Source organism: Lotus japonicus, chromosome 6, assembly GCF_012489685.1.
Source record: "Lotus japonicus ecotype B-129 chromosome 6, LjGifu_v1.2".
NCBI lineage: Eukaryota > Viridiplantae > Streptophyta > Magnoliopsida > Fabales > Fabaceae > Lotus > Lotus japonicus.
Genome location: NC_080046.1, coordinates 48,118,951 through 48,181,598, shown reverse-complemented (window position 1 = coordinate 48,181,598; position 62,648 = coordinate 48,118,951). Strand labels below are relative to the sequence as shown.

At 37.9% G+C, this 62,648-nt stretch overlaps 6 protein-coding genes across 15 annotated transcripts; 4 read left to right on the top strand and 2 right to left on the bottom strand.

Moving 5' to 3' along the window:
• The first annotated feature begins 746 nt into the window (after window positions 1-746).
• On the top strand, window positions 747-5,207 carry LOC130724471 (4-diphosphocytidyl-2-C-methyl-D-erythritol kinase, chloroplastic). The gene is made up of 11 exons (XM_057575697.1): window positions 747-1,014; window positions 1,174-1,269; window positions 1,352-1,420; window positions 1,521-1,625; window positions 1,712-1,768; window positions 1,901-2,101; window positions 2,641-2,733; window positions 2,815-2,914; window positions 3,250-3,349; window positions 4,501-4,586; window positions 4,957-5,207. The coding sequence occupies exons 1-11, from the start codon at window positions 835-837 to the stop codon at window positions 5,046-5,048; spliced, it is 1,179 nt and encodes a 392-aa protein (XP_057431680.1). The 5' UTR covers window positions 747-834; the 3' UTR covers window positions 5,049-5,207.
• A 1,054-nt stretch (window positions 5,208-6,261) lies between these two features.
• Window positions 6,262-10,395, bottom strand: LOC130723038 (uncharacterized). Its single transcript, XM_057573960.1, has 2 exons — window positions 10,174-10,395; window positions 6,262-8,333 (listed from the first exon to the last, which is right to left on the bottom strand). The coding sequence occupies exon 2, from the start codon at window positions 8,309-8,311 to the stop codon at window positions 6,365-6,367; it is 1,947 nt and encodes a 648-aa protein (XP_057429943.1). The 5' UTR covers window positions 8,312-8,333; window positions 10,174-10,395; the 3' UTR covers window positions 6,262-6,364.
• Window positions 10,396-23,333: 12,938 nt separating this feature from the next.
• Window positions 23,334-38,141, top strand: LOC130722841 (nudix hydrolase 3). The gene is made up of 21 exons (XM_057573690.1): window positions 23,334-23,485; window positions 23,570-23,749; window positions 24,198-24,275; window positions 24,720-24,816; window positions 25,803-25,936; window positions 27,522-27,603; window positions 28,413-28,499; window positions 28,856-28,962; window positions 30,691-30,862; window positions 31,026-31,258; window positions 31,350-31,431; window positions 32,650-32,715; window positions 33,818-33,895; window positions 33,971-34,066; window positions 34,384-34,490; window positions 34,609-34,777; window positions 35,507-35,590; window positions 36,180-36,274; window positions 36,356-36,446; window positions 36,533-36,679; window positions 37,783-38,141. Exons 1-21 carry the CDS (start codon window positions 23,391-23,393, stop codon window positions 37,834-37,836), a joined length of 2,334 nt encoding a protein of 777 aa, XP_057429673.1. The 5' UTR covers window positions 23,334-23,390; the 3' UTR covers window positions 37,837-38,141.
• A 5,719-nt stretch (window positions 38,142-43,860) lies between these two features.
• On the top strand, window positions 43,861-45,150 carry LOC130725453 (F-box/kelch-repeat protein At3g06240-like). The gene has a single exon (XM_057576679.1). The coding sequence runs from the start codon at window positions 43,896-43,898 to the stop codon at window positions 45,036-45,038; it is 1,143 nt and encodes a 380-aa protein (XP_057432662.1). The 5' UTR covers window positions 43,861-43,895; the 3' UTR covers window positions 45,039-45,150.
• Window positions 45,151-48,004: 2,854 nt separating this feature from the next.
• LOC130726420 (uncharacterized) lies at window positions 48,005-52,227 on the top strand. Of its 10 annotated transcripts, none has more exons than XR_009014834.1 (4): window positions 48,005-48,160; window positions 51,517-51,555; window positions 51,696-51,786; window positions 51,871-52,227. XR_009014834.1 is itself a non-coding variant. In XM_057577675.1 (4 exons), the coding sequence occupies exons 1-4, from the start codon at window positions 48,137-48,139 to the stop codon at window positions 52,044-52,046; spliced, it is 336 nt and encodes a 111-aa protein (XP_057433658.1). In that variant the 5' UTR covers window positions 48,013-48,136; the 3' UTR covers window positions 52,047-52,227. The 10 variants fall into 10 exon arrangements, 2 of the variants coding, with proteins under 2 accessions (XP_057433658.1, XP_057433659.1); XR_009014830.1 differs by having other exon boundaries at window positions 48,011-48,160; window positions 51,517-51,617; XM_057577675.1 differs by having other exon boundaries at window positions 48,013-48,160; window positions 51,517-51,589; window positions 51,899-52,227.
• An 820-nt stretch (window positions 52,228-53,047) lies between these two features.
• LOC130725922 (flavonoid 3',5'-hydroxylase 2-like) lies at window positions 53,048-56,815 on the bottom strand. The gene is made up of 3 exons (XM_057577116.1): window positions 56,432-56,815; window positions 54,971-55,548; window positions 53,048-53,882 (listed from the first exon to the last, which is right to left on the bottom strand). The coding sequence occupies exons 1-3, from the start codon at window positions 56,760-56,762 to the stop codon at window positions 53,250-53,252; spliced, it is 1,542 nt and encodes a 513-aa protein (XP_057433099.1). The 5' UTR covers window positions 56,763-56,815; the 3' UTR covers window positions 53,048-53,249.
• Between the last annotated feature and the right edge of the window lie 5,833 nt (window positions 56,816-62,648).

Sequence of the window (62,648 nt, the reverse complement as noted above, 5' to 3'; positions counted from 1 at the left end):
AGTATTATATTAATAAAAATAAGTAAAAATCAATATTATATTTTTAAGATGATAAATAACTTGAGTTAATAAAAATATTTAAAGTGATAATAATTTTAATATTAATATCATATAGGTATTAATATGAAAATAAAGTAATGTTAAATATAAAAATATTTATATAAGTATGTCCTTTTATGTCCTTTTACAATTTCAGCTTGTTTAACAGCTAGTTTTACCAAACACCTTTGTTTCAATCACGTAGCTTTTCAGCTTTCAGCTATCAGCTTTCAGCTATCAGCTAGCTTATAAGCTTTCAGCTAGCTTTTCAGCTTTCAGCTAGCTTATCAGCTAAACATGTCAAACATAGCCTAAGAATCACATTTTAAGAGCGGTTACATCCCTTTTTTATCTTAATTTAAATAAAAATATATTTTTTCACGTAGCGGAAATCAATTACATTAGATGTTTGTGTCAATAAATCAACCTTTTTCTCATTCATTTTTTAAAATATATAAATTAATCACTCTAATTTTTTTTAAAAATAAATTGATCACATTTTTATCAATAGCGGACGAAATTGAGTTCTATTTATTTTGAATCTTTTTTAAAAAAAATCAAAATTGAGTTCTTTTACAAATGTAAATAACAATCTACATAGTTTCAAAAAAAAAATCTACATAACTATTTGACCAAGTAATAGTTTTTTATTTCATTTTATTTTTTCGTGTTCAACTTGGTAATATATATGTCTGAATCTGACCAAATTTGATGCTAAGAACAAACGAACAAAAAGCACCTTGTTTCAGCTGACATTGTTTTTCCTGATTCAAAGTCACAATCTTTCACTTGTCTATGGCTTCCTCTCACTTTCTCTGCAGTAACCATGTCTTCCCCACTTCTCAAAACCCCTTCAGAAGCAGCCAGTTACCTCAATTCAGACCAAATGGCTCATCCAATTTTCATTTCAAGCTTAGACCCCATTTGGTCAAAGCCATGGTTTCTGATTCCAACACTTCCAGGAAACAACTAGAGGTTACATCTTCCCCTGAACTCTTCAGTGTGGTTGTTTTTGTTGAACAACATTTGTTTAAGGATAGAGTTTGAATAAAATAAATAAATTTGTTTGTTGTGCTTTGAATTGAGTTTTGTTGATTTTGTTAACATGTGGTGATTGTGTGTTGGTGAAATTAGGTTGTGTATGACCATGATGAAAGGATAAACAAGTTGGCTGATGAAGTGGACAAGAATGCTCCCCTTTCAAGGCTTACCCTGTTCTCTCCTTGCAAGGTACTAACCACCAACTATTGTTTTGCTTAGAGGCTATCCAAATTTTCTTGCTTGAATTGAAATTGCCAACCCCTCTCTGCAGATAAATGTTTTTTTGAGAATGACCAACAAAAGGGAAGATGGGTACCATGATTTGGCATCCCTATTTCATGTAAGTTGTTATAATCATGAATTGGTTAATGCTTGAGTGCTCTTTTTTTCATGTACTTGATATGATGAGCACATTTTACTTGTCCCTTTTGAGTCTTTAGGTGATAAGTCTAGGTGACACCATTAAGTTCTCTTTGTCGCCTTCAAAAACCACCGATCGCCTGTCAACCAATGTGTCTGGGGTGCCCCTTGATGACAGAAATTTGGTAAGGCAACACAAACTTTACTATTTTCTTTCTCCGCCTTATGCCATTTATTCAGAGAATGTTAAATGGGGATTCTCTTTCTACAGATTATTAGGGCTCTTAATCTTTACAGGAAGAAGACTGGCAGTGACAATTTCTTTTGGGTATGCAATAGCATTGTTATTTGATTCCTACTTTATTATTTTGAATAAAAAATTGGGTTATTCTTTGTATTACTTGCAATTATACTCTGCACTAGATTTAATTTATATTCTTTATATTCATGTTGTTGTCAGATTCATCTTGATAAAAAGGTCCCCACTGGGGCTGGGCTTGGTGGAGGAAGTAGCAACGCTGCAACTGCACTATGGGCAGCAAATCAATTCAGTGGTTGTCCTTCCACAGAGAAAGAGCTCCAAGAATGGTCAGGTGAAATTGGATCTGATGTTCCCTTCTTTTTCTCTCAGGGAGCAGCCTATTGCACTGGTCGAGGTGAGGTTAGTCCAAATATTAGGTACCTTCCTTTCTCGAGATCAGATTTGACAAAAAAACAGCTAAATGTTGATTTCTTATTAATTGTTATATCTTACTTTGTTGGTTCTCAATGTGTGCTGCCAATTGACAATGTCTGATAATTCTGACTAGTTGCTACAATAGATAGGGCTGTGAATAGAGTTGTGCCACCATGAACTTTAATTAATTTCTGAATAAATTTGAGCATGTGATTACTTTGTAATTTGAGCAAGTGAACCCAACCTTCACAATTGTCAGTTCACATCACCTAGATTGATCTTTCTCCCGGAAACTTTAATAATTTAGTCCTAGAAGGCATCAGACCATTTTGTCATGGATGGGAAGTGATTGTTCTGTTCCTTAAATACTGATTTGTGAAGGGTTTCAACTATTATATTTGAGAGTACTCCAAAAGCTCATACACATATGTAACCCTTTTAGCCTTTTGCAGGCAGCTAGCTTTATTAAATGTGATTTTCTAATCATTATATTTTATTCAAGTGTTTTTATTTCACTTGTACAGATTGTTGAGGATATTCCCCCACCAGTATCTTTGGACATTCCAATGGTTCTGATAAAACCTCCACAGGCATGTTCAACTGCAGAAGTTTACAAGGTATTTGATCAGAAAAGTAACGAAACTGTACTTCTCCCTCATTTTTTATAGTCGCAAACTTTACATGTTCCAATTGTACAGCGTCTGCGGTTGGACCAGACTAGTAATGTTGATCCTTCAACATTGCTGGAGAAGATCTCAAGGAATGGTATATCACAAGATGTTTGTATTAATGATTTAGGTATGTTTCTAGCTGTTAACTTTTTCATTGTAGCTTTGATTTGATTTTGAATGCGCATTATACATTATTCGATGAGATTTTCCGTGTTAAGGTAACCTAGCGGATTAACATTCTAAATATAATTGGATGCACAACATACCATGAAGTATGCCCATTATTATCTTGCAAATGAATCATTCATATAATTGATATTGTTATTTTTTTCCAAATTCACTAGTCCAAGCACCAAAGTATTAATTGAAGTTGGTATCGTTATGTGATGTGATATAATGCATGTACTTTTTCATTTGATTTTTAATTTTTGTTTCATGTCTCCCCTTCTTTTTCATCCGCAGAACCTCCGGCATTTGAAGTTCTCCCTTCTCTTAAACGACTAAAGCAGCGAATTACTGCAGCTGGCCGTGGAAAATATGATGCTGTCTTTATGTCAGGAAGGTGAAAACACTTGAAAATCTAAGGCCCAGTGTTCTGTTGTTATTTTTATTTTCATTTTTAATTACAAGAATGTCATCTTGTTTTCACTTTATTTCTTATTTTCAAAGTGGTTTCCAATACTTGACCGTGCAAACTTATTTTTACACATTACATCCTTATGCATGCAACACATTATTACAGTTAAGTAGGTCATGCAGGAAGTGTAAGCCAGTAGATTATGGATTTGATAAAACAGCTCAAGGGAACTGTCAAGTATCAAGTGATATCAGTATTTTGACATAAATTGCAATTTTCAATTTCTATCTCTAATGACAAATCACATTCCATGATTAATTCTTCTGTCTGTCTCGAATAGATCATATTAACACACCCACCTACTTGAACTTATTCATGAACAGTCATTCAAGAATCTCAGTTCAGGTTCTGGCGGGGAAGATGGGCCCAAAAAGTTCATGTGATGACTTCAAAGTGATTAATACTTGTTAGAGTTGGCCAAAAATCTGACCTAAGTTTGCAGCTTGATATTTGGATTTAGGTGTTCCGTGTTTGGCTTCTAGTTGGTTTAAAGTAAATTCTGAGGGGCTTGGGAAGCTTTGCTCCATTCATATTTTCTGTCTTCTTTGTTATTTTTGTTATCCTTTTTCATGAAGGAGGATCCTTTATCCTCCAAAATCCATGTAAATTTCTACTCTGTCATACTGAATTTCTTTCTTTTATTAAAAAAAGTTATGCATATCAGCCAAAGTTAATCAAGCACGCATGCTAGAGCCAGAAACAAATAGAAATACATGATATGATAGTCAAGGTTTTAATTTAAATCAGAACATCTAAAATTCTGTAAAGTTCAGGAGCTTTGACATCTCTCTCTGAGTTGTGGCGAAGTAGAATTGTACCCTTTTTTCCATGAAAATCTTCAGAAATGGATTTTCCAGAAAGAAACATGTGGTGGATGGAACTATTGACTTGTTTTTCCTATTATTTTCCGTTTCTAAAGGATATTAATTCTGCTGAAATTAAATGACATGCTTTTCCTGTTCGTTTCTGATAGTATTGGCAGTCCAGTTTATTTTGCTCCTGTGCTTGCTTTCATGTAGAGCCCTGATTTTAAAAGATGCAATCCCTCATATTTTGTCTTAATGCATCTCATGCAGTGGAAGCACTATTGTTGGAATTGGTTCACCTGATCCTCCACAATTTGTTTACGATGACGATGAATATCAAGATGTGTTCTTGTCAGGTAAGCGCTGCAATAAATTAGGCTCTGAAACTAGGTTAATCTCTGATATATTTAAGCCGTAATCACATAGACATACATAAATATCCACTTATCTAGCAGCTAGAATGGTACAATCGTGTTTTAAATGCTCAAGCTTGCAATTTAGTAAAAAAGTAGGTAATGAATTTAGTTTATAACATCTGCAGGTTGTACTTGTATAGCATAACATTATGCAGAGGTTCCACTTTACGGAATTAAAAATTCTGCCAAATGTAGGCTGTTGGAGAGCCAAAATCTCACTGCAAAATTTAGTGAATACTTCTTCATTATTAGGAGGATGTTTTAGGATTATATAGCAAAACTTCTGAACTTTTATTCTTCTCAATTACAGATGCCTATTTTCTCACTCGAGAGCCAAATCAGTGGTACAGAGAACCTGCTTCAAGTCCTGCCGCCTCTCCTTTTGTTTCTGAGACTGTTTAGTTTATCATCTTGTTAGATTTTTTTTTTGGGTACAATCATCTTGTTAGATAATATGATAGTCATGTAATATTGCAATATCATGTCCTTCCTGATTCATTTAATGATGTGAACATTTAAGGTTTCTTGCATTAACGGTTGGGAATAAAGTTTTTGGAAGCACATGACTTTCATTTAATAGAAGAAAAATCAAATATATGGAATTGGAAAGAGATCGACATGAGATGTATGAATTGTAGCTTGCAGGTTAAAGTTAGAGAGCATATTATTTCGCAAGCTTCACGATTTAAGTCGCGTGACTCGCATCTATCGTGTTTAAATGATTAAGTGCACCGTACTGGAACGTGAGGGTAAATGTTTTCTCTCCTGGTTACAATTTTCACAATCCAGATAAATTCTCACATGTATGATAGGAGCTACTCACTCCAGGCAATTGTAGGAGAAAATCCACAATCATTTCAATACTCAAACCAAAGCCAGATGCAATTGCATGCTGAGTTGAGAAATATGAGGAAAGATGCTAAAAGCATTTCTACATTTCTGTTTTGAATAAAAGCATCAGTAGGTTCTTGGTCAGCATTGGAGATTCAGCTTCATCTCAACAACAACTTGATGTTATGTTAGAAGGATTGCCACACGAGTATGAATCTGCTGTTAATCTTTAGGAGCAAGTCTGTATTGTTCAAAAATAGAAGTTGAAAACTTTTGCTAGCTCAGGAAGTTCGCATTGAGAAAAATTTCGAGTGCTGGTTAAATATACCAACAATTGCCCCAAGTGCCGTGTTCTTCCATCTAAAGATATCGTACCTAAGAAAAATGGAGTCCATTGCATTAAATATACTTTCTAACTAAATGAAATCTAAAACACCGCACAACTTGTTCACATCTAATTATCTTCAATAAACGGATTGAGTAATGGTAGATTTTTAAAAGTAATCACTTGCATGTTTATTCTTAATCAAATTATTAAATCAGATGTGAAATGATATCAAACATCCCACCCTGAACCATTATTTGTTGTGTCATTACATTTGAGGCAGCAGCATAACTTCAAAAATGACTAGTTTTGTTAAGTACGTGGGGAAAAGAGGGTAATGCAAAATGAGTCGGTGTGAAAGTGTAAAGGGCATGAGATTGGAAGTGAGGATTCAAGAGTGTAGTGTGTTGTGCAAGTGAAATGGTATAAAAAGTTCGATGCCTGATCTCTACTGAAAGCTTACCACCAACAAGATATCAACTTTAGCATATCATAAGAACAAACATGAAATCCACACATTTTTTAGGTCTGTCTTTTTATTCACTCAACTTCACCCCTCATTTTACAGAGAAGGAGAAGAAACAAACTGTCTAGGTAAAGTAAAAATATCTTTCCCTTCAAATGGAGAACTCCATTCTCGAGAACCAGACATTTCTGCAGAAGAAGATGCTCCACCATCTTGCAATCCATGCAACGGACCCATGCTCCCATTAGAGGGTAATGATCTAATTGACGGTTGAGCAGCCATGCCAGAAGCATTTGAGCCATTTATTTGAGCATTACTCTTTATAAAAGGTGAAAGTCCTCGCCATAATGCATTGGACCTTGGAGGAGATGAACCCCTATCTAAGGACCAGTCTATGTTTGTATAATCGAACTTGATTGACCCACCAGTGCTCCAGTCTACCGGAGAAGCCGCTCCTGATGTCGCCGCTGATCCAGGCCCTGAAAAAAGTCCTAGAGAAGAAGCAGCAGCAAGCGTTGGGGATGCACCTGTTCTATTCCACATGTTTTGGTTGGTTGCTTGAAGATCTACTGCATTACCGCTACCAGCAACAAACTGTTGTTGAGGTTGATACTGAAGTTGATGATACATTTGATTAGAGCTTCCATAGTTAGAATTGAGGCTTCTAGTGCTAGGATTATGAGGAGGCATGAAGCCATTGGGCCTCATAACTTCTCCATTGTTAGTTGGATACCAACTGCCAGCGGCATCAGAAGGAGATGAGCTCAAGCCTGCTGTAGGAACCTTCTTTGCATTTACCGTTTGAGGCCGCTGCATCACAATTACTGGCTCCCTTGTTGATACAGGTTGAATGTGATTATAATCAGCTCCACCAGCCATATAAGATGCCTCAGTCTTGGCAGGTGTGGGAGACACTTGCAAAGGTGATGCCAATGAATAAGAAACAGAAGGATTGGATCCTGCACCTGGCCACCTCCTGTCAGCTGTTACAGCAGCTTGTTGGGGTTTTGCCCATTCTGACTTAGGTTGGATTCTCTTAAGAAGAGGCTGCAAATGTCTATTGCTGGATTCTGTAGATCCTGTAATCATAACTGCTGACTTTGTATAGTTAAAATCCTTATCATCTTTTTTGGGTTGATTTGGAGAGAGAAAGGGTTTTGCCTGTACCCTCGGACTCTGACTCACAACTCCTGACAGCTTATAGGATGGAGAATCACCATTTTCCTCTGGCTTTGGTTGACCAGATAGCCTATCCATCTTCAATTCTCTCAAGGACTCCGCAGCCTTATCAAGATCACCCTCACAAGCAACAACCGCTCTTTCAACCTCCTGCTTTGAGCAACTGTACCTTGTTTCTAGATCTGCAATTCGAGCAAGTTCTTCTGATATGTCAATTCTCAAATTACCCCCACCTCTATTTCTATCCATCTGATTATCTGCTTCTTCACCACCTTCAAATAACCATGCTACTGATTCCTCAACCCTCCCTTCATTTAGCATCAATGCAACTGTTGCACGCTCATGAGAAAACCCCATTGCCACAAGCTGTTGAGCAAGTGCCTCAAGTTTCCTTGACATAAGATATCCATTGCAGCGATCATGCAACTCCTGTGCACGCCTTTCCTTCTGTCGTTGATGCTTCTTCTCATTTTTCTGGCGGATTTTCTCTCGCTTGTCATTATCAGCTCCTGGTACTGCTTCCAGTCGAACAGCAAGATTAGAAGCTTTTTCTTTATGGTCTTCCGACTCACCAGACCAACTATCATTATTAGAAACAGAATCATACTCCACACCAGCTACCGCTGAGCCAATAGGATGTTCATCTGTCTCATCTATATTCTGAAAACGGCCATTAGAATGTACTGGTGAAGTCGAAGATGTTGGTGATATTTCCAGGGTATGGAAAGTTCCCAATAACGGATTGTATGCACTAGCAGGGACACCAGCTACTGCATTAGCAGATCCTGTGGGCTTGGCTGGAGACTTCTGAGCCTCCTTGCCGACCCTTTTGTCTTTAGACTTAGATTTGGAAGCAGGAGACATCTCCTCTGAAGCAAATATGTTCCTGCAAAATAAATAAAATAATTTAGACTAATATTTTTCTAATGGATTACCAAATGCATGCATGAAATAACACAATCAAAGACCAAACAATATCCGCCAGATAACATCTGCAAAATCAACATAATCATGGCGTAGATCTGCATAAACAACCACGCGCTTAAAGATTGGAGGAAGACGGTGAAAAAGACTGTATGAGTGCACAGGTTTTGGCATATACAAATCGTTCAGAACCCCCCACCCGCCCTCTATTCCTCAATCCTCAATGTAACCTAAAAAGTGCAGAGCAACAAACTACAAAAGAAAAAGATAAGAAAAATGGAAAAGTGCCCAAACCAATATGTTAATATAATCCTACCAAAAAAAAGGATCAGATTTCTCTTAGGAAGAAGGTTTCTTATGAAGAAAATGTCAAGGAAGAAGAACACAGGACAGGTAAGTAAAAAGGCCAGGCTTCCAAAATTGAATACTAGTCAGGCTTCTTTGCCTGAACTTTGCCGGCCATCTTCCTCCACACACGGCACCACCCTTGAAATTCCCAACTCCATTTGGGTCCTAACTTCTACCACTACTCCAACTAATTAATACCAAATGTATAAAATCACTTAATAGAAATGACAAAAGACAACTAATGATCAGAACAAAATTATGGACTTCCTCACTGGCAACTGCATGATCAGCTGAAGGGACACCAACTTAACAACAAAAATCACAACTTCTAATATTTGATTATATTTCTTGCTGGCATAACCCCATGTAAATGTCCATAGACTTCGACCAAAAAAAAAAATGTCCATAGACTAAAGTTCAAAATCATTTGCACTCAGTCACCTCACTGTCCACTTAATTCTTACTTACCTTCCAATCTTATTTACTGAAGGATAGGAAGCAAGATTAGATGCAAAAATACATTACATAGCTCTACTGCAGTAGATCCAAAGGAAAGGAGGAAGAAGAAAACTAATTACAAGATGCTAGCGAATAGAAGACATGAATCAGGTGCATCATAACTAAACAACCATAACAATGACTGCACAAGCGCAACCCATTATAATCATGAGATATCTAACCAGCTCACTTTTAGATTATCAATTACAATATGTCTAACACAACTGTAACTGATTAGTTTAGTTCCATTAACAGTTCTTCAGTCTTCCACCATGCCACTTCCAAATAACCAACATACACATTTGCAGATAGAACTCAAAATACCATCATTATGGACTTCGAATATAACAGAATTATATATAGGTGCTCAAACACTAACAGTCATTCTTCATTAAATGATTGAATCTCCTAATCGCTAGAAACCACGACATCTTCAAAAACAACCCAGCATTTTCTGAAAGCTTTAAGTAACACTAAATCATCAACCACAACACAGTTTTTGAACCCCCACCCCCACATCAAACCATATAGCCCAAACAGCATATGGACTAACCAACCAGTCTTCTCAAATAAAAATCCAAACAGTGACAGAACAACAGCCCCTCCACTATTCCCTCAATACATAACAATTCCCCTAACCAATCCCATGAAAAATTTCAACTTTCTCACCAATACAAAATAAACTATAAAATCCCCATCAACCCAGAAGCCACCGCAAATCGCTCTCCAAGATCCCCAAACAAACAAGCCCAATCCAAACACGCACCCCAAATCCCAATTCCAAAACAGAAAAAATCGATTACCCAGAATGCGGAATGCGAATCTCGGAATTCCACAATTCCCAAAATCACACAAAAGCATAATTCACAGAATTTCATAGCTACGTGCTCAAATCAAAAGCTGAAAAACAGAGAGAATTGAGAAACAGAGTAACAAAGAGGACCAGAAGAACGAACCTGTGGATCGAGCTGGTGAATGGGGAACACCGATGAAAAGATAGAGAGAAAAAGACAGGGTCTTGATTGAGAGAGAGAGAGAGAGAGTTAGATTTAGGTTTTTCGAGGCTCAAAACTGGGAATTGGGGGAATTAGGGTTTTGATTTGTAGGAAACCAGAGAGAGAGATCTGAAAGTTGCCGAAAGGGAAACAAGAAGAGAAAAAACACCCAAAATCTCACAATGAAAATATAGACTTTCCATATTTTAAATAATAATATATAAAACATTTTTTTATTTAGGGCCTGTTTGATTGATAAGTGTTTTTAAAAACAGTTTTCTGTTTTATAAAATTTAAAAACAAAAAAACTTGTTTGGTTAGACTGTTTTCTCAAAATTATTTTGAAAACTGTTTTCAATTTTTCTGTTTTTAAAACAAAAAAAGCAGAACAGAAAAAAGTTGTTTTTGTTTTCTATTTTTAAATTTGTGTTCTGGAAATATGGAAAACACGGAGAATAGTTTGTTCTCTAATGTTTCATTAATGGCACTATGGTAAATATTAGTAACTAGAAAATTGGGTTTCAACATAATGTAAACCCTCATCTTCCTCTTTGCCGGGAGTTGGGTTTGGCACCCCACTTATGGGGCTTGGCACCCCACTTTATCAAATACGGAATTTAAAGTTCCGTATTCTCCATATTGAATACGGAACTTAAAATTCCGTACTGTATTTAAGTATGCGTGTTACATTTTCAACCATTCATTATATACTAAAATAGATACGGAATTTTATTTTCCGTATTGATATGAAAATTTAAATTCCGTATCTGTTTTAGTGGGGTGCAAAGTGATGCAAACCAATGTAACAGTAGATGTGCAATGAAGGATAGAAAGGGAATTGTTTGATTATATAAAAGAGAAAGGATGATTGTAGTAGCACTCTACTACTCCAGAGCTAGGCTCCTATAGAGAAAGCATAATTCTCTATTCACTCTCACAATAACAATACTCTCAGATACCCCCACATGCTAACCACAACTTTCCTTATATGCACAACCTCTCCCCTGATTCCCGTTACTAACAAACCTATGACTCACTCTAATACTGCCAGCTCACTATTCTCTCTAGATGCTTCCTTTCTTATTCTTCCTGGCATACACCTGCCACACTTTGGGCCTATGATCATTAGTATCAGCCCAATTCTGACTTGGAGGCCTATCAATCCCACCTCCTTGAAGGGCAACCTTGTCCTCAAGGTTGAAAGCGGGAAACTGGTTCAAAAGCGTTTGTTTATCCTCCCAAGTTGCTTCTTCCGCGGGCTTCCCTTGCCACTGGATAAGAAATTGCTTGACTGTTTCATCGAGTTGTAATATGGAACGGGTGGCTAACACTTTCTCAGGTTCCACTGTAGCTACGAACTCCCCATCTATTTCCTGTGGCAGCTCTTGCTCAATAGGATAATTTCCAACAGCCTTCTTCAAAAGGGAAATGTGAAAGACAGGGTGAATGCGCGAGGTAGCCGGCAAGTTAAGTCTATAAGCTACTGCTCCCACACGCTCCAGAACTTCAAAAGGACCGAAATACCGGGCAGCGAGTTTAGGATTGATCCGCTGAACTACGGATTGTTGGCGATGAGGGCGCAACTTGACAAAAACCCATTCTCCAATAGCGATTTGCTTATCTTGCCGCTTCTTGTCAGCTTGGAATTTCATCCTTCCCTGGGCACGAACCAAATGATGCTTGAGTTGGCGAAGAGCCTCATCGCGATCCAACAATTCTTGTGCAACGGCTTCCACTTTTGTTTCACCAGATGTGAATCGCAGGATAGTGGGTGGTGCGCGTCCATAAACTGTAGCAAAAGGAGTGACACCGGTGGAAGCATGGTATGTGGTATTGTACCAATATTCTGCCCAGGGCAGCCATGAGAGCCAAGAACGAGGCTGATCAGCTATGAAACATCGCAGATAGGTCTCTAGGCAGCGATTGATTACCTCCGTTTGGCCATCCGTTTCTGGATGGTAAGCCGTACTCATAGCCAAATGAGTTCCTTGGAGCTTGAAAAGTTCCTTCCAGAAGTTGCTCACGAAAATTGGATCACGATCACTGACTATGGATCGCGGGATACCATGGAGCCTAACTATTTCCTTGGCAAACACTTCTGCTACCATACGTGCTGTGTAAGGATGCTTGAGGGGAATGAAATGCGCATACTTCGAGAGCCTATCCACAACTACAAAGACAGTGTCGATACCTTTAACCTTTGGCAAGCCGTTAATGAAATCCATGGACACATCATCCCACACTCTGTCGGGGATGGGCAAAGGCTGAAGCAAACCTCCGGGAGAAGTGGCCAAGTATTTCTGACGCTGGCAGATGTCACACCCACGCACAAATTCTTGAATGGTATTTTTCATTCCTATCCAATATAAGTTGGCTGCCATTCTGCGATAGGTTCTGTAAAAACCAGAGTGACCTCCCTGAGGTGTTGCATGGAACTCCAACAGTAACTTGGGAATCAATTGCGAAGTTGAAGAAATCACCATACGATTCTGATAATAGAGCACTCCTTGCACATAGGAAAAACCAGGTCTGCTTGCCGCATCATGTTGCAAGTCAGTGATAATTTTAGCAAGCTTTGGGTCCTGGTGAGACTCTTGAACCAGAACTGTACCTTCTGTCCAATTAGGATAAGAGGTCAGAACCTGGTAATCTCCATCCTCATGGATCCTGGACAACGCATCAGCACCCTTGTTGGTGATCCCAGGCTTGTACACTATATCAAAGCGATAGCCTAAGAGTTTCGCCGCCCAATTTTGTTGGTCCACAGTTGTTATTCTTTGATGAAGTAACTGGCGAAGACTCCTTTGGTCAGTACTAACAGTGAAATGCCTCCCAAGTAAGTAGGGTCTCCAATGTTGCACAGCCAAGACGATCGCCATTAGTTCTTTCTCATAAGCTGATTTCGTCAAATTCCGCTCACTTAGAGCTTTACTGTAGTATGCTACTGGCCTGTGGTTTTGCAGAAGGATTGCTCCAATTCCCCTGCCCGAGGCGTCACACTCAATGGTGAAAGGTTGGGAGAAATCAGGCAAGATCAAAACCGGAGCTGTGGTCATGCACACTTTCAGGGTCTCAAAAGCTTCTTGGGCCTCCTTGTTCCATTTGAAGCTATCTTTCTTTGTTAACTCAGTGAGCGGGCGAGCAATTTTTCCGTAGTTTTTGACGAACTTACGGTAGTACCCAGTGATTCCCAAGAATCCCCTCACTCCCTTCACATTCTTTGGCGTTGGCCAACTCATGATACTCTGAATTTTCGCCGGATCCATGGCTACCCCATCACTTGAGACAACATGCCCCAAGTATTCTACAGATTTCTGGGCAAATGAACACTTCTTATGGTTTGCCACAAGCTGTTGCTCTCGCAATTTGATAAGTACAGTGCTTAAAAGACAAAGATGTGTAGCCCAATCTTCACTATATACCAAAATGTCATCGAAAAAGACTAACACCCCCTTGCGGAGTAAACTGCGGAATACTTCGTTCATCAATGCTTGGAAGGTGGAAGGAGCATTCATTAAGCCAAAAGGCATGACCAGGTATTCATAGTGGCCTTCATGAGTGCGGAAGGCAGTTTTATGGACATCTTCTTCTTTCACTAATACTTGGTGGTAGCCAGATTTTAGGTCCAGCTTCGAGAAATAGCACGCTCCATGCAATTCATCAAGCAGCTCTTCAATGACCGGGATTGGATACTTGTCAGGTACAGTAGCTTTGTTCAACTCGCGATAATCCACACACATTCTCCATGTCCCGTCCTTCTTTTTCACTAGGATTACTGGGCTCGAGAATGAACTTTGGCTGTGCCTGATGATCCCTGACTCCAACATTTCCCTGACTTGCTTTTCTATCTCATCCTTGTGGTGGTGAGAGTACCGATAGGGCCTGACATTCACAGGTCCCTGCCCAGCTGCCAGTGTTATCTGATGCTCTTTCTGACGCTTTGGTGGTAACCCGGTTGGTGAAGCAAACACCTCCTCAAAATCTGTCAGTAAAGAAGCTAATTGTTGTTCTTGGGTTCTGGTTAAAAGAGAACCCTTGCTCTTGACTGCTGCAGGTTCCTGGGAAAGCAGAGAAGTGGTCTGAAAACACTCCCCCAATCCACGCTTGCTATTGTCAAAAAAACTCTGTAAAGCTTCACTCTCCTGCTGAGCATAATCCTGACCTTTGAGACAAACCCATTTCCCCTCTTGCTGAAATTTCATGGTTTGTTTGCCCCAATGGACCTTCATCTCTCCCAGAGTAGCTAACCAAGCTATCCCCAACACCAAGTCGATACCATCGAGGTCGAACAACATAGCATCAACCTTAGTCTTGTAATCACCGATACCCACCTCTACCTGATCACATTTTCCTCTAGCCATGGCTTGGAAACCATCGCCCAATCGAATTCGCATCACTGGGGTTGTTTGAACAACCCACCCCATGGCTTCCACTACTCGCCGGGAGATGAAATTGTGCGTGGCACCGCTGTCGACCAAAATCAACATGGGTACCCCGTAAACTGCTCCCTGTAGCTTCATGGTTTGGGTGCGACTCGGTTCAGCCCCTAGACTCATGATGCTGCACGCTCCGTCTACTTCCGCATCCTCCGCTGCTGCCTCCTGTGCTGGTTCATCACCCCCCTCCTCTGACTCATCGATCAACATTATTCGGAGTTGCCTATCGGGACATTGATGGAGAGGGTGGTACTTGCCACCACATTTGAAGCACAGTCCCTTCTGGCGACGGTCCAGAAGCTCCTGGTAAGGGAGATGGCGTACGCCTCGATCGCGTGGCGGAGTGCGAGGTTGAGCACCGTCTTCTCGCCGATCCCCTTTTTCTTCCTTCCCCTTGACCATAACCCAGCCCTGGTTGGGCTTCTGACCCGGTGGGCCAGATCCAGGTGATGAGTGTTGGGCCGCTCGGGTAAAAGAACCCGACCCGAAACTTGAACGAGATCCTCCCCCTTTCGACCCATGATGCGAGTGTCCAGGGCCGTGGAGCTCCGTCTCCACCGCTCTCGCCAGCGGAATCAAACGAGATCGTGGAAGAGAAACCAGGGTACGCATACTCCGCACTCTTGCTCGGATGTCCTCCCGGAGGCCATGGATGAAGTACCCGAAGTATTGTTCATCGGGAAGGTTGGGTGTTTGCGATAGCAGACGTTCAAACTCCAACACGTAATCATCTATTGTCCCCTTTTGTTGGAGATCTGAGAGCTGCTCAAAGACATCACCTCTGCTTGCAGAACCATAGCGTTCCAACAACTCATTGGTGAGCTTTTCCCAGGTCAACCCAGGATCCAAATGCAGCAAAGAGTTAAAATAGTGGATCGTTGATCCCTCCATACACAAGTGGGCCAAATTCACTTTGACCTCAGGGCTTGTTCCCATGATGTGAAAATACACTTCAGCTCTTGCAATCCACCCTGCTGGGTCCTCCCCGTTGAACAAGGGAAGCTCTACCTTCTTCGCTGATTTTCGGAATTCATCCAGCAACCCACCATCAAGCTTGGTCCAACCAGAGACCCTTGAAGGCTCTCCTTCATCATGTCCAGATTTGGTTACAGAAACGTGTTGAGGTACGCTTCCAGCTTCGTCTCTCTCCGGTGATTGTTTGGAAAAGTTCGTAGCCAACATCTCAAGCAGTTGTGCTTGATGATTCTCAGCTCGCTCTTGCATTGTGACCAAGGTGGTACGCAGGTTGGCGACCTCGCTTTCGAGAGCAGCAACTTTCGCCTCCATCTTCCTAGGTGGCATGCGTCGTCGCTGAAATCGTCTTGTCTACACTGGTACCGCTTCGAAAAGATCCGGCAGGTCGGACCAATTTGATGCAAACCAATGTAACAGTAGATGTGCAATGAAGGATAGAAAGGGAATTGCTTGATTATATAAAAGAGAAAGGATGATTGCAGTAGCACTCTACTACTCCAGAGCTAGGCTCCTATAGAGAAAGCATAATTCTCTATTCACTCTCACAATAACAATACTCTCAGATACCCCCACATGCTAACCACAACTTTCCTTATATGCACAACCTCTCCCCTGATTCCCGTAACTAACAAACCTATGACTCACTCTAATACTGCCAGCTCACTATTCTCTCTAGATGCTTCCTTTCTTATTCTTCCTGGCATACACCTGCCACACTTTGGGCCTATGATCATTAGTATCAGCCCAATTCTGACTTGGAGGCCTATCACAAAGCCTAAGGGGTGGGGCTCCAAACCCAACTCCCCTCTTTGCCGCAGCTACGCTTACAATTTGGGTTTTTGAGACTTCTCAGCCTATGCACATGGACAGTAGTTTCCCCTGTCACATGTTATGGAGATTAAGGATGCCTCTCCCTTCTCTCTCTACCCACTGGATTTGTAGAGAAACAAGATCTTCATCGTCCTCATTTTTCATTCCATTTGAACACCAATTTCCTCTCACCCCTTCTTCTTTGTTCTCAGCCTTGTTTGCCCCTGCGGCCATCGCCGGCCAACCTCAAAGCTCCGCCACCGCAGTGCAAATCTCTGAGTGTCTGACTTATTTGCGGCACTCAGAGCCCCCATTCATCGTCATCTTTGTCCCAACTTCCATGCCAAGCCTTACCGTCACCTCACCATAAATCTGGGTCAAAATCAAAATACACTGAGATAAACAGAGTAACAAACCCAGGGGGACAGTGAGAAATATAACTACCTGGCATGACCTATCATTCACATTCACTCAGCTCTTCCCTCCAATTTTAAACGATTTAGCAGTCATCAAGCTAGCTCCTTCTCCAGCTTGTCCGCGGTACTCACATCAGGTTGAAGATATTCTTCATGCTGTTTGTGATTCTTTCCTTCCTAAAATTCCAGAATTCTTTTGAGTATTTTGATATCCTCTGGTGGATTTGGAGATGGAGGTGTAATATGATTTTTTATTCTAGTCCTTGGTCTCTAAATTATAACCTTAAGCAGCTAGCTACATCTGCTGAGCAATTGCTAATCACCTTTCCAAGTTTGGCCTAAGTCTTGGTGATACGTGCTCATGGTCTCCTCTTCTTGAAGGTTGTGTAAAGATTAATGCTGATGGCATTTTTAGTGCTTCTAATTCTAACTCTTTAATTAGCTGTGGAGGGGTATCAGGAATAATTTGGATTCTTGGTTTGCTGGGTTCAACAATTTTGAGAATAAGGGAGACGTGTTCTTAGCTGTGTTATTAGCTGTGAATCTAGGAAGAATGACCGGGTATTTTAAATTCACTAAATTCATATCAATGATGTTTTTCCCTGAGGATGTAACCAAACAAGTTTCCTATTCTTTTGTTTCTAAATCATGTTTTTGAAACAACTTGATCAAACACATTTTTTTGTTTTCTTATTTCTAAAACTGTTTTTAAAATCAAATTACCAAACAAGTTTTTTTGTTATATTGTTCTCAAAAATAGTTTTTAAAAATTATTTTACAAAATAGTTTTGAAAACAAAAAAATTGAAAACAGAATCAAACAGGCCCTTACTTTCCACATTTTTTATAATTTTGCCTTTTCTTATTTTATCCTCTCTTTTTTAGTTTTTCTCACTCTATGATTTTTTCTTTTTTTATTTTGTTTTCTACTATCAGGGTGTGACGCATGAATAAGACCAAAAGAAACTTTCTGGAATAAGCAATAAAAAGCTTATTTTTAGGTTCATCACAAAAATGCAAAGTGTCAAAACCAATTGTTATAGGGAAGGAAACTCCATTGATCAAGAACAATAGTCACAAATGTCGATAATCATAAGGGATTAATGAATTAAGATGCGATGGAACTTCATCAACCTAAACAATAATAAGAAAGAGACACAAATGTCAATAATTATTATAGGTTAGACCCGATGAAATTTCTTCAACCTAAACAAAGTTACGAAATTAAAACTTCTCACTATTGTCACTCGTGTGAACAAAAGACAAACAAACAAAATAAAAAACAAGAGAAAGATTCGGCTTAATACATCAGAAGGCCCCTGAAATTGTAAAGGGAATCAGTTCCAGGGTCTGTAAAATTTTCGCATCAAATTGGATCCCTAAGAATTTTTTTTTAATTCAATTAAGGCCAAATCTCAATTTTGTCCTAGTCATCAGTGACATCTGGCTTTTATAATTTTTTTTAATTAAAAAATATTAAAATAATAATTTTTAATTCCAAGTCAACAAAATAATCAGAAAAAAAAATTTAAAAACTTAATAAAAATCTAATCTAATATTCCTAAACTAAACAACCTAATAATCTAATAAACCTAATTTAAAAATCTAATCTTCAACACCATCATCTTCATCCTTCTCATCTTCAACACCCAACACCTTCATCTTCTAAACCCAGCAACATCCACCCCACCTGCAACCTCAACATCCACCTCCAACACCATTCCCAAACCTCAACCTCAACCTCCAACCCCCACCCCCAAACGGCCAAACCAAAACTCCACCCAACCCCCAACTCCACCTGCAACCGAAACCCCATCCCCACCCCAGCACCACATGACACACAACCTCTCCTGGCTACCAATCCACTCACGAGCCACCGCCGGCGCTGCCATTGTCGTCTTCTCCGGCGAGTTCCAACCCTGTGATGATGATTTGAGACCAGATTCTTTGAAAATGGGGAAGAATAAGGAGCAACAACAGTGTGTGCAAGAACAAGGGCAGAAAACACTCAGATTCATCACACCCATCTCTCTCTTTTTCTTTCTTTCTTTCTCTAGCTTCTTCTCCTTCTTCATTCCCCATCGGCGGCCACCACCCATACCCTCTCCTCCATAACTTCCCCTCCGCCGCCGTCGCCGACTCTTCTTCTTCACCATGGCTTCCTGGTCAAAACCCCTAAATCCCCCCACCACACCTTCTCCTCCATCACCTCCCACAGTCAAAACCTCTCCATCGCCCCTCCTCTTCTTCACCAAGGCCACCTTGCTTGAAATCCCTAAAACACCATCATCCACCATCATCCACCTTCGCTTCTCTCCTTCACTATCGTTGTGTTCTTTCTAATATTCAGATTTAGGACTCAATTTGGGGCTGAATAGGTTAATTAGGTTTTTAGATTAAATTAGGGATTATTAGTGATTAGTTTAGGTTTTGCATTAAGATTTTATTAAGTCTTTGTTTTTAATTTATGACTTGGAATTAAAAAAATTAAGTATTAGAATTTTTCAATTTAAAAAAAATCAAAATGCCACGTGGAATTGCTGAGTATGCTAAAATTGAAGCCACTTCAGCATCAGACACACTTTGGCCTTAATTGAATTAAAAAAAAAATTCTAGGGACCCAATTTGATGCAAAAATTTTCTAGGCCCTGGATTTGATTCCCTTTACAATTACAGGGGCCTTCTGATGTATTAAGCCGAAAGATTCTGATAATTTCTAACTATCATACAAGACAAGAGCTACCTTAGAAGCCCTTTCTTTAAAGAAAAAATCCTTAATTATGTTAAATGGTATAGCTTTTGCTATGTGGATTCCATAAATCATGATATGTATCACGTAGAGCAAGCTTACCAACAAATTATCAACGGTAGAATCATCATGAAATCAAATGTATCAGAGTTATTGAGCCACTCAATAATTAAAGAAATAGAAGATATATTACTTGGTTAGAGCAAAATCTTCTTGAAGTGCTCTATATGATCCTTTTCTCCTTCTATCTTTCTCTTTCAACATCCTCTTGTCTTTCAGCATCCTCTTGAAGTCACAGTATGCCTTATTTTCAGAATTGAGAGATCAAAGACGCAGCAACCTCAATACTAAGGAGATCACTCAATTTACTTCTCTATGATCTGAATGTGTTTTTCTCCATCAGTCTCCTCTATTTATAATCAGTATCCAAGGGTTTGGTTGCTACTTGATTTGATAAGATTTGAATTTATTTTTGGAATTTATGATAAGATTGATAATATTTTGATTTATTTTTAAATTATTTTGATGAAACGTAACTTGATAAGATTTATCTCCTCTATTTTACTGAATTCAGTTCATTTTTAAATTTCAAACTGATTTTATTTATTTTTTTAAATGGATTTTATTTCAAATCTTCAGATTATTTTTTAGAAGCATCTCTGCTTATTTTCTAAAATATCTCCCGGTTATTTTCTAATTATTTTTTATTTTTCTAATTTTGGAATTTAATAAATTAACAATAATATATTTTTTCAATAAGATAAAACAAAAGTGAAGGAAAATGTAGTGTTGACACATTCATGGGTGTGAACACAATCCCACATCTTAAGATAACTTTGTGGTAGAATTAGGCCTCCAAAGTTCTTATATGTATATCTTACGAGAAGGATAATAGATGGAACGAAAAATTATTAGATGGAACTCACTAATCAAACTCCTGGAGTATATTTCACTTGATTCTAACTAATTCTAGTTTTGTAACTACCTACTCTCTCTTTGAGTTTCATTTTCGCACCTAATAGCATTGCTCAATAACAATGGTTTTTTATAAGTCATGAACTCAATAACAATTAATGATATTTTTATACAAGAATGTAAGAACACATCATTAATTGTCAAGTTTTTTTTTTTTGTTATAAGGAGGGGCTTAGCCCCGAAAGAAAGACTACTACATCACAAACGTAGTGCCAGATGATGCAACCTCTAATAAGTCAAGAGAAACTAGTATATGACACTCTCCAAAAGGAGAATCAACCAAGTGGGTACCAAAAGAAAAAAGATGCCCAATGTGAGCCAAGTAGTTTGTGAGAGAGTTTGCCTCCCTATGGTCGTGGTTGTCTGCTAGATCACCAAAGCTCCATGTTCTTGCTTCACATGAAAAATGGAAGTGACCGATTCTCCAAACGGATGGGAAGACACTTCTAAAGATGAAAAGCATCTGAATGACCTCGAGGGCATCGCTCTCAATAACAGCTTGAGATATATCTAAACTTAACCACAATTTCCGCAGTTGTGAGGATTACATAGAGTTCAACTAAGAAGACACTACCATGAGCAAGAAAGTCCATGTTCTTGCAAAAGCCCAAATCTCAGTGACCAGAAGAGTCCCGCAACACCCCACCCTAACTCGCATGGAGATCTACCGACACTGCTCCATCCACATTGAATTTGAGTGATCCCTTGACTACTGGCTTCCAATGCACCCTCAACTGCTGACTTCCAACGTAGGTGATGAGAGCGAGTATGGCGATTGTCAAAAACACTGGGTTTTCGCCGATAGCAAAGGAAGCCTAGTTGACAACACACGAGACTTGGGATTCCATCCAAGAGACCTGATGAAACCCAAAATACATTGAACAAACAGTTGAATTCTGTTGAAAATGAATTTATTCTCGAGCCGCCAAATTTCCCATAGAGTTGTAGCAAAAAAATTGCGGCCAATCTACTCCGGCAGGAGCTGACACGATGCTATTAAGGTTGGATGAAATCCAGTGATGCCAGTCATCACTATAGAAGCCACCACTGCCTATTCCGTCTCGCACAACACGCCAGAAAGGGAGGATTGCACGACAATCGTGAAGCAGATGAAAGTTGTTTTCTTTGTGCACCTCACAGAGGGGGCAGGTTGCTGAGGTTGCCATGTGTCGGCGGAACCTTTCCCCATTTGAGAGAACACACTGGTTCAACAACTTCCGAATAAAACTGTGCACGCGTTGTGGCCCTTGCAGCTGCCACACATCCATCCAAATTATGTCTACATTCTGAAGAGGTTGTCGCGCTGAGATGCAGTCATACGCTGACTTCACAAAGAACTTGCTTGAAGCTTCATCGACCCAAATAATCTAGTATGGACCTCTTAAGCTTGCCAGGGTTGTGCTGCTACAAGAATCTCCTAGGCAAGCCTGCAAGGAAGAAGGTTAGCAAATAAAAAGGCTTTCCATCCATGACCCACTACATGAAACTACGTCGGAGAAGATCCCACAACTTCGCCGAAATCTCATGAGTCGCCACCTCTTCCTGAATATGCCTTGAGAGAAGCCACCTCGTCAAGTTTAAAAATTAAAACATCAACATTTTAAGTGATTATGTGACCATTACATATTTACATTATTTAAATCTTAAACTAGATCTAACAATCATAATTTAGAGACTATTTGGACCATCCCTCTTTACTATCCACACCATCCCTTAAGTGCAAAAATACATTTATACCCCCAACAAACGTGAGCATTAGACAGAACATAAGGGAAATCGACGTCTGTTAAATTCAAAACCTTCCGCAATCAAGATAGCGGTAACTACCGCAGTCAAGATAACTGTAACTTCCGCTATCTTGATAGCGGTAGTTACCGCTATCAAGATAGCGGACACAACAAACGTGAGCATTAGAAGGGAAATCGACGTCTGTTAAATTCAAAACCTTCCGCAATCAAGATAGCGGTAACTACCGCAGTCAAGATAGTTGTAACTTCCGCTATCAAGATAGTTGTAACTTCCGCTATCAAGATAGTTGTAACTCCCGCTATCAAGATAGTTGTAACCACGTTCATATCCCAATGTTATCAAAGGCTTCCTTTTTGCAGATCCGTAGTCAGACCTAATCACAATAACAACATAACCATTCTCTTTACCTACACCGCGAGCCCAATCAATAAGATCAGCGGGGGATGCCATAATGCTCCTAATAGACAACAAACTTCACCAAGTCAAACACTAAAACCAGAATCTGCAACAAAAATTGTAATTTAAACCAGAACCTGCTACCTTGATAGCGGACGTTACAACTATTTTAATTGCGGAAGTTACCGCTACTAAGATAGCGGAAGTTACCGCTGCTAAAATAGCGGTAGCAATTAAACGTCCGCATTTTAAGTGGCGGAACGAACCAGAACCCACATATTCAACCCAAATTTACGTGAAAAACCCGTAAAAATCCCAAAATCTCACCTATTTTGAGCTTCTAATCTTCTCTTGATCTCACCCACTTATCATCTACACTGATTTGGAGCTTCAAGGTGTGTGATATATTGATTTAGAAGATGAAATAGAGATGGGGGAAGGTGAGAGTGGAAGAGGAAGAAGGAAGAAGAAGGTGAGATTGTGAGAGTATTTTTGTTACTGCTTTGTGTGGGGGTATTTTTGGAATTATAAAAAAAAGGGATGGTGTGGATAGTAAAGAGGGATGGTCCAAATAGTCCCTTTTGATGCGCGTATATAAAGCTGGAAAAAAAATATAAAAACAAAAAGGAGGTGTGTGTCTGACTGAAAGTTGGCGTCAACTCCGCACTCGGCAATGGCGGAAGAATCTCAACCCCGTATCGAACAAGAAGAAGAGCGTTTCGACGTTCTCACCAAAGAGGGTCACAAAACTGGCATTTCCAAACCGAGGTAACCAACTCACTCACTCACTCACTCACTCGTTCCCTCAGTAACTAACTCACTCGCTCACACCGCGCGCGTGCATCGTTTCAGAGGAGAAGTTCATCGAGATGGCGATTACCATCGAGCCGTTCACGTCTGGATTTTCGCCGAGAGCACGCAGCAGTTGCTCCTCCAACGCCGCGCCACCTGCAAGGACTCCTGGCCGGACCTTTGGGATATTTCCAGCGCCGGTCACATCTCCGCCGGAGATTCCTCCCTCTTCACTGCCAGGTTGCATTCTCAAATTAACTTAACTGCTTCTTCTATTCAACTGATTTAGTGTGTCTTTTCGTGGAACTTTGCTGCAAACTTACTTGGTTTTTGATGAATTCACTTTGCAAATTAATGTTAGTTAGAACTTGGAATCGAGTTTGAAATGATTTACATTTTGAAATTGCTATTTCAGAACTATGTAATAAGAGTTTAACATGGAAACTCAACGGAAAAGCTGCATTTTTTGGTCACATTTAGTCATTGAGGGAAAATTATGTTGTTGATCAAGTGTGTATTGTTGTTGTATGATTGGTGTAATGTGTGCTGAAGAACTCGAGGGAGTTCGGCGTAATTACGCCATTTGTTTTAAGTACTGAAGTAGAATGATTCAGAGTGTTGGCGACGGCATACAGAAATTGCATTGTTGATCAAGTGTGTATTGTTGTTGTATGATTGATTTATTCAGGAGGGAGCTTGAAGAAGAGTTAGGTGTAACCCTTCCACAGGATGCATTCGAATTGATATTTATTTTCCTCCAAGAGTGGTAAGTAGTTTACAGTGTATTTCTGTATATTATCAAAATATTAGGAGGCTTTTGGTTTGGTTTTTTAGTTGATATAAATTCTTTATGATAACCAAACTTCTACATTTCTTTCTTTAATATTTTATTTTCAACTTACTACTCACAAATTTGAAACCCAGAAACAAAATGTAAAAAAGGTGGGACTTTTCTAAGTTCTAACTATGACAAAAACATATCAACTGAAAATGAAAGATGAAAGAACAAGCAACTCATTCTCTAAATTTTTCTTCAAACTAAGTCGAGGGTTTATTAGAGGGGTTTCTTTCACATATGACGGGAGACTTCTGCATTGACTTGTCTACCCTTTTCATTTTATTGCATTCTCATTGGATTTTTTATTTATCTTTTAGTAATGCAGTTCCCTTCTTATGTTATCCTTGGAGTTGACTTTAAAATTTAATGCAGTGTCATAAATGATGGGAAATTCATCAATAATGAATACAATGATGTGTATCTGGTAACAACTATTGATCCTATACCTTTGGAGGCCTTTACACTTCAGGTTAGGATGTGTAAGATGTTTTTAACAGTTTTCTGTCATTTTCTAATTTACATTTTTGTGTTGTTGTCAAAACAATGTAGACCAGGAGTTATAGTGCTACTATCACTGTATTACTTATATGCCTGTTTTAGATCTCTTTTTGAGAAACATAGTACACCATAATTTGTTCAATTTTGGAGCTTGCCTTTATGGGTTTTCATAATTTGACAAGTTTAACTTGTTTTCAGAATGCTACAATTTAGTATGAACTATGAAGGCATGGCATTTAAGATTATTATCTAACTTTTTGTTTACTATAATTTTGGGTTAATGTTTTGTAATTATGGATTTGCACATGGTTTTGAATATGAAGTTTGAGAACTTGAGTATTTTTTTGGTCATTCCCCCTGCTCCTCATTCTTGTTATACACCAATTGACATTTTCTTTTTGATAAATTATCTCTCCGTAAGCATTTTAGGTACACTGTAATTCTTTATCATAGTTCTTTTTTGTTTTGATTATTTCTTTTCAATTGATTCTTTTCTGACATGGGAGTCATTTCTGGTGGCTGGAATTCTAGGGTAAACCAAATTCCATGAAATTCTAGTCCAATAGAATTACCTATTAAAATCAATAACCTATTCCCGCTCAATTGATTTTGACACAACAAAAGAGTTTTGTAGGAAATCATTCAGAGTCACGTGATTTCGTTCAGTACGTCTACGTTTCACACTCTCACTTCTATTTATTCTCTTTTCATCAGCTATATTCATTGATTCCTATAAATGCATTGCTATCATTATATATCTGAGTGCTATTCTAGAACTCAATAATGTAATTTCCCACCCCCTCCCTCTGTCCCTCCATGAGGGATAGTAGACAAACGATTTTTCTTTGATATGCTAATCTAATTCCTTGCCTGTCCTCTATGTCTTTTCTAAGTGTGTGCATGATTTGTGTTATTAAGTTTACTGATCTTTGTGAGGGGATCTTTTTACATTGGCAGGAAACAGAAGTTTCTGAAGTTAAATATATCTCATATGAGGAATATAAAAGGTTACTTGCCAAAGAGGATTTAGACTATGTACCTTATGATGTTCATGGACAATATGGTCAACTATTTGATATAATTGAACAGAGGTATGCTATTATTTAAGATTTGCATGATGAAACTTATATGTGAACTGTGAAGCAAAATCTCTACCATTCCATAATCACCCTTATAAAAAAAATATTATTATTCTGATTTGATTCCTTGTACCGGCATAGAATTTCTCAGTTCAGATGGCTGTGCCTTTTTGTTTCCTCTCTCTTTCTTAAAATAAAAATTTTAAAAAGAAGTTATGCTATTATTTAAGATTTTCATGATAAAATATCATATCTGTGAAGCAAAACCTCTTCCATTCCAATAATCACCCTTACAAAAATATCATTATTCTAATTTGATTCCTTTTACTCTCTCAGTTCAGATGGCCATGCCTTTTCCTTTACTCTTTTTTTAAATAAAACTTTATTGGATAGAAAAGGAAAGAAATACAACTAGGGACAAGGTTCGATATCTTCCAAAATAGAAAATAAGAAAACAAGAGAAAATAAAAAATTCAGAATGTATCAAAGATGTCTAGTAAATTGATTCTCTTATTTTCTGTCATCTTTCTTAGCTAGTGGCTGCTTTTTAGGAACCGATGGAAGAGAAATGGACTATGGAGAGAAGGATTTCCATATACAACTGAGCATTGGCTCTCTTTACTAATGCTAACAAATCTGAATTTCCTTTATACTATTTTCCCCTATTTATTTACTTGAGTCACCTCAACTAACTAACTAACTGACCAACCTATCTAATCCTAGCTATTTCAGTTCTCCTTTATTATACTCTTGTATCCTAATTCCTAAACTGCTACTAGTTTGAGGTTGTTAGAATTCGTTGGATGAAGGTGGTCCACGGTGGGTGTACCGTGTACCTGCCAAAAATTCTACAGTATAGCAAAGCTTGACTTAAAGATTTGATGTTGATAGATACCTATAGGGGGTAGGCGGTTGGTCCCCTAGGCCCTCGCCCATGATTGTTACTGGACACATCAGCTTTGTCCTTATCTGCTTTGAGTCAGATTTTCCCCTGTTTGCCTGGGATTTTCCTCTTCTGGTCTGTTGTCTTTGATGGCTCAGATTTTTCTTTTCTACTTGGGGAAGATGGTAGTCAAGCCGTTTGGCTCTGTTGACCATGGCGGATGCTTCATCGAGATACCTAAGTAGGTCATTTCATGAGGCGAATTACTGGCTCAGAGGTTGGCTAGGCACGGTGTGGCACCAGCTTTTATGCTGGCTCAGCAAGATGGAGAGTGGCCTTTGCAAATATTGGCACTTTGCTCCAACCAAATATACCAAAGAACAAAAAATAAAAAAAACACACACACACATGTATGTAAAGTTCTGATATCATTTCTTCCAAACCCTTGTAATCGTACTTAACATTCATCCAACATGCATATTCCTGACAGATACTGCGGCCCGTATGTGCTAATAGCTGAATACACGTGCCACTGTTCTCAATCCAAATTATATGACCATGTCTTAAAACAATTTATTATTATTATTTTTTATTTTATTTTCATATACTTTATGACTATGTACTCTATGAACTATGAAGGACAACTGCATTATATTGGAAATGACAGACAATGATTCCATACTTATTTTTTAATTCCTTACGTATTTGCTGAAGGTACAAAGAAAACACTGTAGCACGCAGTTTGGCTCTACAAAAGCAACTTAGTCGATATGCTCCTATTTCGCTCAATGTGGAGGTTGTTGTAATTTTTTGTTGTTGTTTTATTTTATGGATCTCTATCTGCAGTTATTTAGCTTTAGCTTTTAATTTTTTTCTCCCTGCCCTTTTGTTACCTTCTAATAACTTCTTATCTACTAACAGCAGCTAGCTTTAATCAATTAACTAACAACTGAGCTAACTGACTTCCCTTTTCGTTTTCTTCATACTTGCTGACTGCCGTGTTATCAAATATCCGCCATGGTAGTTTCTCGTGGCGGTTTTTTGCCTTTCCGCAATGACCGATATCCCGCCATATGGCCGCCATTTCCGCCATATTTGGCCATATTCCGCCATTATTTGTCATGTATGGCGGGATTTTGGCTTCCCGCCATCCGCAATTAACAGCACTGTATCCTCCTCTAATATATCTTAAATATTAACAGATTACGTAGTTTCCATTGGATTCTCTATTTCCTTAGCAATATGATCTTGTTCCTAAATGATAACGAGGATTTTGCATAAGATACACATAAACCTCATATCAAAGCATCAGTAGGAAATTTGTCAATTTTTTTTATGGACAAGAGGAAGAAAAAAATGTTAATATTATACATAGTTGCAAGGAGATGTATAGTATTAACTACTAATTTTATGCAGCTGTTACATTAATGTGTATGAACTTTCATCACAAATTAAATAAAAAATTAAAACAGGTATCATTTATGAATTTTGATTTTTATACGATTACTGGTTGAGTGAAGCAATACTTGATTATTAATAACATTTTCCTAAAATTTTAGGTCCCTCTTTAACTAACTTTCTAAGTTTCACGTTTCATTCTGGCAGTTGACAGGGCTTACGGATTCAGACAAAAAGGCTCTTGTTTCTATTCTCAAGGCTGCAGCTGTTATGGATGAAATTTTTTATCTGCAGGTTGCATCTACAATACATTTATAGCTGTTTGTAAGCATTTATTTATTCTATGTTTATTGATTTTATTTTTATGATTCATGTGCATGTGCATATTTGATATATATAAAATTTAACGGAAGTTTTTGCTTCTAAAATTTTATCCATGCAAATATTTTTCATATGCATGTAATGATGTGCCATGTGACATGCTTGATACCTCGGTTCTGTTAATTGTATGACATTTGATTGGCAATTTATTTCTCGCTCAAATAAATCATTCTAAATCTTAATCTGTGGTTGGTAGAGTAGAACCCCGGAGTCAGATATGTTCTGATGACAGTGTGAATTACTAAAGTTAGTCTGTTTATTTCCCTCAGTCGTGGTACAGTAATCCAGCTCTTAGAGATTGGTTGAAGGAGCATGCTGATACATCAGAGTTGAACAAGTTGAAATGGTCCTATTATCTGATTAACAAGACCCCATGGTAAGTCATTGAGATCTTGATAAATGACAACTTACTCTACCAACTGAATGGTGTTTATTACACTCAAGATATATATGAACTAGTGTGATTTTGTATGCCAGAATATCAACCTCGACTTAAGATCAAACCCCCTGTGTTGTGCCTGACTTCTTGTGCTTGAGAACTCATTTGAGAATTCCAAATACCCAATAGTGTTGTTCATTTTTGGTGCAGTTAATATTACGATTCTCACCGGAATCTGTTTTCTTTAATCCAAGGGACACATTTTACAATCAAAACCTGCATCATGATCTTATGAATATGATAGCCAACAAGTTCGTTCCAAAAGTTTATAGCTGGACTCATTTTGTTTAGCTTTTCCTTTCTCATGACCTGATAGATGTAGAACTTGAGCCTAATCCAAGCAACTTCTTGAGCATGAATGGGATTCACAGCTTACAGGGCTGCTACCAATGTTAGATATGTTAAAATATTTTGGTGGCATTGTCTAATATAAGCACACTGTGGCCTCTGCTCAGTGAAGAGAGTACAGTATAGATGTTCCACTGAGCCAATGATGATCCTAGCAGCATCAATGCAACAGCTTCATTTGTTTACGTAGCCCATCATTAATAGTATGTGATCACGTCACCCATCTCAAGAGTTGGGGACTGGTGGAGAAATACCTTGCTCTTAGGCTTCTTTCTAAACTTGACCCTCAAAATTCTAGATCTGAACCTGACCGTAGTTGGATCTCTCTCTGACACTATAATAACTATAAACATCTATATTAAAATCTTTAGAATTTTGGTTGGGGCTGGTACAAAACGAAATAGTATTTCGTGAAAAATTAGAAGATCTGAACTAAAATGGCGATTGGCATTTGAAATTGCCAAAACTGAATGGAATTTTCAACAAATGTATGAACATCCTTTTGCCTTGAACACTGCAAACTGCCTGTTTTAATAATATACAGGGTAAGACCTATTTATTTAAAAATTTATATTCACGCATGTGTGTTGTATAATCTGTATTATTAATAAATATGTCCTCACCTGCTAGTAATTTATACTTTCTGCCTCTCTCTCCTTGCCTTGTGTGCATGTCTGGATTATAATTTTTTACTGTTACCTCACTGTAATTGTTGTTTCTGAAAGTAAGAGTCCTATTTTTTTAATCTTACCCAAGGTACAAAATGAAATGTTCACCATATTTTTTTCAATATAACCTTTTTACATTTTTTATCATTACATTGTAGTTGCATACAAATAAATATGATTTTTGTTTCTCTATTTTTTGCTATGTTTTTTATTATATAATTGTTTATCACGCATTGTTATATCCAGAATGAAATATCTTTTATACATTTATTCTTTGATTTTCTTAGTTTATTTCTACCTTGATGTAATTTTTTATTCCATAATGTTTTCATTTTCTGTTACTTTTGTACAAAATCAATAAATCATTTTAGTTCTCCTTTATATGTTTTTATTTTATTTTATGAAACAACTAATGCAACACATTTAGTTTCTCATATATTCTTTTATGTTTTTTCCCTATATTAAAATGTATTTATTCAATAGTGTCATTAATTAAGTTTTTTAATCTTTTTTCTCCAAAAAGATTTTTGCAACTTACTTATGTGTATTTCATAATTTTGTTTTTAATAATAATTTTATGATTTTTGCATCAATTGTAAACTTCTTATTTTTTTGTTTGTGCGCCATATAATGTACTCACTGTTGCCAGGTCTTCCCTTGATGAAGATGAGGCATTTTTGACAACTGCAGATTCAGCAATAAGGTTACTTGCTAAAGCAACTAAGACAGTTAGAGAGTGGAAGGGTCTTGAATACAGAGCAGCATTTCCTGTGCAGAAACCTGCTGGTGCTAATTTCTACCCCCCAGACATGGACAAAAAGGTACCATAGGAAGGATTTGATTCAAATGGTTTCTCTTTAGATATGATTTTCAATTGTTCATGTAGATAAGCCCCCAGTTGGCAGGAAAATAATTGTTGTTTTTGCTGTATGATGCTAAGCGTATTCTATGAAAATATGAGAAACAACAAAGCTTGTCTTGCAGGAGTTTGAAATATGGAAGGAAAGTCTGGGAAATGATGAACAGAAAGAGGCAACTAGCTTTTTCAGTGTTATTAAAAGGCACAGTGAATTTATTTTAGATTCTCATCCCTCCAATAGCAAAGCAGGTTCTTCTCATGACTTGTATATAGTTCCTTATTCTCAAGAGTACAAGTCTCTTCTTGCAAAAGCTGCCGATTTGTTGCATAAAGCTGGGGATATTACCGACTCACCAAGGTATATTGTTCTTCGTCCATAATACTAAGCAGCCATTGGTCAGCTTCATGCTAAATTTACAATGTTAGTAAACTCATTCTTTTGATTGTAGTTTGAAGAGTCTGCTCCATGGCAAGGCTGATGCTTTCCTTTCAAATGATTATTATTACTCAGATATAGCCTGGATGGAATTGGTTAGTCTTGTTTAATTTTGTGCTACAATCATTTTAAAGTTGTTGGCAAGCTGTTGAGATGTATTGTGTTGTTATCTGATTATTCTATTGAATCAAAAGAAATCCATTCTGTAATATTTTACATTGAACAATTAATGTAATCATGATCTTCCCTAAAGTTAATCCGAGAGTTTATTCTAAGAGTTACATCTGTTTCTTTAGCAAAAGAAAGTAGAAAAATCTTGATTGTTTGTCCTAACTTCTTCTAACTGACTGAATGCAAAGCAGTTTTTAATTTTAATTTTCAATGTGATCAAGTATTATTAATGTTATATATTCTTTTAACTTATATCTGAATTGATTTCAGTAATGTATGCACTTGTTTCTTTTAATCCCTTTATGTTTTCTTCTGTAAATCAGCTAGTAATAGAGATCAAATCCTTGGGAATCCACTGGTCCTCTTTTCCACCATATTTATTTCTTTCATCTCCTTTATTACATTTTGCAAGTTACATCTGTTTCTTGGGTAAAACAAAATATAACAAATCTTTGTTGTTTCTCCTAACTGCTGCTAGCTGACTAGACGCCGAGAAGTTTAGGTTATAATTTTCATTTTTAGTGTGATCTAAATACAAACAATGTAAATTTTTTTGAACCTATTGCGGAATTCTTTTAAATTAACTAGTTCTTTTTTTTTTTCCTTTTCTGTTTTCTTCTGTAAACCAGCAACTAACAGAGATCAAATCCTTGGGGATTTTCAGCTGCATTGAGAAAATGTGACGTCGCGATTGTGTTGAACTAAATATAACGAAGTAATTTGTTTGATCTGGAAAAAGAGAGCAATACAAAAAAAAAATCAAAGAACTTAGGCCTGTACTTATTAAAGGATCTTCGCCCGAACACAGGATGGATTTCTTTCTGTATACACATGTTTGTATTTTGTAACACCCATCCACCCAGCACCCCAAATCAAATGTTTTTACATGAAACTTTGTTGCTTGCCTTTGACACTTGATGGGACTGAGACTCTAGTCATAAAAAGCACTAAATGATCATATAGATTCAATCTAGGAAAATCCCTATCATTGAAGATTGTGCTTTCTTGGATAGGTTTTTACTACCAAAACCTATCCTTGCAAAATAGTCCTCTAAATTTAGTCACTCCTATATGTAATGTGTTCTTTTGTTGTGACAAGTTCTGGATCATAAAATTATTTTTGCCTTGTATTTTCTGTGCAGGACTCTAAGCTGGATATCACAATTGGGCCATATGAAACTTATGAGGATAAACTTTTTGGATACAAGGTAATTGCCAACAACGAAGCTTTCTGCCAGCATAAACAATTGAAGTCCCAAAGGCATATTATATTGAACTTAAATGGCCTTTTCATTTGGGAATATAATGTTCATACTTTACAAAATTATGGCTTGTTAGTTGTTACTCCCTCCGTTCCTTTTTAAGTGTCGTTTTAGCATAAATCTCTCCAACCAAGATAGTGGATTATTAGAGTTGTTTTTTCCATTCTACCCTCTCACATCTCAATCATAAAGTCATAAAGCTCTCCAACCAAGATAGTGGATTGTTAGTTTTTTTTCCACTCTCTCATATCATTAAACCACCTACCACTCTCACCCAATCATAAAGTCATAAATGTCTTCATAGTTATTAAGAAAGAAGAATTTTATGAAAAATGTGAAGTGGAGTTATTGAAAAAGTAAGGGTATAATTGACAAAATAGAACCTAAAACATCAAAACGACAGTTAAATAGGAACAAAAAAATTGTTCTAAAACGACACTTAAAAAGGAACGGAGGGAGTACTATTGATTGAAGATGTGTTGTTAGTCAGCTAACTGGTTAAAGTTTCAGAATGGAAATTAAAAATGTCAGTTTCATTAATATAATGTGATATTTAGGCCTGGAGATTGATATATGGTGTGGTTTGTTGTAAGCAAAATTCCATGCCTTGCCCAGAATATCGGTATTTGTGGCCAAATTTTTAATACGCACATACACACCCTCATCAATGATTCTTGTGCTCATATCCCTTGTATTCTAATTTCTAAGAGCTTCTTGATAGTTTCATGGTACCCTTGCATAAATTGGGGTTGACTGTATGAGTCAATAAGGGAAGACCAAAGGCCCTTGTCATTTTCGTATTTATATCCAGTATATTATAAGACAGTATCATTTGCCCGGATGTAAGCATCCAAATGGTTAGGTGTGTAAAGTTGCTTAGATGAAAGCATAGAGTTTGTCTGGCTATAAGGTTAAATTTTAATGGACCAAGTTCAGGTTCCAGTTAAGCTATTTCTATAGAGTGTAAATTCACTGGATACTAGTCAACTTCCCTCACTTGAAAAGGCTACATTGGAACTTGGTTGTAATGGCATTGCAATTGGTTTAGGCTACCTTTGAAGCTTACATTGGAATCAGGGACGATGAAGCAACAGCTCAATTGAAACTCTTTGGTGATAATCTGCAGGTATTACGCTTTTGTTTTGTTTTATTTTTCTAATTTAAAGTGTGAATGACATCTCAAATAATTCTGCTACTGAAGCTCCTGGAGCAAAACCTCCCAATGGACAGTGCATACAAATCAAAAGATGTGAATGCAGCACCTATTCGTGTTATCCAGCTTCTATATAATGCAGGGGTGAGTAACTATTTTGTTTCTGTTCACTTTTGAACTAGTCTGCATTCCTAAATATTGATATAAAACATTATTCAACTGGGTGGGACTTTTGGCTGAATTGGGGTATTTTTAATAAACAAGTAGAAACCTAATGACTGAAGAATGATGATGGTACTTGACAAAAGGAGTGGATAAACAACATAATCTGTCCCATCAGGTTTAAGCAGTTATTATGGTGGTCACAAAAATGAAATTCACAAAAGAGTTCTCACTTATAAGGCAGTACTTCATTCTTAAAATTATTATGCTGGATATTTTACATTAATAGATTGTTTCAGGATGTCGGGGGACCGCAAACTCTTGCTTTTAATCTACCAAATGATGAGCGTATTGTAAATGATCGTGGAACATCAATGGTCATGCTTAAGAATGTTTCAGAGGCTAAGTAAAATTTCTTAACCTTAAAGTTCTAGTTTGTTCAAATAATAACTTGGATCGTGAAAGGATCTCCTGTATCTTATTTTTCTAAATGTATGTTGGGGAAACCTTCCAATTCTTAACAGGTTTACTCATATTCTTCTCCCTATAGCTGCTGGCTGTATTGCATTGGAACAACAAGAACTTGTAGATTTTGAATCGTTTTTTACTCATACAATTTGCCACGAATGCTGCCATGGAATTGGACCTCACACCATAACACTTCCAAATGGTCAGAAGTCTACTGTGAGATTGGTCAGTTACAGAATATGCCTTATTTGAACAATTTCTTTGATTGAAACCTCTTCTGTTAACTTATTAACATAGTGATGCTATTAATATGGGTCACTAAATTATTGCCATATGATTATCATCATCATTTATGTAAATTGTTACACAGGCTAATAATATATTGTACATAAGTAATTAGGATATTTTAAGTTTCTTGAATTATTAAATACATTTCATGTATATAATAGAGCCTCTACTGTGTAATTCGAAGATACAAGATTTCATTGTGTCTCATGTTTCCTCTTCATCTTAACAATTATTAATTCATCAGAAAGATGGAAAGTGGAAACAGAGTCCCATTGTCATTCTCAAATAGGCTTCTAGCTAATTCTAATTCCACAAGGAATGGGAAAAACGGGCAGAGAAAGAAAAAACAATATTCTTAAGACATTCAAGAATCAAGAACAAATGTGGTGTGGTAAAAGGTGATTCAATTAACTTGTTGGAGTAACTCTGCTACTGTTTCAGTCATGTGATTCCTTATTATCTGGCTTACAGATAATTTACATCCTTAACAGGACAATCAAACTTGTTTCTTGTTTTTGTCATGTTAAATATTATTCATTCTCTAATACCTTGCATACTATCAATCAAGAAGTCAGAAGCAATCCAATGTTCAGAAAACTACGATTGTGTGTATCATTTTATAATTTGCATATAACATTAATTACAATAGCATACCTTTCAATACAGGAATTGCAAGAATTTCACTCAGCTCTAGAAGAAGCAAAAGCTGATATAGTTGGCCTCTGGGCATTGAGGTTCTTGATCTCCCAGGTACTACTATTCTTTTCTCCTTCTGTTTGGATGAAATAAGTTGTTGTTTGTTTTTGAGAGTGAAAGGAAATAAATAGCAAGAGGATTAGGAGTCATCCTAAAACCGGGAAAAGCCAGTAAATAAACATGATGATAGCTCCAGAATGCTCTCCAACCCCTTCAAATTTCTAAGAAAGAAACCTGCTGCAGAATCCTTGGGCAGACAAGAATGTCCTTAAATTTTGTATGTTATACCTGAGCCAAATGGACCATTAACCAGCTTAGAGAGCACAAATCCGTTAACACTTCATTGTTGTATGCTTCCAATTTTTGCTGAAGACCACAACCTTCATATTTACCAACCTACACAACTGTTGAACAACTTAATGACAAATGCATATATTTAGTTGACATACCATGTTATTGTTAGCTACGTTATATGTATGGCATGTTCTGGTGTATTCATTTGAAGTGTCTTCATCACTTGGTAACTATGTAGTTTCTCTATGACATTTTATGTTTTACTTCTCCACTAATATTGTTGACATTTTTTTGTTTTTTTGGCTTAGAAATTATGCTAATTTCATTGACATTCTCTTGATTTTACCAGGACTTGCTTTCTGAAAGTTTGTTGAAGTCCATGTATGTTTCTTTTCTTGCTGGATGCTTCCGCTCAGTACGTTTTGGTTTAGAAGAAGCTCACGGGTGCGCTGCTAGCTATGCATTCTTCTTTCATCTGGTGTATATTCTTGTGATTTAGAATCTAATTCAACTGCGTATTATCAGAAAAGGACAAGCATTGCAATTCAACTGGTTATATGAGAAAGGAGCCTTTGTCTTGCATTCTGAAGATACATTTTCTGTTGATTTTTCTAAGGTATCATTGCTTCAAACTCTGTCCTTTCATCTTGGGTTTATCTGACCCTAAGATTGTTGGTGTTAATTATATCTTTCCTCCTAAAGGTTGAAGGTGCAGTTGAAAGCCTGAGCACGGAGATACTTACTATACAAGCTAAAGGTGATAAAGAGGCTGCTGGTTTACTTCTTCAGAAATACGGTGTGATGACGGAAGCACTACAAGTTGCTCTGAAAAAGTTGGAGAATATTCAGGTATTAGTAGACCATAGTATTCTGTTAGCTTCTGCTGTGACAAGATGATTACATTACAGTGCCTAGGGAGGCTTTGTTCCAAAAAAACTGAGTTTCAATATTTTCAGATTACAAAATCTCAATTAGTTGTCCAAACTAGCATTTACTTGTGACACACTTTAAAAAAAAAAAGGTGACTACATTACAGCGCTTCCAAAAAAAACGAGTTTCACTGTTTTCAGATTACAATAGTCCCAATTAGTTGTCCAAACTAACATTTACTTGTGGCGCACTTTCAAAACTCTTGAAATCTATACCTTGTTTATAAATTTCCAAATGTCAAATGAGGACCATTTTGAATTATTAAAAATAGTTTAGCATCTCACTTTGCTTATGACACGTTTTCAGAACTCACGAAGCTGGTGCCTTATCTTCTTTAAACTTTGGATTATTTCACTTTGAAGACCATTTGGGATTATTAAAAATATTTTAGCATCTAACTGACGGTCTAATATCCAGCTACAGGGTACCTGAAGTTGAAGTCATGCATATATGTTTTCCTCTACCTTATGAGTGCTTGATTAGATGCTAGACATTAGATTCGGGAACAGTATAAGTTTGCCATACACCAGCTTAAATATAGTTGGTCGTCTACTAAGCATTGCTGGTCTTGCCTATCTTAACCAGAAGAAGTATGTAGGAAAAACTGTAAAAGATCTGAAAATTAAATTAGGAATACATGTAACACAGTCTTGTTCCGATCTTTATAATTTCACGATTTTATTAAAAACTGTTCTCAATTTCCTGTGCATGTTACACATGTCTCTCCAGAAACTTTAATCAATGTGAGCATTTTAGAATGCAAAAGATGTATCTTTGGTTGATGATTATTGCATATAATTACACTTATTCTTCACATGCTCTTTTGCAAGTCACTGAATGATAATATGTTCCCAATTTTTTCTATTTTGTGCGAACCTGATACACATATATATGTGCAACTCATTTTCCTAAAGATAAATTTATCGCATATCAAGTCTCCTGATACAATATTCATGCGTAAAGACAATGATTTTATAATATTTGAAAAACTAATTGTCTCCATATATTATTTTGCACCCTAGGTACCTGTTGACGTAGCACCTACCTTTGCCACTGCCAACAAAATATTGCAATGAAGGCAAGAAAAACCGAGGTGCAAAGAAGTTACATGCTTACCATCACTTTGCCTCAGCTTGGAAAAATCCATTCAATCGATGTCTATTGTTTGTGCTAGTTGTTATTACTTACTATGATAGAGTGGAACTCTTGTTTTCTCTAGTTCGTTTCCTTTCTCCTCGGACTGATTCATAAAAGGAAACAATCATTGTCTTAGAGAAGAGTTTTATACATTGTTTGGTTATCAGGTTATGCGCTAATGATGTGTATTGACTCAGCGGGTAAGATAGAATTTATCAATGCAATGGGTCTTTGATTTGAATCATTTGATACTTCTTGAGGATCCTTTTTTTTCTGTGTAGGAAACAGAAATAAATTAGTGCAATTATTTAATTTAAATAGTAAATTGATATTAAGTATACTTTTAAAAAAGTATATTTGGAAAAATCTATGGAAACTTGATGTGACACTTTATGTGGAGAGTTTTGAAGCGTGTTGTGCCTACTCGAATGAGGTTGTGGAATAAAGGTGTTAATTGCCCAATTTTCTGCCCACTCTATAACGACTTGGAGTTGGAGGGAACAGTAGACCATGCCTTTAGAGACTGTCCGTGGTCTAGAAGGGTATGGTTTGCTTCGCCTCTGGGAATTAATTGGGAGAAAGAGATAGAGATGGACTTTGTCACGTGTTGTGCTGGGGTCATAAGGGCTGCGCCTACGGAGGCGGTGGAGGTGATGGTGTGTGTGACTTTTACCAAATATGGCAAGCTAGTAATGCACTTTGTTTTGATGATAAGCTCTTGGCTGAGATGGAGGTGGTTTCTCAAGCAACTGGGATGCTGCATACGTACAAAGAGACCCAATGATAGGTTACTGTAGCTGCTGTTATGGATGGTGCAACTTCTTCCAGAAGATGGAAAGCACCACCTGTGGGTGTAGTGAAACTAAATTAGCTAGGATGCTGCTGGCTCGGATTCTTGTTGGGGAACTGCTGCTATTTTACGAAATGAGGATGGAGACATGATTGCTGGCGCTGCTGCTTCTTGGGCCTTGATTGCTGATTTGGGAGTCACATTTGCAGAAGCAATGGCTATGAAGGTGACCAAAAAAAAAAGGTTAGCCTTCAATTGGCAATGGACATAGATTTAACGAAAATTCAAGTAGAATCAGATTGTAAATTGTTGGGTTTAGTGTTCACAGGCCCAAAATGTTGATGATGATCGGGGAAGAGTGTACTAATCTACTAGAGAGGGAATGCAACATAAGCACTTATAAAGTTTTCTTTTGCTCTCTGAGCAATGTGAGGCTTCCATACTATTTCATTACTCCTCCTCATATCTTATTGTAGTAGTCGTGTTTGACTTGTTCTACATAGTAATCAAGAGGAACCTTAGAGACTGTTAACGTGGGCTTGTGTTTATTATGTGTGAACCGAGTCTTAAAGGCCCATGATTTTTTTTCTTTTTGAGCCCATTTATCTTTTTTTCGGTTGGTTTTTTTATCTAGGCAATTAGGCAAGTGGTCTCTGATACCACTTGTTGGGTTTAGTGTGCTCAAGCAGAAAGGTCGTCTTCATGGGCATGTGCTCCTTATATGTGAACTGAGTCTCTGAGGCCCATGAATTTTTTTCTAGGCCCATTTTCCATTTTTCTATTTTTTTTGGTTGTTTTTATTTTTGAGCTCATTTTTTATTTATTTTGGCTGTTAGGCAAGTAGGCTCTGATACCATTTGTTGGGTTTAATGTTCACATGTTCAGAATGTTGACCATGATCAGGAAAAAGCGGATGAGAGAGTGATGGGTGAAGCCAAGCCTAAAAACCTTATCATAAAGGAAGAGAGATCCATTAACTTTAGAAGTAAGTTTTTTAATTGACTCCAAATCTTAGCCCTTCATTTTATTAAAAAACAACGACTGCGATTAATGCCCTATAATCTCCCGCATGATACTTTCATTCCATGTTTCCCAAGTTTGCGAGAAAACACTAACACACATAGTATAGAACGACCGAGGCCAAATTGAAGTAGGTGGAAGAAACCATAAGCCAAATTGAAGATGCTGAACAGAATTGAAATGCCTGGGGACAAATGCTTTAATCAATTTGTGATTTGACATCTCCCTCATATAAAACAATCAAAGCATCCATAAATTAATACTTCCAAATCTGCGCGCTCCATTAATTAACCATTTCAAGATTTGGAGTGAATTAAAAAATTTACTCGTGAAGTTAATGGATCCATTAACTATTGAACTTCTACCGATGCACCTTCTCTTATTCCAGATTAATAAAAGTTCGTACTAACCATAAAAAGAAACTATTGTCAATTTTAAAAATATTTTGTTTATTTTGAATCGTAAGAAATATTGTTCTGTGCACTACACGTGCCTCGCACGGGTCAGTACTCTAGCTAACTTTAAAAATAAAGGATATTCAAATATTATTTTTTTTACTAAATTACCTATGTAATTTCAATCTCATATGGTGAAAGTCGAAGGTCACCCCCAAGAGCACAACTCTTAAGAATCGCACTTGATTAAATTACGTAAGGAGAAATATATTTGAATAAATTTATCTGCCGAAACTTGAATAAATTTATTTGATTTGTTGTGTATTTTTAATTTTTACTAAGAAGAAAAATCATACAAATTTAAAAATTCCACTCATTTGAGGGGTGGTGGTTGGTGGGTTGGTGTTTCTCATCGAATCCGGTTGTTTTTTCCTTTGGTGTTGGTGTGGTGGTATGGCTTTGTGCCTTCGTGATCTTCTAGTCTTTGGCTTTCTGATCTATTAGTTTTTAGGTTAGCTTACTCTGTGGTGGGTTTCTTACTTTTTAGTTGGTTGTAGGCTTTTTGTCTGATGTATAGCTTTATGGGCTTTTTCTTTGGGGACTATCTTTCACGGTGGGTGATTAGCTTTTTGATGTTACTAATCACCATTGCATGCTTTGTCTCCTTTTTAACTTTGTTTTCAAAGCTGTGATTAAAATATTATTCAGCTTTCTAAAAAAAAGTAAATTAACAACGTCCTGGTCTAGTGGTAGACAAACTAAATCTCTGTTAGGGTGATGTCACAAGATCGAAGTTGGGAAAGTCATTTATTGGAAGGGACAACCACATTTTCTCAAACATGTTTGGGCTTGACGGGTCTTTGATTCCCGCTTGTGCAAAACCTCTAGTTTGTTCTAAAAAATTTAGACAACCATTTCTATAGAGTTGCTTAAAAAAGATCAATTTATTGTTTTTAAATGGAAAAATTAACTCATTGAGATGCTTTTGTTGTTTTTGAAATGGTAGCTAATATATTTTTATATCTTTTGAGATTTTTGTTTAAAATCAATGCATATTTCTTGGAATTTTATATAAGGAAGATAAAAATTTATTCAAACAAAATTAATACTTAAATGATGTAGCAAATAAAATGTTTTATGATTTTTTGTGTGTATAAACTTATCCTATAATTTAAAATCAATCATTTAAATTAAGTTGTAGGAAAAATCTTTTTATAATCTAGTCCTTCAAATTGAATTCAAATCCAATGATCTAAGTCAAATGATAAATATTTTTTCATATATAATTAGAATTTGTTTTCTATTTTTACATCCTAATTTATAATACTAAAATAATTATTATTACTTGTGAAATAAAATTATTGTTTCTTATTCTTTTGGAGAGTTGTTGTGTAGGGTCTTGCAAGAGAGAATTCGCTTATGTCTGATCTCTCTTGTATACTAAATTACTAATTACTGAAAACATTTTTCAACAATAATTTTGAATGAAATAGGTTTAAATTTTAAAATGGTGTTATTTTATTTCTCGGGGCTTGTAAATCGTCTCATATTAGCACATTAAATAATATTTAATTACTTGAAGCTCTTGAAAGGTTTTCTTTAATTTGTCTTATAGATTTTTCTTTATATATTGAGGAGATTTTATTATTTTTTTGAAGAGATTTTATTATGAGTGGTATTAAATGGTAGAATTTCTCCTAAAAGGCCCAACAAAATTTTAATGGAATTATATGATTTCATTTAAATTGATTAATTTCTTATTTAATCCGATTGCGACATTTAACGTTGTTGAACGATCCAATTACATATATACATATTTAATTTGGAATTTACTTTAGCCATTATCACAATATTCTTATTCATTTCAGAGGAGTTTAAAGACTTGTTTGATCTTAGTCGTTGGAGAAATCGAACAACTCAAGCTTCAACTGGAGGGTTGTTGCAGAGGAGTCTCGCAGGTGAGGATTCACTTTCGTTCTCTTTCTCCTAAATGCAACTTCCAAACTTCGCTACTAATAAATGGAATCATTATCTGACAATAACATTATAGAAAAAATCACTATTCAAATGGAATATTTTTTTTGAAAAGCAAATGGAATATATTTAAAATTAGTTTATTGTGGAATAAATTTTCTTATTTTCGTTGATTAAATAATATTTAATTACTTCAAGGGATTATTTAATTTTTCAAGTTATTGATTTTTCTTTATATGTTGAACATATTTTATTACGAGTTATTAAATGGTAAAATTACTCTTAAAGGCTACAACATATTTTTAATTAAATTATATGATTTTTTAAATTAATTAATTGCTTCTTAAATCCCATTGTAGTATTTTACATTGTTTGATAATCTCAATATTGTTTTTGTAAGCCACAATAGTATAGTCAAGTTCTTACTCATAATAGTGGAAATTAAAGACTTAATTGATCTCATCCAATATTAAAAAAATCGTACGCCTCAAGCTTCTGCTAGAGAGTTGCTGCAAAGGGGCCTTGCGAGAGAGAATTTGCTTCCATCCCCTCTCTCCTATATGTAACATTATTACAAATTATAGGAAACATCATTTGAATTATATAGATAAAATCATAATTCAAATTGAATGGGTTAAAGATGTTATTGTATAGACCAGAGCTTATAAACTTTCTCATTTTATTTTCATTCATTAAATAAAAATAAATTACTTGAAATTTTTTCTTTAATTTGTCATGTTGAAATTTTTTCTTTATATATTGAAGAGATTTTATTATGATTTATTAAATAGTAAAACTAGACCTAAATGGTCAAACAAAATTTTAATTGGAATTATATACTTTTTTTTAAATTGATTAACTTTTTCTTTAATCCCATTGTGTTATTTTACGTTGTTAAATAATCCCCAATGAAAACATTCCGAAGACACCATAGCCATTAATGGAGTTTAAATAACCATTTACGGAATCGAGCAATTCAAGCTTCTGTTGAAAGGTGTTGCAATGGGGTCTTGCAAGAGAGGATTCGCTTTCGTCCCCTCTCTTGGAAACATTTTTTCACAATTATTATTATTATGATATATAAAATCTCAACTCAAATGGAAGGGTTTAAACTGATGTTATTGTAATAGAATGGACTTATAAATTTCCTCATTATCATCTATTAAATAATATTTAATTACGTTAAAGGTTTTCTTTAATTTGTCAAGTTGAAATTTTTTCTTTATATACTAAAGAGATTTTATTATTTTTCCCATTCACCCAAAAAAAAAAGAGATTTTATTAGGAGTTACTAAATTGTAAACGTACTCCTAATGGGTCAAATAAAATTTTAATTGGAACTATATGGTTTCTTTAAATTGATTAATTCCTTCCTTCGTTGTGGTATTTTACATTGTTGGATGGTTCCTTTGAAAAATTATATACATGTTTGGTAAGTCACCATAGTTATTGCCTTATCCATATTTTTGGAGTTTTAAAGACCTGATTGATCTCAACCGTTGAAAAAATGAACAACTCAAACTTCTACTTGATAATTTTTGCAAAAGGGCCTTGCGGGAGAGGTTTGCTTCCATCCTCTCTCTCTCCTATATATACATGCTTTGGAAGACAAGTAGACAACATAGCCATTAAGAGAGTCTTTTTCATATTAGTGGAGTTTTGAAATCCACTTTCATTCTATTTTCACTTCCTTTCGATTTCCATTCCTCTTTTTTTGATCAAATCGCGCGTTTACCATTTCTCTTTTTTCTTCTAAAATCTTTGTGGGTGTGAATAGATATTTATTGACATAGTTAGTGTTTTCCAAGAGATTACAAAAATGGCTTGCAAAGAGCTACCAGAAGAGTTGGTAGTAATGATCCTTGTTAGGCTCCCTGTAAAGTCTGTGGTACGATTTAGATGCATAAGCAAAGGCTATAATGCTCTCACTAGAGGAGCTAGTTTCGTCACTGAACATCTTTCTCACTCCATTGCCAAGGCAAAAAGCAAATCCAACTTCCTTGTTTTTCACCAAATAAACAAGTTTTTTATTTCACAGGTCTCTGAAGATGAACAATCATCACAACCCACCCTTGTTGATTTGAAGCCACCATTCATCTACCTTGAAAATGAAAACAACATCATAGTGCATGCTCATTCCAACGGAATCATTTACCTTGAACTGATGGGTGTTCCACGCAACCCGAATCCAAAGATTCTTTGGAATCCAGCCACCAGAGAGGTAAAGTTTCTTCCTTTGCCTCCTCCAACCAAACACGTGCACTGTAACTACTTCCATATGGCGCACGGTTTTGGTGTTGATCCCAGGACAAACGACTACAAGGTCGTGAACATTGTAGTGGGTGCAGAGTTTCTCTTGAAGGAAGATGAAAGGCTTAGTGGTCAGGTATACAACCTTCGCTCTGATTCATGGAAAGTGGTTAATGTTAGTGTCCTTGCAAGATACATAGCTAAATCCATGTTTAATTCTTATCTGAATGGAGCTTATCATTGGTTAGCCGAGTCTGGTGAAGTTGAATTTGTGCTATGTTTTGACATGAGTGATGATGTGTTTTGGAAAATGAACCTACCCCAAGTTACACCTGAGGAGAAGAAGAAATTCTACATTAGGCATTCAAATGTTGTTGTTTTGAATGAACGTGTTGGATATGTTAGGGAGTACATGCGTTCTGAAATTCGTTTTGAGATTTGGATGATGAATGAATATGACGTGGAAGAGTCTTGGGTGAGAATGTTTCACCTTTTGCGTGGACCTTGTCCTGAAAATATTGTGGAGTTTTGGAAAGATGATGGTGATGTTGAAGTACTAGGAGGGGAAGAGTATCAACCATTGGTTTTGTACAAGATTGGTGAACAACGGATAATGAAAGAGTTTTCTATTCGCTTAGGAATTGAGCATCGTGCTTTTAGATATGTGGAGAGTGTTGTTCGCTTATCTGACTTGGTTAATGAGGAAGCTTGAAGTTCTGTTTGGACCAATTCATGATGACATTAATTTGATGATTTTTTTTCATGATTTATGTTGTTAATTGCGTTTTTTTATAAGTTGTAGTTAATCATGTACCATGAAGATACATTAGCACATATGATAACTTTTTAATGAGTTTTTCATGGGCATTTCGAAAAAAAATTATGAACTTTTCTAATTGATGCTTTTTGGATTAATCTTATATTAAATGAAACAATAAACATATGTACTCTTGCAAAGTTATCAATCATCACATCACATGTAATGAATAAATTATTTATCCAGCTCATAGCGTCCCCCAAAAACTAACCTCTCTTAACCTCATTGTCATAGGGAAATCATCCAAATCCTTAGACCTTGATTAAATTAAGCTAAAAATCTAAATTTTGATACCATGTAATGATGTAAAAGTTTCTATCATCAAATATAATGGTTAATTTATCTCTTTAACACGAAATCCAAAAGGCTTTTAAATGAAGGGCCCGTCAAAAAATATAAAATTGTTAACAAATAAACAGCTTGAGTATTCAGAGTTTAATTTCAATAGCTTAGGTACAAAATTTTGTATGCAATAGTTGATATTCAATAATTTATAGTACTCGCTTAATTGTTTTTAAGTATTTTGATCAAATTATTGTCATTTTCATGAAGTCAATTTAACAAATTTTTAATCATTACCAAAATAGTTTATATTTAATTGTAAAAATATTAGTTTCAAAAAAAAAAAATGTAAAAATATTTAATAATATGGTATATTATTAAACGCATAAACTTTTCTATTTAAGCAACTAATTATGCAACTTATTGCGTTAAAAAAAATTATGCAACTTATTCTTCCTCAATTAATCTTATATTATTTTAAAATGGCAAGTGTCCTTGCCAAGTTAGCATTTTCAATTTTGTTTTGTTTTGGGTTGGACCAATTGAAGGCCCTCTTGGCCTTCAACCTATACTGATGGAGTCTATGATCCTGTTCTGATGATGAGGGTATGGGTGGGCTTATTAGAGGAGATGATGGCAATTGGGTTTTTGGCTTTTATGCTGGCTGCATTGGGGGAGATCCTCTCAGAGTTAAGATATGTGCTTTGAAGAGTGGCCTTGGGGGGTTCCAACACACAGTGCCGTTCTTCTTCTCCCCTTGGGGGCTCCTCCCCCTTGGGGAGCTTCTCCTCTACTAGAGAGGTTTTTTCTCCTGCTTGGTAGGCTTTCTCCCCACATTAGGTGGGTTTTCTTCCACATTAGGTGGATCTTCTTCCACGGTAGGTGGATCCAATACCCAAATAAGTGGGTTTTCCTTCTTTGTTTGTTCTGGGTTTTTACCCTTCCTTGGCCATCACCTTCCTCCGTCCACCGCCGCCCCTTCCTCCTTCTTGGCCGCTTCCGCCTCCTTCTTCTGACATCGGAAGCTTGCTGTAGAACCAGAGTGGAAACAACGCAGCCACTGCCCCTCCGCCACTGTTGTCGTGAGCACCACCACTACTCAGGCCACCATCGCTTCCCAGGCCCTGTCGCAACCAAATATGAGATCTCTGTCTCCCTTTCTCCTTCTGGCTTAGATCTGGACTGAAAGGTGAGAGCTTTCGCCGTCCACAGCTTCGCTTCTGTACCACTCACGACGGCTGGGTCCTTCCCCTCCTCCAGGCTCTTGCTCACGGTCACCACCTTCTCTGCCGGGCTAGTTGTTCCCGCTTGTCTCAGCAGCGTCCAACCCTCCGCTCGACCTCGTTCCTGTCGTTCCTGTGGTAACAGAAGCTTCCTTTCTCTCTGTCATTTGTTTCAGAGACACTAATTAGTTCCCATAGATGCCGCTGAAGCCTCGTCCGTGCTTCTCCAATAGCCGCACAATGCAACTCCGGCAGATTCGATGAGTTTGCAACATGGGAGCACTGTTTAAAATTGATGATAGAATCTCTGTTAATTTGATTTGAGTTTTACAGGGGCTTTTGTAATACTTTTAGGGTTTTACATCATGGTTTATGCTGGATGTTTCAGCTTTGTATGAGTGTGCATGCTAGTCTCTTGTTTGTTTATCTTCGCATTGCGTTATCGCTCGATGAGGTTTAGCCTCACATGTTGTCAGTGCCGTTAGGCAACCCTATGATATTGAATGAACTTTGAACCTTTGACAAAAAAAAAAGAGTGGCCTTATCCTTTTGTGGGATGCTAATATTTGTATGGCTATTTATGAGGTTGCTTGCCTCAATATTGTGGAAGCCTTAATAGATGATAGATATCAATTTCATGAGCTAGCTTCTGATTTTCGTGAGCCCTGGATGTAGAGTTTATGTCATGAAATTTGTAGATTGTTGGATATAAAATTAAAGGCTAAGATCTTAGATGCAAATGGATTGACAAAGATTGCAATGAAGAGGATACAAGTTTGTCTCTTTCTCTTTCTGTATTAGTTATAGTTTGTCTGTTTGTGTTGATTTTATGCTATCTCATTTTCCCTTCATCAGCATAAAGGTGCACTGACATACATCTTTTAAAGCTATCTTTCGACTGATGAAAAACACTCCATGACTTCTTCATTTTATGAAAGTTCTGCATTTCTCTCATTTCCCTTCTTATTGCAAAAGTTAAATTCTACACCTTCATATCTTTCATAGTCTTCTGTAGGTACCTTTTTTTAACTTTTTACGAACATATAATTTAATAATAAACCTGTTTGTTTTTCTCTTATTTGTTTAGGAATGACTCCTTCTGAAAGAATCTAGCGATCTAGAAGACATCAGAACTGCAATAATTGAGAGGCTTGGACCACAAGATAGAGTTTAGGACATGAACTACATAGATCGTTGGATATAAAATTAATGGCTTAAATCTTAGATGGAGATGGATTCACAAAAATTGTGATGGAGAGGATACAAATTCCCCACCCCTCTCTCTTTCACTTTCTCTCTTTGTATTAGTTATATTTTGTCTATTTGTGTTGACTTTATGTTCTTTCATCTCCCCTTCATTAGGAAAAGGTGCACCAACATACATCTCTTAAAGTCATCTTTCGCCTAATGAAAAACACTTCATGACTTCTCCATTTTCTGAGAGTTCTACTTCTCTCTCATTTACCTTCTTCTAATTGCCAATCGTATATGTTTCATAGTCTTCTAGTGCAGGTACCTTTGTTTAAACTTCTTTAATCTATTGATTTATTAACAAACTTGTTTGTTTTTCTCATATTTTCTAAAATATTGCTCCTTCTGAAACAATCTAATAATCTGCAAAACTTTAGAGCTTGAGAAATGGGTGGGCTTGGTCCATAAGGTAGATTTTAGGCCTTGAACCTTTTAGATCGTTAGATATAAATTTTGTGGCTTAGATTGCGATTGAGAAGGATACACCCCCCTTCCCCCCTCTCTTTCTCTCTTTGTATTAGTTATAGTTTGTCTGTTTGTGTTGACTTTATGCTCTCTCATCTCCCCTTCATCAGCATAAATGTGCACTGACATGCAACTTTTAAAGCTATTTTTTCTCCCTATGAAAGACACTCCATGACTTCTTCATTTTCTTCTGAGAGTTCTGCATCTCTCTCATTTCTCTTCTTCTAATTGAAAAATTAAGTCCTACACCTTCAAATCTTTCAGAGTCTTCTGGAGCAGGTACCTTTATTTAAAATTGACTTAACATATTCATTAATAATATCATTATTTATTTACATTCAGAAAATATTATTATTTATTTATGAATAATCTTTTATGGTTATAACCAAACTAACATATTTTCACCTCAAAAAATAACTAGTATATATACAATGTTAAAAAAGAAATTGACTTGACATTTTCACTAATGATAACATTAATTAGATATTAATAATATTAATAAATCTGTTTTGTTGTCACAAAAAAAAAATTATAGTTAACGCAAAACTATAACCATAAAACTTTATGTTGGAGTTCAAGAAGATGAAATGGGAGAAAAAATATCCAAGTTGAAGCTGCAGTTGGGACTTGAAGCACAAAAGCCTTTGAAAGTAAGCAATTTTTGGTATATTGGAAAGATAAATTGCATTCTCCAGGGTTCGATTCCTGGACCTCCCCACCTGAACCACCCTTATGTCCCCGAATGATTGCTGCAAAATCTTGTATTTATATATGTTATGTTTAAGTTAATTAGTTGTTATAAACTTAAATGCTTTATCATGTTGTTTCTATGACCGAGTTATGCTCCCTTCATTCTAAAACCATTGTAGTTTTAGATTTTTTGTTTTATTCCAAAAGCATTGTTGTTTTACATACAACATAATATAATCAACAAAAGATCAAAGACATACAACATTCAACAACTTTTTTTCTAGATAATTAGATCTTGAAATCCACCGTTTGATTGAAAGAATTTTGTGTCAATTTTTGTCAACATTTAGCTTCTTAGTTTTCATTAACATTTTTGTAACTGACCTACCTGATCTAAATTATTTCACATTTCTCTCTCCATATGATTGGTTGATATAACCTGTCGTGCGGTCTTGTGCCAGAAAGTGTCGAGCCAAATAACTTTACTGTTATTAAAAAAGATTTACATAAACATCCAATCATAATATGCCATGCAAGAGAAACAAACATATTCATTTTTAATTTTAATCAAAATAAAACTACAATTTTCTAATTTTTCAGAATTCAATAGGATATCCCGTTCTTATACTCCAAAAGAACAATCTAGAGCCTGCCTAATTAGGAATCATGTTACAAGCCCAGAAGCCCAAAGAGTGAACCAACAAAACGACAACACATGCAGTAGATCATATAAGATTCACAACATTCAAAGTTCAAACCATCTCCTTCTTCACGAACTGAAAAAGGATCAAGCAAGAACCCTAAACCCCAAACCCAATCAACCAGAACCTTCTAGCGGCGAGAAATGTCCTCCTCGCCTCAACTCCTTCTCTTCTCTTCTGTTCGGAAACCACTGGAATTCGTGAATGTTCGATCCTGAGAAGAACATCGTGATTCGACACTCATGGTAAGATCTTCTAAATTGATCTTGTTTCACTGCAACAAACAATGAAACAACCAGCAAAAAGTGTTCCATCACTTTAATACCCCCGCTTGGGTTACAGGCAAGCGCAACCTTGCTCGGTGATCTTTCAGTGCTGCTATCTGCCCTTATAAATGTTGACTAACCCTTGAATGTAGTCAATGTGGGACCTGTTCAGCTAGAGTCTAAGACAATGTTCATGAGATGCAAGTTACTACATCTGTTTCTTGAGTCTTAGACAGAGTTCATGAGATGCAAGTTTTAACATGTGTTTCTTTAGTGTAACAACATAGAACTAAATGCAGAGAACCTTAGGTTATAGTAATTTTCATTCCTACTAGGATCAAATATTATCAATGTTACATAACTTTAACCTATTGCAGAATTGTTTTCAATTAATGTAGGTTCTGCAGCATAAACAATTGAATTCCCCAAGGCATAATTATGACTTTGTTACTATTTACTGAAGCTGTGGAATTAGTCAGTTCACTGGTTAAAATATTGGATGAATGAAGCAAAATTAGTCACCTAACTGGTAGAAAAAAAGTCACGTTCATTTATACAGGTTTGGAGATAGATGTAATGGCGTGGTTTGTTGTGAAGAAGACTCCATGCCTTGCCCAAAATATCAGTATTTGTGGCCAAATTTTGAATAAACACGCGCCCTTGTTGATGATTCTTGTTGTCGTATCCTTAGTATTCTCAGAGCTTGTTGATAGTTCATGGTACCTTTGCATAGTTAATTTTGGGGTTTACTGTATGAGTCAATAAGGGAAGATCGAAGGCCCTTGTCATTTTCATATTTATTTTTCAGTTGTCCAGTGTTTTATGGGACAATTGTATCATTTTCCTGGATCATGTGAGCATCCAAAAGACTAGGTGTGTAAAGTTGCTTACATGACAGCATAAAGTTTGTCTGGCCGTAGAAAAGTATAATGGACCAAGTTCAGCTGCAAGTTGAGCTATATTTGAGCTTGGTTGTAATTGCGTTGGAATTGTTTCAGGGTACCTTTGAAGCTTACATTAGAATATGGGACAAGAATGCTCTCCAAGACTTCAACCCCTTTGAATTTCAATGAAAGAAACTTGCTGGGAAAATCCTTGAGCAGACAATTATTTCCTTAAATTTTTTATGTTGCACTTGAGCCTAATGGTCTATAAAGTATAAACCAGCTTAGAGACCATAAGTCCGTTTGCACTTCATTGTAGTAAGCTTCCAATTTTGGCTTACGACTAGGAGCTCAAACCTCATATTTTCTAAAAGTCCTACCAACTGACACTTAATGACAAATGCGTATATTAAGTCTTCATTCAGTGTAAGCTATGTTTTATTTATGACATCTTCTGGTGTATGCATTTGAAGTGTCTTCATCCCTTGGTAACTATGCAATTGCCATATGACATTATATGTTTTACTTCTACGTAAATTTCGTAGACAATTTTTTATTTTTTGGCATAGATCTGATGCTAATGTTATTGATTGCCTTTATGATTTTACCAGGACTTGCTTTCTGAAAGTTTGCTGAAGTACATGTATGATGTATGTTTCTTTTCTTGCTGGATGCTTCCGCTCAGTACGTTTTGGTTTAGAAGAAACTCATGGTGTGCTAGCTATACATTCTTCTTTAGTCTGGTGTTTATTATTGTGATTTAACATCTAATTTAACTGCATGTTATCAGAAAAGGACAAGCATTGCAGTTCAACTGGTTTTGTGAGAAAAAAGCCCTTGTCTTGCTTCATGAAGATACATATTCTGTTGATTTTTCCAAGGTATTATTGCTTTAAACGTTGTCCTTCATCTTGAGTTTATTTGACCCTAGGTTGTTGGTGTTTATTATATCTTTCTTCCTAAAGGTTGAAGTGCAACTGAATGCCTGAGCAGGGAGATACTCACTATACAAGCAAAAGCTGATAAAGAGGCGGCTGGTTTACTTCTTCAGAAATACAGTGTGATGACTGATGACAGAACCACTACAAGTTGCTCTGGAAAATTTGGAGAATATTTAGTTATTAGTAGACCATCACCATAGTATTCTGTTAGCTTCTCTGCTGTATCAAGCTAAAGATGATTAAATTATAGTGCCTTGAGAGGCTTTGTACCAACATAAAAAACGAGTTTCACTGTTTTCAGATTACAAAATCTCAATTAGTTGTCCCAAACTCCAGAAAGCGGGTCACAAGTATACCTTGTTTATAAATTTTCATGTCAAATGAGGACCATTTTGAATATTAAAAACATTTTAGCATCTCACTTTGCACATGACAGTTTTCATAACTCATGAAGCTGATACCTTGTCTTGTTTACACTTATTTCAAATTTCAATTTGAATATCATTTTGGATTATTAAAAACATTGTTATCTAACTTGGTCTAGTATCTGGCTACTTGGTACCTTAAGTTGAAGTCATCCAAATATGTTTTCTTCTACATTATGATCACTTGATTAACTTACACCTGTGTAAGTTGTGTTATGCTTAGGTTGTAAAGAGCCTTGTAAAGAGATTTTGGAATCATGGTGCTTGGTAGAGTTGGAAGATGAGGCAACAGTGCTTGATGTAGAGTTCTATGGGTTGATTGATTGAAGAGTCATATGACTTTCTCATAAAAGGGTTTCATATCCATGATAAAGGTCATCTTCTCTCTAACTTTCGACCAATCTGTATCTGGGTCTCTTAGGAATTTTTGGATGCATATATTCGCTGCCAAACATGGATAGACTGTCAATGATAATAGTCACTATATACAGTCAGACTAGTGGATGCAATATTTGGTGGAGCTCAATCAAACACTAGGCATCCATTAGTCACTATCATATTTCTCAAACACCGGATATGGTGTGGTATAATAACAAAGACTTCTAAGAAAACACCATTATGAGAACTTTTTCGGGACGGAAAATCCCTTGCTATTGACATATTATCAATAGTATAGGATGAAATTATCAATTCATAAATTAATGACAATTTTTTTATGAACCAAATTTTACACTAGGCATCCAAATCCATTAGTAGGATCCAATTGGAAAAAAATGGGCATCCAAACTTTGATATTATTGGGATTTGACGAAGAGCTAGCAATGCTAGTAATTAAGAAACAAACTTGTCAAGAAACACAAGAATTTTAACCAACAGAAAATGATCCAACATAACATGTAATATGTTTGTGCAACACACAACCACTTATTCAAAAATATACATTAACATAAAGCATGTAGCTTAGAAATTAAAAGACCTTCAAGGAATGTAAGCACTTGGTGGCAACCTTGGAGTAACCATAACAGAGAGAGGCACCTTCTTCTGCAAGGCAAGTCCAAATGCCTCTTCCATGTCCAACTCCTTAACACCAGGCGGCAACTTCCAATCATAAGAATGCACCAAAGTCCCCAAAATGTACTGAACAAGCACAATCCCCATCCTCGTCCCAGCACAAATCCTCCTCCCAGCACCGAACGGAATCAGCTCGAAATCATTCCCACGCGGATCAATCTTCGCGTTCCTCCCGCTCAGAAACCTCTCAGGATTATACTCCAGAGGATTCTCCCACACGTCAGGGTCCCTTCCTATGGCCCATATGTTCACATTCAGCCTTGTGTTCTTGGGGATGTAGTAGCCGTTCACCTCGCACGGTTCCGTGGAGATTCGAGGCAGGTTCAGTGGGGTTGAGGGGTGCTTTCTGTATGTCTCTTTGCAGATGGCTTGGAAGTAGGGGAGATTTGGAAGGTCCGATTCTCGGAGGCGGCGGTCCTTGCCGATGACTCTGTCCATTTCCTCGTGAGCTTTCCTCATGATTTTTGGGTTATTCAACATCTCTGCTAGTGACCACTCTATGATGCTTGAAGAAGTGTCGGTGCCTGCTGTGAATAGATTCTGCAACACAAGAAGAGCACATGCACATGGTATGAACTTAAAATTCTTGAATTTTTTTGTTATGAACTGTTCTCAAAGGATATTGGAATTAGTCATTGTTGTCGGTGCAATGCTGAATACTCAGCTGGTGTCAGCAACAAAATATAATGATGAAGGTAATTATTCTACTTCAAACAAATTAAATTTTAGGTGATCACATGTCTGCAATAAATTTTTGTTAATGAAATGTACTCCAGCCTTGAGACATCACTTTCCTTCCCAGGTATGCAAGTGATTTTGTCCCATGTTTGATCCAGGCCTGCAGGGTACAACCTCAAGTGACTGCCATCATTTGTATGCGAAAATGAGCTCTTGAGTTTATGTTCTACCGTTTTTGTAGCTATGACTAATTTTTCTTGTAATGAAAAAAAAACATAAATATAAAATATAAAATTCATTGTTATTTGTCACCACGAGGTTACATTTATTATACTAATCAATTACTCCCTCCGTTCCTATATATCTGTCCACTTAGAGTTTCAAGAGAACATTAATTAATGTGTTTTTAAGAAATGCCCTTACAGAAACAATAAATGAAGAAAAATAAAATACATTCTAAAGGGTTATATAGGAAAACAAATAATACTTTTATGAAAATCAACACAATTAATTGCTTTCCTTAATTTGTGTGAACCTTCTCTTCCTGGACAGATAAATAGGAACGGAAGGAGTACTATTTCTATCTATCAATAATGAAAACACGCTTAGAAATATAATTATTCAAGTGTCTTTACCCAAACAATTTAAACTTTAGATATAATTAATTCTTAACATGGAGACATGGTATTAATTTTTTTATGAGCAAATGGTTTATAGTTTGATTTTTGTAATCCCAAGAATTTCAAGTCTAAATGAGCTCTTATGTGAGGGGTGTGTTAGAAACTATAACTCTTCTATGGATAATTACGTACCTAACATCTTAAGCTTGTGAGTTGTGAGCTAATTAATTTTGAGACAATTAGTTCATCACTATGCATCAAAATTGGGGGAACAATTGATCAATGACAACTAAAATCATTGAGAAGTGATATAATTAGAGGGTTATATACCAGAAGTAGAGCCTTGATGTTGGTGAGTGATAGTTTCTCCCCACCAGAGTTTTCACTCTGATAAGCCATGACAACATCCAAGAAATCAGGCTTAAGCTTCCTCTTATGACTAGAAGCCAAGTGCTCCTCAATCATCCTCGTCAACAAAGAGTCAAACTTCTTATGCAAGGCCTTCATCCCTCCCTCTATCCCTTGAAGATCAAACCACCCAAGCGCAGGAATAAAATCACCAATGTTGAAGTACCCAGCAACAGTCATGAGCTCCACAACCATGTCCTTGAACTCATTGGACTCAGAACCTTTGGTCTCAAACACGCGGCGGCTCAGGATCACTTGACCTATCATGTTAGCCATAGCATATGTCAGCATCTCCGGCACCACCACTGCCTCCCCCTTCTTGCTGCAATCATACATGGCGCGAAGCATGTACCCCATTTCTTGGTCGCGAAACTGTGCCCAGTCGTCAAGAGCCTTTCCTCCCAGCATGTGCAGGTTGCTGAGCTTCCTTAGGAGCTTCCACCTTGACCCGTACTCAGCAAACACCATGTCTTGTGAGTCATAAGCTAAGTGAGTTGCACCTGAGAGAGGAGAATTTGTGTATAAGAGAAACTACATCTCTAATGAGACTATGAAATAACTCTGATTAATTAAGAAGGTTTTCTACAAATTAACTTTAGCAATATAAGCAACATATTGTACATATTATAACACGTAATAAAAGTTAGTAGAAAAAACATGGTTTACGGCTAGATCCAAAGTTTTGACATGATCTACCATACCATAATGTAAATATTATCAAATTATAAATGTACGATTCTCATGTTACTTTCAAGGTGATAGTTACATGGGTAGTTTTGTCCATTTGAGAAGGACTTTTCTCAAATATTCGTTTCCCTCTTATTTATTTATTTTTAAAAAAATGATATATATATATAAGAGAAACAACACTCAAATCCAGGCCAACCCAGTAAAAACCCATTGAGGAACAAAAGAAAAATCCTTCAAAATCAAATTAAATTAATTAGTCCCTCTTATTAAATAAACTATTTTACTTTCAAAAAATAATAATACGATAAGCTTGATTAGTTTGTATTATATATACATATATATATATATATATATCTATATATATATATATGATATGTTTTCTTAATTAATTAAGCAGAGATAGAAAATAATCCTTGATAAATAAGAATTATAACTAACCATAAATTGTTAATATAATTCTACAGTTTTATCTATCGTGAATAAAGAAAACTGAATCACAAGTTAAAATAAATCATGTTCCAGTTATATAAGTTTAGCGCAAAAAAAAAGCATACTATAAAAAATATATCAAGTATTAGTTTTAAAAACATATTTTATGGGCGGACCAATTTTTAACATGATCAACGGTATAAATGAATTGCCTATTATTTTTAGTCAATGCCTTAGCAAGTGAACCTTATAATTTCAACGCACCTGCATTTGGGGGCCTGTTGGAGAAGTTCAGGTCAAGGGTTTTGAGAAATGCACGCGCCGCAGCAGGGGTAGAAGCCACCACCAAGCTGTTGGTGCCCATTTTGAGGTACATGACAGGTCCATATTTTTTAGCCATGTTTGAGAGTGTGACATGAGGCATGCTTCCCATGAGAGGAAGTGCACCCAGAACTGGCCAGCCTCTCGGCCCCGGTGGAAGTTTCTGGTGGTGGCTTTTGAAGAGTGAACGGAAGGAGAAACGGGTCACTAAGAAGATAAAAAAGGAAACAAAAATTTCCCTGAGAAGAAACATTAGATCGAGTGTACTAGCCATGGTGAAATTAAGCTTTTGCTATTGATGAAGTTGTTTGTGTGTGTGAATGAATTGTTATTCAAGGGATATTTAACTTGCACAGGGTCAGGGTGATGTACAACTAATGTTTGGTACGGCACGTGTTTACCAAAGTCTCCATAGTGCAGTTGCTAAATGCTAGTTGAGTTATATTTTCATGCTAAGCAATTATAGTACGTAGAACCATAGCTATAAGTAGATGGAGATGTTACCAATCATAGACATATTATGCTATTTTTACACTTTATGAAAATAATGAAAATTTCAAAATATCTATTACCTTACTAAGTATAGGTTGTTAATAATTTCGTGTAGCATATATAGTTTGAAGACTTAATAAATTGGGTTAGTATAAACCACCGGTGTGATCAATTAGCTATGAGGGAGTGGATGGGTTGGCTCGTGTAGAGTGATTGCAGCTACCATTCTTTTGTGGAAGAATATTGTAGCCAACGAATGCGAGCGCACACGATGACTAACCTTACCACAGTGCCGTTTGGGCCTCATAATCCATAGGTGGCAAAAAGAAAAACTGCTACTGCCTGCTTTTATTTTTTGACGATTTGGTGCCACTTTCAATCCATTATCCTACTTTTCTTACATCTTCAAGCTTCAATAATTACATGTCAAAAACTCATTTTTGTACAACAGTAAACAATCATAATGAAATTGTTCCGGTAGATCCAAATGGCCACAAGCCAAGTATGAACCATGCTGGTTGGATGAGATGACTAAAGTAAATAACATCATGTCCATGCATGCACTGGTCGAGTAGAGATAGCCAACAACCCAACACAATCAATGAAACAGTGCAACGTTAACCGAAGATAACAATTATCTCAAAAGTCATACACTAAGTCTTCCTAAAGACCCATAGTCATAGAGGTTAATTGTGATTACTATGGCTATAAATACAAGTTTGATTTTGTTCCAGGAACGGACAGGGCACCCAGGACGGCCATGGTCCCCACAGGACGTCCCTGTCGTGGGGCGGTTTAGGGAACCTAGGAAGATCCTGCTTATGGGCCCTACCACCTATGGTAAGGACAAGACCTAGGGCCCACCGAATAGGGGTTGACCTAGGCCAACCACCCTAGGGAGTAGGGTGGCAGGTACAGATCCGTAGGGGCCCCGGACCGTTGGATCACTGTTCCTCTGTAGGTACCGCAGGTAATCCAACGGCAGGCCATGCCCTGTGTACGAGCCATGCATGACGTTGCATGGCTCCAACCCAAATTCCACTTCCCCGATATAAGGGGAGCCCCTCTTCGATTGAAAGGTAACGCATTCTCTCCATACTCACCATTCTCACCAGTTCCCTTACTGACTTTAGCATCGGAGTACCTTGCAGGAGCCCCTCCCGGGACTTAACCAGCTCAGAAGCCCTTTCGCGCGTCCAGATCCCCCCTCTCCTACCCCCCGTCAACGGGTAGCTTGATCACTCCCTGATCCCCCCTCTCCTAAACCCCGACAAGTGTACTTTTAGCGTTCGAAGCAGGAAATTTCTTGGATATATGCTGACCAACCGCGGAATCGAGTTGAACCCCGACAAATGTCAAGCTATCATGAATATGAAGAGCCCGCGCACCGTCAAAGAAGTCCAACAGCTGGTTGGTCGCATGGCCGCGATCAGCCGCTTTTTGCCGAAGGCCGCTCTCCGGGCACTACCTCTTTACACACTTCTAAAGAAGGGAGCAACTTTTGAATGGTCGGAGGAGGCCAACACGGCATTCACCCAGCTGAAGGAGATCCTTTTGTCCCCCCCTATTCTGACCAGCCCTAAACCAGGGGAGACGCTGTACCTATACTTGGCAGTACGATAAAAGGCAGTAAGTTCCGTTCTGGTCAGAGAAGAGGAGGGAGTCCAACTACCTATCTATTTTGTCAGCCGTTCATTGAAGGGTGCGGAGCTCCGGTATCAGATGTTGGAGAAAGTAGCACTGACCTTGCTGACCACAGCTCGGTGGCTGCGGAGGTACTTTCAGGCTCATCGCATCGTCGTGCGCACCGACCAGCCGGTCCGACAGGTCCTCCATAAACCCGACCTGGCCGGTCGAATGGTTAATTGGTCCATCGAGCTCTCCGAGCATGACATCCGCTACGAACCCAGGAGAGCCATTAAAGCACAGGTCCTTGCCGACTTCTTAGTAGAACTCACAGATGAAGAAGAACCCCCTGCCGAGACTACATGGGTGGTCAACGTAGATGGCTCGAGTAATAAAGAAGGTGGCGGGGCTGGAATCGTCTTGCAAAGTAGCACCGGGATGGTGGTCGAGCAGTCCCTCCGCTTTAACTTCCCAACACGAACAACCAGGCTGAGTATGAGGCCTGCATCGCGGGGCTGGTCACAGCCCGAGACCTGGGAGCAAAGGAGATCCTTGTCTGCTGCGACTCGCTTCTGGTCGTCTCGCAAGCAAACGGAGAAGCTCAAGCTAAGGATCCCGTATTGGAACAGTACCTGACCCATTTGAAACGACTGGCTTCAACCTGCACCAAAGTAGAATTCCGCCACGTCCCCAGAGCCCAGAATGATCGCGCTGACACTCTGGCCAAACTGGCCAGCACCGGGAAGCCCGGCCTGAATGGAACGGTCATTCAAGGAACCCTAGCCCTCCCTTATGTCGCCGACCCCAATCGTCCATTGGGACAAGTGACGATGCCGGTCAATATGGATGAACACTAGAGGTCCCTGATCCTCAAGTACCTCAGGACTTGATGGTTGCCAAAAGACAAGGTCGAAGCCAAGAAGTTGGTAAGGTGCGCCTCCTGGTACACTATAATTAATGACGACCTCTTCAAGCGGGGATTCTCCACCCCCCCCCCCTTCTCAAGTGCTTGCCCAAGGACAGAGCGGCTTATGTCTTAGCGGAAATCCACGAGGGCAGCTTCGGCCATCATCCGGGTGGACGCTCCCTTGCCAGAAAAGTACTCCGAGCCGGTTACTACTGGCCCACCCTGGAGAAAGACGCTGCGGATCACGTTAAGCAGTGCGACCCATGCCAGAGGCACGCTAACCTACACAACGCTCCCCCTGCACGTCTTTCATCTCTGGTTAGTCCTTGGCCTTTTCACCAGTGGGGCATGGATTTATTAGGCCCGTTCGACACAGCACCTGGTCATCTCAAGCACTTGGTTGTAGTAGTGGATTACTACACCAAGTGGATCGAGGCCGAGTCGCTAGCGGCAATTACCTCAGCTCGGGTACAACGCTTATTCTACAAGAACGTCATCACTAGGTTCGGGGTCCCCGGGGTCCTGGTCACAGACAATGGGACCCATTTTACCTCTAAAGGGTTTAGGGATCTCATGGACGGGCTACACATCAAACAGCAGTTTACCTCCGTCGAACACCCCCAGACAAACGGACAGGCAGAGTGGGCCAACAGGGTCATCCTCCGAGGCCTCCGGAAAAGGTTGGGGAAGGCCAAAGGCGACTGGGCCGAGCGCCTCGACCACGTCTTGTGGGCATACCGCACTACTCCGCACTCGACTACGGGGGAGAGCCCGTACCGCCTCACCTTTGGCACAGAAGCAGTAATCCCGGCCGAAATAGGAGAACCGAGCGCTCGAACGGCTGGATTTGACCCCGACCAAAACGACCAACTCATAGAAGAGCGGTCGCCAACTGCAGAGAGCTGATCGCAAAGCAGCATGCGGTTGTTCGCTACAACAAGAAATTAGTTCTCCACTCCTTTACCACTAGGGACTTGGTCCTCCGAAATGCCAGCATCGGAGCACGCTCGACCGAGCGCGGAAAGCTAGCAGCCAACTGGGAAGGCCCTTATAGGGTGACCGAAGCAACCGACATAGGAGCATACAAGCTGGAAACTCTAGCAGGAAAAGAGATTCGCCGCACCTGGAATGCAACCAATCTGAGAAGATATTACAGCTAGGGCATTACCGACCGTGCACCCAATATCTGTCTCTATGTCTTCCTTTAACTTAGTCTTTTTTAATCAAGGGTACACACCCATCTGATCCAAGTTTGTACACGGCTAGAACCGCGAACTCTAAACGCAGAAATGAAGTAGCTTGTTATTTTGAATTCGAGTTATTTGGATCGACAAGACACGCAATCGTGTCGACAAGCGACTAAGGAATTGGAACTACCAAGACCCACCAGACACGAAATAATTAAAGACCCTCCGGGCATTAAGACCCATAGGGCACCAAGACCCGCCGGGCACGAAATAATTAAAGACCCTCAGGGCATTAAGACCAATAGGGCACCATGGCCTGCTGGGCACGAAATAATTAAAGACCCTCCGGGCATTAAGACTCATAGGGCACCAAGACCCACCGGGCACGAAATAATTAAGGTCGCTCCGTTCGGGTCAACCGAGTAAAGGAATAAGAACGCAACGCTAAATTAAAAACAACAAGTTTTTACAAGCACATGACGATAATTAAAAACAACAAGTTTATACAAGCACAGGACGATAATTAAACAAGTTCAAACTATAATTAAAAGCAGAATCTCAAGGGGCCTGCTCGTCCGGGAAGGTTGGGGTAAACCTCTTCTGATCGTCCAGAGTACCAATCCGTCCCCCCAGCACAACCTTTCTATAATGAAAAGGACCCACGTCCAGTCCCGGATGGACCACCTCAAGCTGGGCCAAAGCATTGTCAAAGGAGGCTTTGTGTATCTCCTTCAGATTCAACCTCAACTTTTTTCTCTCAGCCCCCAGATTAGCAACCTTCATCTCGAGCTCAGCATTCCTCGCTTTCAGGATCTCCATCTCCTTGAGTTCTCTCTCACGAGCGGCCTTCTCGTCTTTCAGCTCCTGCTCGGCTTTCTCTACCCGGGCCCACAACCAGTCATTGTCCTTCTCGCTCAGCTCCAGCTTTTCCACGAACTGCCTGGCCTTGGCCGTCACATCATGCACTTTCCCTTGCAGTTTCACCTTAGCAGCAGTCAACTCTTGAACCTCATTCTTAGAACCGGCCAACTCCTTCTCCACCTCAGCGGACCTTCGCTCGGCTTCACCCGCCCGCTCCTTGACCTCTTCCACTTCGAGCACTACCCCCTGCTGCACATGCCGAATGACAGAGGCAGTCTGGAGCACTGCCTTCAGGGCATAGTTCATGAGGTCGAAAGGTTCCATCTGGCCCAAGAACGACTGGTCTAGCTCGTTGTACACCAACGCATCAACCTGGTCGTTATGCTCTGGAGTGTCCACGGCCTCACGGGTCCACATGGAAATCGGCCTCAGCGGGGGACTTGAGCGATTGGAGTCGCCCGTTCAGGGGAGCGACTCTCTCCGCCCGACGAGTGACGCCTTCTCTTACTCTGGCGCTCTAAGCGGCCCCCATCCCTTTCGGGGGAACCCTCCTGCTGGCGATTGGGGTTCGCCCGACCACTCTAGGGCTCCAACTGTGAGACCCAAGCTTTTAAGTTTGGAATGAACAGAATAAAATTTCTTTTCACGATTAATTTGATGTAACGTGAAGGGAAAACCTGAACAAGGGGTAAATGGATGGAATGAATTTGTGAAGGAGAAAGTTCAAGAAAGGCTAAAGATGGTATCAAAGTCGATAAGAGTTATAGCACGACTAATATTCGCATATAAACCTAGGACAAGAACCTTAGGAAACAAAATTATGTTCCACCCTTGGAACACTATAGGAATATAATTTCCAACTAACTTCCACCCTTGGAACACTATAGGAAATTTTCCAAAAATCTTCTAGAGAAATATAAGACTTTCTCTTATTCCTTTCCATAACCAGCGTTTCGATACGAAACCCTAGAATGTAAGAACGTCAAATTCCGATACTCGGAGGTTTGCCGAAACCGAATCCCTGATAGCTCAGAAACCCTAAAACCAACGGACGATGAAGACTTTTCTATTCCAAGCTTCAAACGAA

Bases quoted from the DNA above. Each gene is read 5' to 3' on its own strand.
- LOC130724471 (XM_057575697.1), top strand. From the start codon at position 835: ATGGCTTCCTCTCACTTTCTCTGCAGTAACCATGTCTTCCCCACTTCT. The intron at 2,102-2,640 runs GTTAGTCCAAAT...TCACTTGTACAG, and splicing joins ATTGCACTGGTCGAGGTGAG to ATTGTTGAGGATATTCCCCC. The intron at 2,734-2,814 runs GTATTTGATCAG...CCAATTGTACAG, and splicing joins CAACTGCAGAAGTTTACAAG to CGTCTGCGGTTGGACCAGAC.
- LOC130723038 (XM_057573960.1), bottom strand. From the start codon at position 8,311: ATGTCTCCTGCTTCCAAATCTAAGTCTAAAGACAAAAGGGTCGGCAAG.
- LOC130722841 (XM_057573690.1), top strand. From the start codon at position 23,391: ATGGCGGAAGAATCTCAACCCCGTATCGAACAAGAAGAAGAGCGTTTC. The intron at 23,750-24,197 runs GTTGCATTCTCA...TGATTTATTCAG, and splicing joins TCCTCCCTCTTCACTGCCAG to GAGGGAGCTTGAAGAAGAGT. The intron at 34,491-34,608 runs GTAAAATTTCTT...AATTCTTAACAG, and splicing joins AAGAATGTTTCAGAGGCTAA to GTTTACTCATATTCTTCTCC.
- LOC130725453 (XM_057576679.1), top strand. From the start codon at position 43,896: ATGGCTTGCAAAGAGCTACCAGAAGAGTTGGTAGTAATGATCCTTGTT.
- LOC130726420 (XM_057577675.1), top strand. From the start codon at position 48,137: ATGTTTCATAGTCTTCTAGTGCAG. The intron at 51,590-51,695 runs GTACGTTTTGGT...GCATGTTATCAG, and splicing joins TTGCTGGATGCTTCCGCTCA to AAAAGGACAAGCATTGCAGT. The intron at 51,787-51,898 runs GTATTATTGCTT...ATGCCTGAGCAG, and splicing joins ATTCTGTTGATTTTTCCAAG to GGAGATACTCACTATACAAG.
- LOC130725922 (XM_057577116.1), bottom strand. From the start codon at position 56,762: ATGGCTAGTACACTCGATCTAATGTTTCTTCTCAGGGAAATTTTTGTT. The intron at 55,549-56,431 runs GTGCGTTGAAAT...CTCCTCTCTCAG, and splicing joins CAACAGGCCCCCAAATGCAG to GTGCAACTCACTTAGCTTAT. The intron at 53,883-54,970 runs GTATATAACCCT...CTTGTGTTGCAG, and splicing joins ACATCAAGGCTCTACTTCTG to AATCTATTCACAGCAGGCAC.